A 72,089-nucleotide genomic window follows, 5' to 3' on the forward strand; every position below is an offset into this window, starting at 1 on the left:
CTCCCATGGATTGCCCAAGGCAGCCACCAGGCAGAGGAAGAAGCTCAACTCAGATGAACAGGAATCAGATTTTGTGCCAGATGCAACTTCAACTCCTAAAAAGCTGAAAGAGAAACCTCCTGTCAAGAAGACTCTCAGGAAAAAGTATGCTAAACCTGCAGATCTTAGAGCTCCTGATTATGTAAGGCAAGGGATGACACTTTCCCTTGACAATCCTCCAAAAAGGCTGGTGCAAAAACATCCAGGAAGAGAGTGATTCATGTTGTTGGAAGACCTACCTCCATGTTTGAGGACCCAGAAGCTGCTGGTGAAGAAGATGAAATTCCACCCGATGCCCATCCTCCTCCTAAGAAGAACAATCTCATGGCTGATGCCATTCCCAACAAATCTGTTCCTAAGCCTCCTGCTAAGGCTAAGAAGACTGTAGCTACCAAGAAGACTACAAAGGACATTCCTGTAGCTGCCAAGGACAAAGGCCATGCTTCCAGTGCCTTTCCTGGAGAGGAAGAACAAGATGAGAATGCACCCATTCTCAGAAAGCTCCGACCAAATCTTCCACTACACAATGATGTTCATCTAGCAGCTAAAGACATGAAGAAAAGGAAAGATGCAGGTTTGAGGAAGTGGAGATTTGTAGATCCATATGCCATCCGAAGAAGAACTATTGTTGATCCAAGGTTTCACACCAAGGAACAACAATATTTCTATGAGACAATTTTGTATGACAAAAGTCCAGTTGTTAGTGAGATGAGATATGTCGACTCAGCATCAAAGCCAATGGAAACTTCTTTGCCCATGTGCGAGAAAATTTCAAGTCACTGGACATTGAAGATTTTGTTGGAAAGGAGATGACCCATGGAACGGTGAACTAATCATGCTATTCTTCGATTGTTCGTTTCTATGGAGATGGTTCTATTGACTGGATGACTGATGGTTACAAATATGAGTCAACAATTGATGAGTGGGCCACTATCATTGGTGTCCCTAAGCAGAAAGAAAGTGATGTTGATGTGTATTCTAATGTGAAGAAGAGTCACAACTCTATGGCCAATATGTACAAGCCAATTCCTCACAAGTATTTGGCAACTCACAAGATGGGCTTGTGTACTTCTTGCAAGCAGGAATACCCACAAATAACACCATTCTAAGAATCACCATTTGGAGAGTCAGGTGAAGATAAGATGATCAGAGGACACTCCATCAACTTGCTGCAACTTTTGGATACTCACACCAGATTCAGAGTGATGGACTTGATAGTAGAGACTATCCGGAGGACTGTTGCTGCTCAAAAGAGATCTTTTGTATATGCCCCATATAGTCACATGCTTATCAATGCCAAGGTAGGCAAGCATGTATATCTCCTTGATCGTCCCAATTTACCTCTTGAGTCAGAGTTTGAAGTCAACGAAGTGGTGATGGATGACAATGATCCGAGCTCAGCTGCAGCCAGAATGGCAGCTGAGGCTGCTAGGAATGAGCTACCACTAGTTCCACAGCTCAGAACTCAAGCTAAGAAAATGGAATTTCTAGTTATCTCTATTCAAGGTATGGAGAAGAACATCCAGGAGATACTGCAAAATTAGAAAAGCCTTGAGAAAGTCGTGGAAACAAACTTCCATGACATGGATATGAAGGTTACAAAGTTGACCACTATAGTCAAACAACTTCAACATAAAGTTGACTCGGTGGAGATACCACACTCAGATGATGATGATGACGATAATCATGATGATGAAGAGTCACCTCCTCACACTACTACACGGTTTAGCACCAAGCCTAGATCAGCTATTGTACCTGCTCCAGAGACAAGACAGACTTTATCAGCTCAAGCATCAACACCTTCACCTCCAACTCAAGCACCTCCAGTATCCACTCCTCCAGCTCCAGGACATTCCGGAGAATCCTTCATGGATGCTCTTCTGTCGACTCCGTCATCAGCTGCCCAGAGAGACGAGTAGTTCTATACTTTTTGAACTTTTTGGTAACTTGTTGCCAAAGGGGGAGAAATGTATAGATCATAGACTTCGAGAGAGAGAAAGAGAGAGCTTTTGACTTTATTTGCTCTCATTCGGTTTCAAAACTTTGGTCTTTTGGATGACTTTATCCCGTTATCTGTGTTTGATTATATGCTTTGCTTGATTGATGCTACACTGTTATCTTTTAGCTATCTATGTGATGATCATCCACTTATCTTCTTGGTGTCATGTGCTTACTATTCATTCTCATCTTGTATGTGCACCACCTAGGTGTATCTGACATGGAAGAGTGACCCATGATCCTAATTGATTGTGCATTTGCATTCAAATGCAAATTTTAAATAAAGCACAAATTTAGGGGGAGCTCTTGCTTTTCACATACTTCTCAAAGCATCGATGCTAATCATTGATTATATCTTTTGTTGAAGCTTTGATCTATATGTTGTCATCAATTACCAAAAAGGGGGAGATTGAAAGCACAATTTCTCCCTAGGGTGGTTTTGATAATTGATCACAACATATACATCATTGGACTAATATGTTTATCCAAGTATATTTCAGATAAGTTCAAAAGATGCTTTGGCTAAAGGCTTATGTGGAGATGCCCCTTGATACAAGAAAGGAATAAGATTGGCTCAAGCTTCAAGATACAAGACTCTTCATTTTATATTTGTGACAAATCACTTTCGAGTCCATAGCAAAGCTAATATTATTAAAAGGGGGTGAGGTATTAAAATGAACTGCTTGCTCTAGTGCTCAAACTTAGCCACCAAAATACCCAACCATTTTCCCACATAAACACTTTGTCCAATTCCACATACTCAAATTCGGTGCCACCAAGTTTCATATTTCGGACCCACCGAGTTTGACCTGAGATAGAAACCCTAGCCATTCGCACCAAATCGGTGCAACCGAAACCAAGTCGGTGCTACCGAGTTTGGGTGACCAACTTTCGGTTGCCTCGGTAATCGGAATTTTACAGTTTGAGTATAGGTGCAACCGAGTTTGGTCATCTAACCGTTAGCCACCTTTTTGGTGCCACCGAGTTTCGTATATTGGTTCCACCGAGATTCAAAAGTTGTTGCCTTTAGTACAAGTCGGTACCATCGAGTTCATCACTTTGGTGTCACCAAGTTTGCCACTTTAGGTGTAACGGTTGGGTTTTGTGTGGTGCCTATATATACCCCTTCACCAACCTCTCATTCATGGGAGAAGCACTCAAAACACACACTTCATTGCCAGATCCATTTTCGGAGAGAGAACCACCTACTCATGTGTTGAGACCAAGATATTCCAATCCAATCATTTGAAACTTGATCTCTAGCCTTCCCAAACTTCTTTCCACCAAATCAATCTCTGCTACCCATGCCTATTGTGTGGGAGAGTGATTTTGTGCTGAAGAGACTATCTTTAGAAGCAAAAGAGCAAGGAGTTCACTCATCTACCACATCTATTACCTTTCGGAGGGTGGTGCCTCCAAGATTGGTTAGGTGTCGCTTGGGAGCCTCCTACTTCGTGTTGTGGAGTTGACCCAAAGGATATCGCCTACTTCGTGAAGATCTACCGTGAGTAAGGCTAGTCCTTCATGGGTGGAAGACATGGTGGAATAGACAAGGCCGCTTCTTCGTGGACCCCTTGTGGGTGGAGCCCTCCGTGGACTCTCGCAGCCGTTACCCTCCGTGGGTTGAGGTCTCCACTAACATGAACGTACAATAGCGCCACCTATCGGAACCATGCCAAAAATCGTTGTGTCAACCTCATGCGTTTGATCTCCCTACGTTACTCCTTTACTTTACACTTGCATGTTTTACATTCTGTTGCTACACTCTTAGAACTGCATGTGTAGAGTGTACTTGACTTGCTTAACTGCCAAAACTGCCCCTCAACTAAAATTGGGAAAAGGAAGAATTTTTATCTTGTCAAGTAGTCTAATCATCCCCCCTCTAGACATACTTTCGATCCTACACATGTGGATCTTCTCTCCCTACAACAGCCCATGGAAGATGGGCGTGGTGAGCGAGCGAAGCCTTTTCGTGAGTGCCAGTAATGATAGTCGCCTTCTTCACCATTCACGCTCATTGCCCTCCCCGTCTAGCTTGTAAGTGTGGCACCCCGATTCAACGAATCGGATCACCAGTGTTTCCAACCCAGAGATCATGCCTCCTGGAAACACCCAACAACTTGGCACATAACTGAACTGACTTTATTGATAGCATAAGGTTACAGATACATATCTTACAATGATAGCGAGGCCAATGGCACCCATGGTGCAGCACAGTATCTACATTACTTATGAGACATAGCGGGGCCTCGAAACTACTAAGTACTTCTACGGCGTAGCGGAACATAGCGGCAACTCCATACACAGGGACACTGCTGTGGACACTTCCTAGTACGCATCATCAGGACCTCCGTCCTCGGCTTCTCCTGCATCTGGCATGATACGCCAGGTGAGTACTTGGAATGTACTCGCAAGCTCATAATAACCAAGCAATGCAGCAAACAATAGCATGGCAACAAATTAAGAATAATACCACTTGGCTTTATAACATCCACTTACTCATGTCCGGGGTTGTCTCACAACCACCGGAATGCTTATCAAGCATCTCCACTCAACTGGAGGGTTCTTCCATCATTACTAACATCCACACGGGTGACCATCTACTGAGGTTTGGTCGGGCTGTCCATTACCGTGGACACGACTATTCGAATAGTTTTGTCACTCTGCAGAGGTTGCACACTTTACCCACACTCTGGAGCACTGACCTCGTGATCCCATTCGGGTGGACCAGCATTGCTCCAACGCAACTTGCCTGACCCGTGACTCTCTCATCATATCCCCGGCAACCACTCCCTTCCGTAGTCCTGCCCTGGGTGGCCCTGTGTCCTCCTGACACCTGCCACCGTCGTGGCCAAACAAAACTGTCCCAACCGGGTACGGGCCCAACTCAACTTAACTGGGCTCATAGAGTTATCACCGCCCACCGTGCCAAGGTGGCACACATGCATAACCCTCCCTCTTTGAGGCATATTGGTGAGAGATCACACAAACAACCCAAGTCACGGCCTTCCCATACCGGCAAGAGGTGGTTGTATGATTATGCCCAGTCAGGTGACTCATGATCATCCATCATGCCATAGTAACCATAGTGATTCATAACCATAAGCATATATCTATATATGATTATTTATTAAATGATTATTTTCTTAGCAAGTTAAGCAAGTATAATGCATGAAGATGTGAGTGATGCTATGCAAAACTACATCCCATGGGTATGATGGCTTGCCTTGATCAGTGGGGTTGTTCGAACAGTCCCGGTCTTCAAAGTTTCCCTCTGAAAAATGTGTTTGAGATAGCAAAAGAAAAGGAAAAGCATTAAATACCTTTTTATTAATCATAAATTCTATGAGTGTGGGAAAAATACCAAAATTTACCAGATTATAAAGAAATTCAATACCAACCCAATGCAAAAAGAATCAAGTGATTTGGACTTGTAAATAAAAAGATTTAAATGGTCAAAGTTTGTGTTTAAATCTGGCATCAATAAAAGAAAAGAAAATCCTGCGAGGGGCCACGTCAAAGGCGTAAAGTGGAGGGGCACCTCCACTTAACGCTTCGGCCGCATGCCGCAGACCCTTGCAGGTGGGGCGTGCCCCTTTTAAACAGAGAGGGAGGAGGGGGACAGAGGAGGACGGCTCACCGCCGATGCTCACTGGCGATAGAGACGGCGGTGAGGCTGGGAGATGACGGGAATGGAACGGGCTCTCGACGGCGATCCTCCCTGGACCCATAGCTTCTTAGGAGATGGTCGAACGGCATCGCCCCTTCTTCTCCGGCGGGTGGAGGCTATGGTGGTCGTCAACGACGACGATTCCGGTAGGGATTCGACTCACCGACGGCTCGAGGAGCACCAGAGGGACCAAGGGAACACACTGGTGGCCTTGGATTAGACTGGGGAAGGGCGGAGGAGGCTGGCGACAGAGGGGATTTGGCGGCGGAGCTTGTCACCGGAGCTGAGGGAGACGAGCTCCCGGTTCTTGCTGGGGGTCTCTAGGGCTAATCAAGGGGTGGATGAGAGGGGTGAGAGCTAGGAGGGGTTCGGGCAGCGGCTTATATAGGCTAGCAACGAGCGCTGCCGAGCTCTCCCGAAGCGGCGAGGCTCGGGCTTGCCACTGGAGCAAGGACGGCGAGCTGGTTGTCGCGGCGTGGGGGTGAGGTGATGGAGGAGGTCAGGGGAGCGATGGGACGGGTCCGGAGCCATTAATGGCTTGCGGACGACCACAATGGCCGAAGCCCACTTTGTTGCCCGTGGCGGAGCTTGGCCGGGAGCGACGACAGCCTTCTCCGGCGAACCAGAGGGTTCGGGAGGTGCCATGCGGCTACCAGGGACCTCGTAGGTACTTAGGCCAAGGGGGATAGCGATTGACGGCTCATGGCGGCTCGGCTGTCACTGGAGCTGTGCAAAGCATGCTCTATGGCATGCCAGCACCATTACACCACGATTGCGGCCACCCTGATGCCACGCAAGCCTTGAAACCTTGTCTATTGCGTCGACCAGCCTTCCATCAGTCACCATCCACTGCTTGCTGGAACATACAAGCTCTGCTGCGACTAGGAACATCATCAACAGATTCTGCCAGCACACTTTGGGAGGTTCTAGAGCTCAACAGAATTGGGATTATAGAAAGATAAGATGTCTAGCGGAATCAGCATAGAAAAGAATCTAAACTGGCAAAGATTGGCAAGATTTGAAGATCCAATGAATATAGTTCGTTTGAAAACCATCTTTCTGGTCCAGAACTCAAATGAGCTCCCAGCACTAAATTGCAAGCTTTGCTACCAGTGTCTTTTGGTGGGAAAGTGTCATTTGGTAGTGCACACATGCCCAAAAATTTGTAGCTCCATTGTGCACTCCTAGCTAGCACTTCCTTCACAAAGGTCTTGTTTTAGCACAAACTTAGCAGAGTGTTTTTGCTCAAAATTTGTATTGGACCATGGGATGTTTTTACATATTGGAACCATATATGATCCCTAGTTACTATAGGAATTAATTGGTAATTTTTCAAAACATGAATCATATGTTGCTCCACAAAGAGATAATTCTCGTCAGAAAAGAAATAATTATTCTGGCCATAATTATCCATTGGACAAAGAAATATTTTTGAATATTTTGAAATCATATGACATTGAGAAGATGTTGCAGAAGTTTTGGGTCTTAAAGCTCATCCAAGCTATAGGTTGCTTCACAACCCATAGTGATGGCTTAATTCCCAAAATAGAAAAAGAGAATTATTTAATAGAATAAAATATTGCAAATAAATCTTAGAAAGGTTTTAGTAAGAAGCAAATGCTTTTGGGTTGTTTGAGACAAGAAATCAGAGATTTCATAATCCAACTTGCTTTGAGAATTTGAAAATCCACCAAATTGCAAGTGATCTTCAAAAAAAATTTAAAAAGAAAAGGTTTGAAAAATCAGGGTGTTACAGTAAGGTACGACCGCAACACTAAACATTGGGTTTTTAGTAATGTGCTTTTCGTCATCTGTTATCCCAAGCCAAGTCCAATAATTTTGGGTTTACATGACATGCACACCATCTAGATCTATCGTCACTTTGCGCTTACTTCTGAAGACTGATGACTAAACATTGGAGTTTATTTTGTTCTGCTTCAGTCTTGGGAATATGCTGCAGAGTAAGAGAACTGGCGATGAGAATCTCATAGAAAATCTCACAAAAAGCTCGAAAAGGTGTAAGCCTTGCATTGGTACGTGGAGGAGAGTGCTACGGCAACAAAAGTCCTTCCCCGGCAATGCCAGGAATTCTTCTTGCTACTTCTCTTGTTTGCGTCGGTTTTTCCCTTGAAGAGGAAAGGGTGATGCAGCACAGGAGCAGTAAGTAGTTCCCTCAGTTTGAGAACCAAGGTATCGATCCAGAACGAGGGTCTCGTCAAGTCCAAAGTACCTGTGCAAACACAAACGAGCTTGCACCCAGCGCTTCAAAGGGGTTGTAAATCCCTTCAAGATTGTTTGCAAAGTGAGATCTGAAGGCGGAAAGTGCAACGAAGTAAAAAGTGTAAGGCTGAAAATATGGTGTGGAGTAGACCCGGGGGCCATAGTGTTCACTAGAGGCTTCTCTCAAAATAGCAAATATCACGGTGGATGAACAAATTACTGTCGAGCAATTGATAGAACCGCGCAAAGCCATGACGATATCTAAGGCAATGATCATACGTATAGGCATCACATCCAAGACAAGTAGACCGATACTTTCTGCATCTACTACTATTACTCCACACATTGACCTCTATCCAGCATGCATCTAGTGTATTGAGTTCATGACGAACAGAGTAATGCTTTAAGCAAGATGACATGATGTAGAGGGATAATCTCAAACCAATGATGAAAACCCCATCTTTTTACACTTGATGGCAACAACACGATGCGTGCCTTGCTACCCCTTCTGTCACTGGGTGAGGTCACCGCACGGTATGAACCCAAAACCAAGCACTTCTCCCATTGCAAGAATCATAGATCTAGTTGGCCAAACAAAACCCACAACTCGAAGAGAATTACAAGGATATGAAATCATGCATAAGAGAGATCAGAAGAAACTCAAATAAGATTCATAGATAATCTGATCATAAATCCACAATTCATCGGATCTCGACAAACACACCGCAAAAGAAGATTACATCTGATATATCTCCAAGAAGATCACGGAGAACTTTGTATTGAAGATCCAAGAGAGAGAAGAAGCCATCTAGTTACTAGCTATGGACCCTTAGCTCTATGGTGAACTAATCAGGCATCATCAAAGAGGTCATGGTGTTGATGAAGAAGCCCTCCGTGTCCGAATCCCCCTCCGACAGGGCACCAGAACGTCCCCCAGATGGGATCTTGCGAAGACAGAAGCTTGCGGCGGCGGAAAAGTACTTTCGATGATCTCCTGATTTTTTGTGGAGTTTTTGGGGATATATAGGTGCAAGACCTAGGGCAGAGGGCGTCCAGGGGGCCCACAAGCCTGTGGGCCGTGGCCTCCCCCCTGGCCGCAGGGTGAGGGCTTGTGGGGCCCCTGGGGGCCCCCTGCCTTGGCTCTCAAGCCTCCTGATCTTCTTCCGTTACGGAAAAAATCTTTTAGGGGATTTTCTTCCGTTTGGACTCCGTTTCAAAATCTCCTTTGAAAGGGGTCAAAAACATGGAAAAAACAGGAACTAGCACTTGGCACTAAGTTATTAAGTTAGTCCCAAAAAATATATAAAAGGCATGCAAAACATCCAAAGTTTGACAAGATAATAGCATGAAACCATCAAAAATTATAGATACATTGGAGACGTATCAAGCATCTCCAAGCTTAACTCCTGCTCGTCCTCCAGTACGGAAGTGATAAAGAATGAATTTTTGATGTGGAATGCTACCTAGAATAGTTGTCCTTTGCAACTTCTTTCACGTGGCATGAATGTTTAGATCCGTAAGATTCAAAACAATAATTTGCTATTGACATGAAATCAATAATACTTCAAGCAAACTAGCAAGGTAATCATGAACTTTCAAAATAACAAGGCCAAGGAAAGTTATCCCTACAAAATCATATAGTCTGGCTATGCTCCATCATCCTCACACAACTAATGTAAATCATGCACAACCCCGGTATTGGCCAAGTAATTGTTTTCACACTCTTACTTTCTCAAAAAAATTATAACTATCACGTAATACATGAGCGTGAGCCATGGATATAGCACTATAGGTAGAATAGAGTGTGATGGTGGTTGTGAGACAAAAAGGAGGAGATGGTCACATTGACTCGGCATATCAAAGGGCTATGGAGATGCCCACTAATAGATATCAATGTGAATGAGTAGGGATTGCCATACAAGAGATGCACTAGAGCTATAAGTATGTGAAAGCTCAAAAGGAAAACTAGTGGGTGTGCATCCAACTTGCTTGCTCATGAAGACCTAGGGCAATTTTGAAGAAGCCCATCATTGGAATATACAAGCCAAGTTATATAATGAAGATTCCCACTAGCATATGGTGGTGACAAAGCAAGAAGATCTCAATCATGAAGAACATGGTGCTATTATGAAGCACAAGTGTGGAAAAGATAGTAGCATTGTCCCTTCTCTCTTTTTCTCTCTTTCTTTTATTTGTTTGGGCTCTTAGGCCTCTCTTTTTTCTCTTTTTTTTATTTTTGGGCTCTTTGGCCTCTTTTTTTTTTATTTCCTCACAAGGGACAACGCTCTAATAATGATGATCATCACACTTTTATTTACTCACAGCTCAAAGCTCAAAATGATGATGACTCTATAGGAAATGCCTCCGGCAGTGTACCGGGACGTGCAATGATCTAGCATGGCGTATGACGTTGGAAACATCTCGCTAGCTATCTTACGATCATGCAATGGCAATGTGAGAGTGACGGCACAAGTCATAAGACGGAACGGTGGGAGTTGCATGGCAATATATCTCGGAATGGCTATGAAAATGCCATAGTAGGTAGGTATGGTGGCTGTTTTGAGGAAGGCATATGGTGGGTTTGTGTACCGGCGAGAATTGCGCGGCACTAGAGAGGCTAGCAATGGTGGAAGGTGAAAGTGCATCTATACCATGGACTCACATTAGTCATGAAGAACTCACATACTTGTTGCAGAAGTTTTTATTAGTAATCGAAACAAAGTGCTAAACGCATACTCCTAGGGGAAGGGTTGGTAGGTGTTAACCATCGCGCGATCCCGACCTCAACACAAAAGATGACAATCAATAGATCAATTATGCTCCGACTTCCTAACATAGCGGTTCACCATACGTGCATGCTACGGGAATCACTAACTTCAATACAAGTATTTCCAGATTCACAACACCCTACTAACATAGCTCTTAATATTACCAAATCCACATCTCAAAACTAATTGAGAGCAATCAAGACTTCTCTTTCTACTCAATGCTCATGAAGATGGAGGGTTTTTGCATCCTCTTTGGGTACCTATCACCTTTGGGACCACTTTCATAGCATAATCCAACTACCAAGTCACGCACCGCCGTGCTCTAAAAGATATAAGTGAAGCACATAGAGCAAAAGTATCTAGCTGAAAAGATATAAGTGCAGCACTATGAGCATTCTAGCAAAATCACGATGAGTGCATGTCTGTCTCTCTCTCTAAAAAAGGTGTGCAGCAAGGATGATTGTGACACAAAAAAAAGAAAAGACTCCTATGATACATGACGCTCCAAGCAAAACACATATCATGTGGTGAATAAAAATATAGCTCCAAGTAATGTTACCGATGGATTGAAGACGAAAGAGGGGATGCCTTCCCGGGACATCCCCAAGCTTAGGATTTTTGGTGTCCTTGAATTTGGCTTGGGATGCCTTGGGCATACCCAAGATTGAGCTCTTTCCACTCCTTATCACTTTGTCCATGAGAACATCACCCAAAACTTGAAAACTTCACAACACAAAACTTAAACAGAAACTCGTGATAATGTTAGCACAATAAAACAAACTACCACCTCTTTTGGTACTGTAGCAAACTTGAATTACATCTATATTGGTGTTGGGCTATTGTATTCTCACTTTTCCATGGCTAGTACCCCCCCCCCCCGATACTAACCATAGTTTCATCACAACAAGCAACCAACTCAACAAAAACAGAATCTGTCAAAAACAGACCAGTCTGTAGCAATCTGTATACTTCGTATATTTCTGGTAACTCAAAAAATCTGAAAAAATTACGACTGCTTGGGCAAAAGGCATATAAACCAGCAGGAAAAGAATCAACTCAAAATCTCTTTTTGAATAAAAATGAAAAATCATCTCGTGAGCGAAAAGTTTCTGTCTTTTCCAGCAGGATCAAACAACCATCACCAAGACTAGTCATAAAGGTTTTTCTTGGCTCAAACACAAAAAGAAACAAAAAAAACAATCACAACAGAATTATGATGGTGTGGACGCAACGAAACAGAAAGAAAAAGATAAATTCATTGGGTTGCCTCCCAACAAGCGCTATTGTTTAACACCCTTAGCTAAGCATTGATAATTCAATGATGCTCACCCAAAAGACAAGAATTGAAGCACAATGAGAGCATCATAAAGCATGTGAAAATCACATCTAAGTCTAACATACTTCCTATGCATAGGCATTTTATAGGAAAACAGATTGTCAAGACAACCAATAGTTTCCATATGCAAGGAAGAAGAAAGAGACAATAACAATCTCCACATAACGAGAGGTAATTTGGTAACATGAAAGTTTCTACCACAATATTTCCTCTCTCATAACAATTAAATGTGGGATCATATTCAAATTCAACAATATAGTTGTCCCATAGGATATTCTTTCCATGATCCACATGCATGCAGAGTTGACGCTCTTAAAAAATAGTGGGATTATCATCAACTAAAGTCATCACTTCTCCAAACCCACTTTCAATCTTATTGCAAACATCATATTCATCATGAGGCTTAAACAAATTTTCAAGATCATAATAAAAATCATTACCCCAATCATGATCATTGCAACAAGTAGTGGTCATAGCAAAACTAGCATCCCCAAGCTTAGGGTTTTGCATATTTTTAGCATGATTGTCACTAATAGGATTTATAGTGAAACCATTGCAATCATGCTTTACATTCAAGGAGCCCTCGTTAATCACTTCATAAATTCCACGATTTTAAGATTCACGCATCTCAAGCAAAAATCCATAGAGAAAGTCAAGTGCACTCAACTCACTAGCAATTGGTTCCACATAAGTGGATCTCTTAAAGAGATTAGCAAGTGGATGAGGATCCGTATCAATAGATTTTCAGCAAGCGAAGATGAAAGCATATTGAAGGTCATGGCACACACGCGAACAGAAAACAAGCGAGAGAAAAGGGCGAATGAAAAAGGCAAATGAAAAAAGGCAAACGAAAAAGGCAAATTGTGAAGTGGGGGAGAGGAAAACGAGAGGCAACTGGCGAACAAAGTAAATGCAAGAGATGAGTTTGCGACACCTACTTGGATGAGTTCTTGACTTGATCCTCCCCGGCAACGGCACCAGAAATTCTTTTGCTATGGCAACAAAAGTCCTTCCCCGGCAATGCCAGGAATTCTTCTTCCTACTTCTCTTGTTTGCGTCGGTTTTTCCCTTGAAGAGGAAAGGGTGATGCAGCACCGGAGCAGTAAGTATTTCCTCAGTTTGGGAACCAAGGTATCGATCTAGAAGAAGGGTCTCGTCAAGTCCAAAGTACCTACGCAAACACAAACGAGCTTGCACCCAACGCTTCAAAGGGGTTGTCAATCCCTTCAAGATTGTTTGCAAACTGAGATCTGAAGGCGGAAAGTGCAACGAAGTAAAAAGTGTAAGGCTGAAAATATGGTGTGGAGTAGACCCGGGGGCCATAGTGTTCACTAGAGGCTTCTCTCAAAATAGCAAATATCACGGTGGGTGAACAAATTACTGTCGAGCAATTGATAGAACCACGCAAAGGCATGACGATATCTAAGGCAATGATCATACATATATGCATCATGTCCGAGACAAGTAGACCGATACTTTCTGCATCTACTACTATTACTCCACACATCGACCGCTATCCAGCATGCATCTAGTGTATTGAGTTCATGAAGAACAGAGTAACGCTTTAAGCAAGATGACATAATGTAGAGGGATAATCTCAAACCAATGATGAAAACCCCATCTTTCTACCCTTGATGGCAACAACACGATGCGTGCCTCGCTACCCCTTCTGTCACTTGGTGTGGTCACCGCACGGTATGAACCCAAAACCAAGCACTTCTCCCATTGCAAGAATCATAGATCTAGTTGGCCAAACAAAACCCACAACTCAAAGAGAATTACAAGGATATGAAATCATGCATACGAGAGATTAGAAGAAACTCAAATAAGATTCATAGATAATCTGATCACAAATCCACAATTCATCGAATCTTGACAAACACCGCAAAAGAAGATTACATCGGATAGATCTCCATGAAGATCATGGAGAACTTTGTATTGAAGATCCAAGAGCGAGAAGAAGCCATCTAGTTACTAGCTATGGAACCGTAGGTCTATGGTGAACTACTCACGCATCATCGGAGAGGTCATGGTGTTGATGAAGAAGCCCTCCATGTCCGAATCCCCCCTCTGGCAGGGCACCAGAACGTGCCCCAGATGGGATCTTGCGGAGACAGAAGCTTGCAGCGGCGGAAAAGTACTTTTGATGATCTCCTGATTTTTTATGGATTTTTTGGGAATATATAGGCGCAAGACCTAGGGCAGAGGGCGTCCAGGGGGCCCACAAGCCTGTGGGCCGCGACCTCCCCCCTGGCCATGGGGTAAGGGCTTGTGGGGCCCTTGGGCCCCCCTTCAAGCCTCCTGATCTTCTTCCATTATGAAAAAAATCTTTTCAGGGATTTTCTTCCGTTTGGACTCCGTTTCAAAATCTCCTCTCAAAGGGGTCAAAAACATGGAAAAAATAAGAATTGGCACTTGGCACTGAGTTAATAAGTTAGTCCCAAATAATATATAAAAGGCATGCAAACCATCCATAGTTTGACAAGATAATAGCATGAAACCATCAAAAATTATAAATACGTTGGAGACGTATCAGAGAGACACTTAGATTTTTTTGATTTCAGGTCTGCTCACACTTCATTATTGGGGCGACAAATATTTTTGCCTCTCCACTCAAACACTCACAAAAAAGATTGCCATCGTCGTCCCGTCCTTTCGACCGATCTGCATGTGGTTCATGTTAGTCTGATCCCACTGACACTGAACACTGAACCTCTATTCGAGTGAAAGTTTGATTGTTGATTTCAGAAAAAAAAGATGTTGCCTTTTTTGTTAAATCCTAAACTACATTTAAATTAAACTAAATTTATAACTGAATTGAAACTAAATTAAATCATTTAATGCTAAAGTGAAGTTAAGTTCAACTCTTTTTGCTACACGTAATTATCATGCTTTGTTTTTGTTTGTTTTGAGACTAATCTGATGAACTTAGTTACTGTGCTAATAACTGTAAGTTCAACTCTCTTTTATTTTTTCTGAAAGTTTATGTGCATCTATATGTCCAAGTGATGTGTTGCGATCTGCACTAGAGCTTGTGTAGTTTAGAGAGTTGACATGGACAAGTTATTAGGGCGCAATAAGACCAAGCTCCAGAAGCTCAAAACACTAGCAAAATTCATTTATTTTTAGATTTAGAGGGAAGGGGGTCAGAACTCAATGAGAGTACTCCAACATGTTGATATATTGTGAAGATTAGCCAATTTGAATTTAAGTTTCATTTCAATTTCTCCTCATCATCTTCACTTTTAATCTCATTTTTAGTGTGGTTCGACTCACCGCAAGAAGCGACAATAGAGGTTGGGATTGGGAAGCAGCAGAGGCGGGACGGGGAAGCAGCAACAGAGGCCGGCATTGGGAATCAATACTAGTAGAGGCATGCACGGGGAACTAGCAGAAGGAGAGGTGTCACCCACCACCACCAGCGGCACCAGCCAACGGCTGATGCACAAGAAGTCCAGGTTGTCATGGGCTAGCTGTGCACAACAGGTGGTGATGAAAGTGGCGGAGCAGGTGGGAGGAGCAGGTTGGAGACCGTGGAAGCGACGTCGGTGAGTGACCATGGTGGCAGCACAGGTGCGCACCAGCAGTATGCCACCTCCATGGCGGTGACACGAGTAGGGGCGGCACAGGTTGCTTCCTAGGCGGGGGATAAGGTGGGAGGCTACGACGCAAGAGCATGGTGGATGCATAGGTGGGCGACGACGCTGGTCCCCCATGATGGGCGGTAACGACTGGACGGAGGAAGGAGGCATGGAACTATTTGTAATGGATTTAAAGGTAGAATGTTTGTTTTGCAAAATCACCATATCACTACACCCATGACAACTTTTTTGTATGGAGGGAGTACTAGAGCAACTGTTAAGCTCAAAAGATAGAAGTGAAGAACAAAGAGTATTCTAATAAATCATGGTGATCATGTCTCTCTCTCAAGTTGGTGTATTTAGAGAACGATGATTGTGGAAAACTAAAAACAAAAAGCTAACTAAAGCAAATTACGCTCCAAGCAAAACTCATATCTGTGATGAATAAAATATGTAGATCCAATTGACATACCAATGGATTGCAATTAAAGCGGGCATGCTTTCCGGGGCATCCCCAAGATTAGACGCTTGAGTTTTTTGATATGTCTCCAATGTATCTATAATTTTTTATTGTTCTGTGTTGTTATGTTATCATTCTTGGATGTTTTATAATCAATTTATAGCAGTTTATATCATTTTTTGGGATTAACCTATTGACATAGTGCGTAGTGCCAGTTGGTGCTTTTTTCCTTCGCAGAAAAACCATACCAAAGTGGTCCAATCGCCACGAAACTTTACGAAGATTTTTTTGGAACAGAAGGAAACTTGAGAGCCAAGATTGAGTAGCATCCAATGCCCACGGGGCCCACGAGACACCACAATGCGCCAGAGGCCTCTGGCACGGCCTCATGTCTAGTGGCCCCTTCCCGAAGCTTCTCCACCGCCTTGGAGGTCTATAAATACCCCAATATTCCAGAAACCCTAGAGGAGTGGACAAAAAATCATTTCAGGCGCCGCAAGTTCCACAACCACGAAAAGAAATCTAGAACCTTTTCCAGAGAAGAACATGATCATGGAGGGGTTCACTATCTCCCTTGGTGTTCCTCCCATGATGCGTGAGTAGTTCATATCATACCTACAGGTTCGTAGGCAGTAGCTAGATGGCTTTCTCTCCCATTTTGTTTCTCAATACAATGGTCTCCTGGAGATCCATATGATGTAACTCTTTCTTTTGCGGTGTGTTTTTTGGGATCTAATGAATTATGAGTTTACGATCAGATCTATGAAAACATATTGTTGCTTGATTATTATTGCCTCATATTTCTTCTCCCATATTAGGTTTTTGTCTAGTCAACTTGATATTTTATCTTGCAATGGGAAGAGGTGCTTTGTGATGGGTTCGATCTTACAGTGTTCAATCTCAGTGACAGAAAGAGACATGACGCGCATGTATCGTTGCCATTAAGGATAAAAAGATGGGGTCTATTCCTACATGAATAGATCTTGTCTACATCATGTCATCGTTCTTAAGGCATTACTCTGTTTCTCCATGAACTAAATACACTAATGCATGTTGGATAGCGGTCGATGTGTGGAGTAATAGAAGTAGATGCAAGCATAAGTCAATCTACTTATTTTGGACGTGATGCCTATATACATGATCATTGTCATGAATATCATCATAATTATTTTATTTTTCTATCAATTGCCCAACAATAATTTGTCTAGTCACCCTATTTTCTTGAGAGAAGCCACTAGTGAAACCTACGCCCCCGGATCTACTTCACATCATCTATTTGCAATCTCTACTTTACTACTTGCTTTTATATATTATTTGCTCTTTTGTTTTCAGATCCATATAATCAAAAGCCCCCAAAATACCTTGTCGAGTTTTATTTGCTATCACTCTTGTTTTCATCTACCAACTTATCCTTACTTTACCCACGAGGGATTGACAACCTCTATACGCGTTGGGTTGCAAGCATTTGATATTTGTGTGCAGGGGCTTCTTACATAGTCTTATGGATCTTCCTACTAGATTGATGCCTTGGTTTCTTAACCTACGGAAATACTTGTCATCACTGTGCTACATCACCCTTTAATCTTGGAGGGAGACCAACACACCCGTGAGGGACGTCAAAATTTCTCACACCGTTGCCGGGGAAGATCAAGTCAAGATCTATGAGGTTCCTACATACAAATCTCATATCCTTGCAATTACATTATTTGCCATTTGCCTCTCGTTTTCCTCTCCCCCACTTCACAAAAAATTGCATTTTTATTTTCCATCGTTCCTTTGCCGTTTCTCTTGCCAGATATTTTATCTACTTATTGCTATGGCAAACTCCTCCCTCACTACGAATACCCATGAGATTGAAGTTCTCAATTTCAAGCAAAGGGGAGGAGAGAGTTTGAAAGATGCTTGGTATAGGATTTTCAATGCTCATGATAGATCTATCCACAAACTATATACTGTCGTTCTTCTTCGATACTTTTATGTGGGAATTATTACTTGGTATATATATGTTCTTGATACTATCATCGCGGGAAATTTCTTAAGTTGTCCACCCTCCCATTCTCTCAATGCCATGGGAAGTTTATTGGGGTCGCCACCTATCATTATAAATGAAACATTTTTAACACTTGATCATGTTATGCAAATAATAGATGCAACTAAAAAATATTACCAAAGAACATGTTGAAAATTTGGATAAAAAGGTGCAAGATCTTGCTAATAGTATTTGCGCAAGGATGGGAGACGTTATTAAGATGCTAAAAGAAAAAAAACATAACCAATGAAAGGGAAGTAGAGAGTCCCGCTTGTATTGTTAAATTGGAAGAAATATTTAGTAACTTGAGCACAACTTTTTTTTCTATTGAAAATATTGAAAAAACTCCTCTTCCCTAGAAAACTACGCAAACTCCCAAAAACAAGGGCACCTCTTCTAGCAACAACGTGGATCTTAAGATGATTAGGGCCCGCTTCAACTTGAATGAACCTCCTCATATGAATGAATTCTTTAACTTTACCCCTAGGAGTGTGATTCTTGAGAGTATGCATGCCAAATCTCTAAGAAATCAGGGATGTCTGGTTGAGGAGTTGGAAACTAAAGATGATAATAGTTGAAATATATCCTATATGCCTAGCTAGGGGCGAAAAACGATAGCGCTTGTTGGGTGGCAACCGAATGAATATTTTTTTTCATTTTTGTGTTCTATTCTTGAGTGTTTCCACAATTATGCTACTATTATAATTGTGTTTTGGTGTTTAATTTAGTGTTTGTATCAAGCGAAGCCTTTAGGAACATGTGGGGTATTAGTTGTTGTAATCTTTGTGTAAAACAGAAACTTTTCTGTCCAGTAGAAAATATCCAAAAAATCACAGAGACGTTAAGAGTGTATGAAGTTTTGACACAATATTAATATACAAATTACCTACGTTGTCCTAATTGTTAAGAATTTTTGGAGTTACATAAGTATAAGTAAATTTCAATCTTTACAAATTGTTCTGTTTTTAACAGATTCTTTTTTCTTTGTGTTATGTGCTTGTTTTAATGATTCTATGGTTTATATTGGGGGGCATAAGCCATGGTAAAGTTATAATATAGTAGATATAATGCAAAAACAAAATTGGAATAGGTTTCAATGGTACCTATAGTATAGTTTGGTTTTCTTGTACTAACGGATCTCACGAAATTTTGTTGACCTTTGTGTGATTTAAATTTTCAAATTTCGAGTGAGATCACGACGGATGAAGGAATAAGGAGTTATAAAATCCTAAGATTGAGGATGCCCCATTGCACCCCAAGGCATTATCTAAGGAGTACCAAGGAGCTAAGCTTGGGGACGCCCCGTAAGGTATCCCCTCTTTCTTCTAGAACCGTCACTAATTTTACTTGGAGCTATATTCTTATTCGTCACATGTCATGAGTTTTGCTTCTTATGTCTTGTATCATTTGTTTCTTTGCTTTAGTTTCTGGTTAGTTTGTCAAAATAAAGTTTGCTGGACACACCCATTTGAGAGAGCTAAATTATGCTATGCATTGTCAGAATCGCTCTTTATGCTTCACTTTAATTTTTTTGAGCCATGGAATTGCTCAAGTACTTCACTTATATCTTTTTGAGCACAGTGGTGCTGTTATTTTGAAGAAATTTAGTCTCATGCTTCACTTAGATTATTTTGAGAGTTGCTGAAAGTTTTGAGAAATCCTCTCTTGCTTCACTTATATAATTTTGAGAGTTGAAATTTTAAAGAAAGTTGTGCCCTCGTGCTTCACTTATACGTGTTTGAGAGCTTGTTATTTCCATTGGCAATTTGCTTTAAATGAAAATTAGTCCCAAAGTAATGAATGTCTAGAAAAGATATAACAAAACTTTCATGAAGATAATTGGATATTAAGCTTGATTCTTTGCAATAGTTTTGTGATATGAAGATAGTAATATGTGAGTTATGTTGATGAGTAATTTTGCTCTAATAAGAATATTGGTGTTAAGGTTTTTGATTACCTATGCATGCACATGAAGTCAGTAATTATGCTATGAAATTATATCCTGCTCGTGTTGCATTATTCGGTGTTAGTTATTCTTAATGTTCACCTATGATAATTTTCTTCCTTTGTTGGGCGCTTCTCAATCTATTTGCTAGCCTTCCCTTGTACTAAGAGGAAATGCTGCTTGTGCATCCAAATCCTAAACCCAAAGTTGTGCCGATGAGTCCACCATACCTACCTATATGCGGTATTTCAACGCCATTCCAAGTATATTTGCAAGTGCCAACTCTAATTTTCAAAATAAAATTTTGTTTTGTGTGACCGTACCGCTCATGAAGCCGCGAGGGGTGACCGGTATCTTCCATGTTAAATAGGTTATTCTCAAGATGAGTGTTCATTCAATTGTCATTTCACGAGAGTATGGCAGTAATAGGGATGCCCAGTCCCAAAAAGAACAAAAATGTTGTCAAATAATAAATTCCTTGGAAAGTGTTAGTATGGACAGAACCCGTGGATACGACTAGCCATGGAATGTGAAATAATGGTGGCAAAGGAATAAACTTTATTTTCACTTTGGGAACCGCCTATAATTTGTTTAGAATGGAGGTTATTGGAAACTCTTAGTCGTTCTCGTTGACAGGAAAGGCATGCCACCTAATTTTTTTTGTCTCTAAGTGAAAGGATGTGGATGTCGCCTAGAGGGGGGGTGAATAGGCACTTTAAAATAATTACGGTTTAGGCTTGAACAAATGAGGAATAAAACTAACGTTTAATTTGTCAAGCACAAAACCTAAAAGAACTAGGCTCACCTATGTGCACCAACAACTTATGCTAAGCAATTTAAACAACTAAGTGATAGCAAGATATATTGCAAGAAACAAAATGGCTATCACACACTAAAGTACATAAGTAAAGGGTTCGGGTAAGAGATAACCGAGGCACGTGGAGACGATGATGTATCCTGAAGTTCACACCCTTGCGGATGCTAATCTCTGTTTGGAGCGGTGTGGAGGCACAATGATCCCCAAGATGCCACTAAGGCCACCGTAATCTCCTCACACCCTCGCACGATGTAAGATGTCGTGATTCCACTAAGGGACCCTTGAGGTCGGTCACCGAACCCGTACAAACAAGGTTGGGGAAATCTCAACAACTTAATTGGAGGCTCCCAAAAACACCACAAAGCTTCACCACAATGTCATATGGCTTCGAGGTGACCACAAATGCTCGGGGAAATCTCCACAACTTAATTGGAGGCCCTGATGCTTGCCCGGAGCTTTACACCACAATGACTGAGCTCCGAGGCACCACCAAGCTTCTAAGACGCCAAAGCATCCATGAAGAACAATCTCTAGGGGTACCAAGTACCCAAGGGTAATAAGCTTCTCAACTTCTCACTTCCACGTATCACCATGGAGAACTCAAACCAGCGCAACTAATGCAATGGCAAGAACACACGAAGTGGTCAAGTCCCTCACACTCAAATCCCTCCACAACAACAAAAGCTATGGAGAAATATGAGAGGAAGAACAGGGAGCTCACAAAGAACTCCAAGATCAAGATCCAAGGGGTTCCCTCACGTAGAGGAGAAAGAGATTGGTGGAGATGTGGGTCTAGATCTCCTCTCTCTTTTCCCTCAAGAACTAGCAAGAATCATTGGAGGTATTGAGAGTTAGCAAGCTCTAAGGAGGTCAACAATGGAGGAAGAACACGAGCTCAATGGATGGATAAGGTCCAATGGGGAAGAAGACCTCTTTTATATAGTGGGGGAACGGATCCAATCGTTACCCCCACTCATAGCCCGACCGGAGTGGTACTACTGCTGCTAGGAGCGGTACTACCGCTCCCAGAACGTCCGAGGGAGCGGTACTACCTCTAGAAGTGGTACTATCGCTGGCACGAGGAGCGGTACTACCGCTGGATACTGAAAGTACCATAACTTTCGCATACGAACTCCGAATCGAGCAAACTCAAGCTTGTTGAATTCACTACGACAAGAGCTATCCAACATTGACAGGGATGAGAACGCCAATGATATAGAGATGTGAGACCTCTATGAATGAAGAACCGGAAAAAACTTCCAAAATCGAAAACATCATAGAAGATGCATATAGACTCCATTTTCGATGAACTCGAGCTTGTCATGAAGATGACCATAAGCTCTAAAACTCACAAGGAGAAACACCAAACAAGAACCAAGGTATGATGCAAGGATGAAAATGGGTTGAGCTCTCAACGAACGATATGATCAAGCTACTCACTTGAGAGCCCCCCTTGACAGTACGGCAAACTATCCTACAATAGAAAAACCTATCAAGGGAAAACATATACCTTGCACCCAGTCCTCTTGAGCTAGATGATGATGATGATCTTGGCTTCCTCAAGATGGACCACCTTTCTTGATTTCTCCCCCATACTCACTATGGGTGATCCACTCTTCAGCATATTCTTCACAACTCCATTGCCACCACAATGGACGACAAGCTTCAAGCATGATATCTTCGTGATGCTCCACTTGAATTTGCACACCACAATCTTGATGACGATCACCACTTGATATCATCCTTCATAGGTTGAATGAGATCTTCCTCTTGACGGAAACCCATGGAAACAGACCTAACCCCACATAGAACTCTCACAAAGACATGGGTTAGTACACAAAAGCATTATGGACAATGCTTACCATACCATGGGATCACTTGATCCTTATCGGTACATCTTGTACGCTTTATGTGTTGATAATCTTGATTTACTCTCTGCTTAGTCTTGATCAACCGTGTCTTTATGACCAATCTTTGGATAATACTTTGAATACCACCTTGGTCATCATATAAACTCCTTGAAACCAACAGATGAACTTCAAGAAGTTCCTATGGACAAATCCTTCAAATATGACTTAAGTCAACCATTAGTCCATAGGGATTGTCATCAATTACCAAAACCACATATGGATAAATATGCTCTAACACTAAGTTTTTCACTTTGAGAAATGGCACCTCTACAAATCTCTGCTTCCCTCTACGAAGGGCCTATCTATTTACTGCATGCATTTTTTATTTTTGAATTTGAGTCTCCATCTTCTCTTATAAAGGCCCAACTAAGGAACTCCCTTATCACACTTGAGCATTGGACGTAGTTAATATTTCATTGTGTTCATGAATGGATCAATGATAGAGCATGATGGGCTAGGGATAAATTTCTTCAGCCTTGATATTTTAAAAGACGTAGTTGCTTGTTGATATGCTTAAGTATTGAAATATTCATGTCAAATTATAGACTATTGCTTTGCATCATCTAAAACTCCATATGCCCATGCTGAAAGAAAATAATTTGATGAACATGAGAGACAACATTCCACAATCAAAAATTCTGTTTTTATCATTTACCTACTCAAGGACGAGAAGGAATTAAGCTTGGGGATGTTGATACGTCTCCAACGTATCTATAATTTTTGATTGTTCTATGTTGTTATGTTATCATTCTTGGATGTTCTATAATCATTTTATAGCAGCTTTATATCATTTTTTAGGACTAACCTATTGACATAGTGCCTAGTGGGAGTTGCTGTTTTTTGATATTTTTTCCTTCGCGGAAAATCCATATCAAACGTGGTTCACTTGCTACAAAACTTTACAAAGATTTTTTTTGGACCAGAAGGAAACTTGGGAGCCAAGATTAAGTAGCAGCCAAGGCCCAAGGGGCGCACTAGACACGACGACGATCCAGAGGCCCCTAGCACGGCCTGCTGTCTAGTGGGGCCATCCTGAAGCTTCTCCATCGCCTGTGAGGTCTATAAATACCCCAATATTCCAAAAACCCTAGAGGAGTGGGCGAAAAATAGTTTTAGCCGCCGCAAGTTCGGGAGCCACGAAAACCAATCTAGATCCTTTTCCAGAGAAGAACACCATCATGGAGGGGTTCATCATCTCCATTGGTGTTCCTCACATGATGCATGAGTAGTTCATATCAGACCTACGGGTCTGTAGGCAGTATCTAGATGGCTTTCTCTCTTGTTTTGTTTCTCAATACAATGGTCTCATGGAGATCCATATGATGTAACTTTTTCTTTTGTGGTGTGTTTGTTGGGATCCGATGAATTGTGAGCTTATGATCAGAATTATGAAAACATATTCATGCATATTTATTATAGCCTCGTATTTCTTCTCCGATATTTGGTTTTTGTCTGGCCAACTTGATCTTTTATCTTGCAATGGGAAGAGGTGCTTTGTGATGGGTTCGATCTTGCGGTGCTCAATCTAAGTGACACAAAGAGACATGACACGCATGTATCGTTGCCATTAAGGATAAAAGATGGGGTCTATTCCTACATGAATATATCTTGTCTACATCATGTCATCGTTCTTAAGGCATTACTCCGTTTCTCCGTGAACTCAATACACTAGATGCATGCTGGATAGCGGTCGATGTGTGGAGTAATAGAAGTAGATTCAAGTAGAAGTCGCTCTACTTATTTTGTACATGATGCCTATATACATGACCATTGTCATGAATATCGTCATAATTATTTGCTTTATCTATCAATTACCCAACAGTAATTTTTCTACCCAGTGCTTGCTATTTTCTCGAGAGAACCACTAGTGAAACCTATGGCCCCCGGGTCTACTTCACATCATCTATTTGCAATCTCTACTTGTCTATTTTCTTTGCTCTTTTGTTTTCACATCCATATTTCAAAACCCCCAAAAATACCTTGCTTAATTTTATTTGCTATCACTCTTATTTGCATCTATCAATTTATCCTTACTTTACCCATGAGGGATTTACAACCCCTCTATGTGTTAGGTTGCAAGGATTTGCTATTTGTGTGCAGGGTTTGCTTACATAGTCTTGTGGATCTTCCTACCGGATTGATACCTTGGTTTCTTAACTAAGGGAAATACTTGTCGTCGCTTGAAGGGAGACCGATGCACCCGCGAGGGACGTCATCTTCCTTAGAATATAACCTTGGGGTGCCTTGGGCATCCCCAAGCTTAGGATCTTGCTTCTCCTTATTCCTTCATCCATCGCAATAACACCCAAAACATGAAAACTTCAGCTCACAAAACTCAACAGAAACTTCGTGAGATTCGTTAGTATAATAAACATATCAAATACTTTTGGTACTATTATAAATTTATTCAAATTTTATTAATTCATAGCGTACAATATTATAACTTCTTCATGACTTACCCCCCTGATATAAATAATCCATATCATCATCAAAACAACCACAGTATGCAAGCAAAAATAGAATTTGTCTAAAACGGACACTGTTGGGCAATTGATATAAAAATGCATAGTTATCTGATGTTCACGTCATGTGTATATAGATATGGCATCCATAAGAAAATAGGATGAATCCTACCTGCACCTATTACTATTACTCCACCCATCGACCGCTATCCAGCATGCATCTAGAGTATTAAGTAAAACAGAGTAATGCTTGGAGAACATTGACATGATGTAGACAAAGAGAATTCCATTAATATGAACTAAACCCATCGTTTATTACTTAGTGGCAACAATATAGAGACATATGTTGTCCCCTAATGTGTCACTAAGATATAGAAATCTGTCGGATTCAACCCACTACAACGCACCCCTCTCACTAACGAAAGATCAATCCACTTTGCCAAAGCAAATCAATAGATCGGAGAGATTTATGAAGCTATTATGATCATGCACATGAGAATCTTATTGAAAATTTAAAGAATACTGAAATATGTATCATGAATTATCTTAACATAAAACCACATACATCGAATCTCAACAAATGCGCCGCACGAAAGAATTACATGAAATAGATCAAAGCGATATGTGATGATCATTGTATTAAAGAACAAGAGAGAGAGAGAGAGATCCATCTAGGTACTAACTAGGGACTCGTAGGTGTGTGGTGAACTACTCACAAATCACCATGGTAGCATCATGGATGATATAGATGTCCTCCATGATCGATCCCCCCTCTGACAAGGCACCTAAAAAGGGCTCGAGATGGGCACACAGTGGAGCACAGACTTGAGGGAGCGAAAAAAGTGTTTCGGGTGGCTATCTAGGATTTTGGGATATTTGTGAATTTATAGGACAAAGAGGTACTCCAGGAGGCAAACGAGGGGAGCACGAGGCAACATGGCGCGCCTTATGCCTTGGTCCTGCACTGTTGGGTTGTGCTTCCCTCGTGAGGCTTCTCGCCTCCTCCCGAAGCTTCCATGTCTTCTTTTGGTCCAGAAAAAAATCACCAAAAGGTTTCATGGAAATTGGACTTTGTTTGGTATTGTAAACCTGAAATGCTAAAAACACGAAGAAAACACGAACTCGCATTGGACACTGGGTCAATAGGTTAGTGCTCAAAAATATATTGATTAGTATATGAGCTCCCAAAAAGTATCCTAAAATGATAATATAATAGCATGGAATAATCAAAATTTATAGATCCGTTGGAGACGTATCAGCATCCCCAAGCTTAATTCATGCTCATCCTCGAGTAGGTAAATGATAAAATCAGAATTTTTGATGTGACATGCTACCCAACATGTAATCAATTGCAGGTTTGATCATTGATACACAATGAATTAATAAACATCAACATAACAATTCTTATAAACATAAGCAGCATAATCATCAAGTTTCAAAGCATGCAATCCTTAAAGAATGTTCACCCATATTCATTTATCATATAAATATAGCATGGCTCCATCCTCACCACATAAATATAAATGTTAAGCACCACAGTGTCAAGTTATGCAATTGGATCATACTTTTTAACGCACTTTAGATTTTTATTACCTGCACAATATATGAGAATGAAGCATGGATATAACATAAAGGTGGGATATAATATGGTGGTAGGTTTCAAAGGGGTGAAAGTGGAGAAGAAAGTCTCGCATCAACTAGGCGTATCAACGGGCTATGGAGATGCCCATAAATATATATCAATGCGAGGAGTAGGGATTGCCATGCAATGGATGCGCTCGAGCTATAAGTGTATGAAAGATCAACTGAAGCTAAGTGGGTGTGCATCTATCTTGCTTGCTCATGAAGACCTTGAGAATTTGAAGAAGCCCATCAACGGAATATAAAAGACAAGTTCTATAATAAAAATTCCCACTAGCATATCGAAGTGACAAGACAAGAGACTCTCTATATGAAGAACATGGTGCAACTTTGAGACAGAAGTGTGGAATAAGAGGTAGTAGCATTGCCCCCTCTCTCTTTTCTCTCATTTATATATTTTATTTTATTTTTATTTTTTTTATTTCTCCCTTTTTTCATGTGGAGTCTCTTCCCAACTTGTGGGGGAATCATTGTCTCCATCATCCTTTCCTCATTGAGACAATGCCCTAAATAATGATGAGCATCACACTTTTATTTACTTACAACTCGATATGAAAGTCTGATAGGATGATATGAATCTATATGAATGACCCTATCAATGTACCAGGATGTGCAATCATCAAACATAACATTTATAACAATGATGAACGGTGGCTTTGCCACAAATACTATGTCAGCTTATATGATCATGCAAAACAATATGATAATGGAAGTGTAAGTCATATGAAGTGACGGTGGAAGTTGCATGGCAATATATCTCGGAATGGCTATGAAAATGCCATGATAGGTAGGTATGGTGGTTGTTTTGAGGAAGATATAATGAGGCTTATGTGCAAGAGAGTGTATCATGTCATGGGGTTTGGATGCACCAACGAAAGTTGCACCAATCCTCAAGGTGAGAATGGGCAATACACGGTACCGAAGAGGCTAGCAAATATGTGGAGGTGAGAGTGTGTATATTCATAAATTAACATTAGTCATGAAGAACTTGCGTACTTATTGCATGGTTTTATTAGCTCTATCAAAGCAAAGCTCTACTCACATGCCCCTAGGGAGGATGTTGGTAGGAGTTAACCATTGCGTGCGCCCGACTTAAAGAACACTAGGATTTCAACGAGGAATAAGTATGCTCACACATCATCACCATGCCATAAAAATATTTGGATGAACAGAAAGTTAACACCTCTAATTCACGATACCTATATTAACAAATGATCGTGCAGTCAAGCTCTTTCACATTACCACATTAATATCATTAACCATGCTTTCTCTTTTATGTGCTACATGTGGTTTTGATTATGCACTCATTGAATACCTATTTTATCGAACTAATCTTCTAACCCATGCAAATTACTATCGGTGTTTATTACCTCTCAAACAAATATAAGTGTAGAATGAGAGTGCAATTATTTCTATAAAATGTATACGACACCGTATTCTAAAAGATATAAGTGAAGTACTAGAGCAACTGCTAAGCTCAAAAGATATAAATGAAGCACAAAGAGTATTCTAATAAATCATGTGATCATGTATCTCTCTCAAGTGGGTGTATTCATATAATGATGATTGTGGAAAACTAAAAACAAAACGCAAACTAAAGCAAATGATGCTCCAAGGAAAGCTCATATCATGTGATGAATAAAAATCTAGCTCAAAGTGACATACCGATGGATTGAGACGAAAGAGGTGATGCCTTCTGGGGAATCCCCAAGCTTAGATGCTTGAGTCTTCCTAGAATATTACATGGGGGCGCCTTGGTCAACCCCAATATTAGGCTCTTGCCTCTCCTTATTCCTTCATCCATCGCGATAACACCCAAAACTTGAAAACTTCAGCATACAAAACTCAACATAAACTTCGTGAGATCCATTAGTATAATAAACATATCAAATACTTTAGGTACTGTTATAAATTAATTCATATTTTATTCATATGGTACTTCATTCTAATGCCTACATGACTTATCCCCTAGTATAATTCATAGGATCATCAAAACAAGGAAACTATACAAGCAAAATCAGAATCTGGCTAAAATAGAAGTGCCTATAAAGATATAGTTAAGTAACATACTTTTATAACTCCGAACAGACTGAACAATTAGGAATACCTAGGTAACTTTTATAGTAATATTGCGTAACAAATTTCGATAAAAAAATGTTTCAGTAAAATCAGATAAATTTTGCACTGGACGCTAAAGTTTCTGTTTTTGCACTACATCTATTCTATGATTATCCAAGTCACCCCAATGGATTTACTTGGCACACATACTAATTTGAACAAAAAATCACAATTATTAAAGTGTCAAAAATCATGTTATGACACACAAATAGAAAGTAAAAACAAAAATATAAAGATAACTATTGGGTTGCCTCCCAACTAGCGATATCGTTTTATGCCCCTAGCTAGGCATAATGCAAACGATTCAAGTGTTTTCATCTTTGACACTCCACCCATAAGTAGCCCTCATGATAGATTAATAAGGTGGTTTTATTCTATTTCTAGCAAAGTGTTCGGTCCTTTTCCTCAATGGGAATTGGAATTGTATGTTCCCCTCTTTCATATCAATTAATGCACCTATAGTTCGTAGAAAAGGTCTCCTAAGTATCATTGGACAAGATGGGTAGCAATCAATATCAAGAACTATAAAATCTACAGGTACAAAATATATATTATCAATTATCATAACATCATTTATTCTTCCCAAAGTTTTCTTGATAGTACAGTCTGCAAGATGTAGATTAAGGGAACACTCATGAATATTAGTAAGACCAAGCACATTACATAAAGATTTAGGTGTAGTTGAAACACTAGCACCCAGATCACACAAGGAATTGCATTCATATATCTTGATCTTAATTTGAATAGTAGGTTCCCATTCATCATACAACTTTCTAGGAATAGAGACTTCTAACTCATGTTTTTCATCATAGGCTTTTACCATATCTTCTACTATATGTTGAATGAAAGATTTATTTTGTTCATAAGTATCGGGTGAGATAATAATGGATAGGAGCAAGTAAATACATTCTACTAAAGAGAAATTATCATAATTATAATCCTTGTGATCCAAGATAGTGGCCACATCACTAGTTAAAGTTTTAACATCTCCAAACCTAGTTTTTTTAGTTTCACCATTAGAATCATCGACCCTCCAAGCAATTGGGATGCTCTCTAGATAGAGTTGACCAATCTTGAGTCCCTTTATCATTTATTTTTAGAGAAGTAAACAAATAATCAATAGGAGAAGTACCAAGCACTTTAAGATCTTCATCATGATTCCCGTAAAAACGAATGGGAGATATTTTTCTAGGACTTCCCGCTTAGCTTTCAATTCGGCGGTCCTCTCCCTACTTTAATTCATAGATATTTGGATAGATTTAATAGTATAATTCAATTCATGCTTTAGTGGGAAATTTTTACCTCTAAGATTTTCTACATCAAGAGCAATCATATCCATGTTCCTAGCCAAATCATCAATCTTATGCAACTTTTCTTCTACCATAGTGTTGAAAACTTTTTGAGAACTAATGAATTCTTTAATGGTGTTCTCAATATTAGAGGATAATTTATTATTATTGGTTGAAGTATTCCCTAAAAATTGTCAAAAAAGTAGCCATAACCATTAGAAGTGTTATCGGGATATGACCTAACATTGAAATTACCTCTATAAGCATTGTTACTGAAATTATTTCTTGAGACAAAATTCACATCAATGGCATTATCATTTTTATCAATCGAAGCACACAAAGTCATGTCATTAGGATGAACATGAGCATTTTTATTAGCAACCAAGTTCATAAGAGCATCAATTTCTCACTCAAAGTAGCAATTTTCTCAAAACAATTTACCTTATTACCAGTTGGAGCTCTTTCAGCATGCCATTGATAGTAGTTTTTTTTAGAACGCCATTGATAGTAGTTGGTCATGATATAGAACACAAGTTTAGTGGCCTCTCCTAAGGTCACCTCCATGAAGGTACCACCTACGGTAGAATCTAGAAGATTTCTAGATACAAATTTTAGTCCAACATAGTAGTTTTGGATAATCATCCACAAGTTTAAACCATGAGTACGGGAATTTCGAATCATCAATTTCATCCTCTCCCAAGATTGTGCAACATGTTCATGATCATGTTGTTTAAAATTCATTGTCTGATTTCTAAGGGAGATGATCTTAGGAGGAGGAAAATACTTGGTAATAAAATCATGTGTACACTTATCCCATGTTCCAATACTATTACGTTGTAAAGATGAGAACCAAGATTTAGCTTTATCTTGTAAGTACAAAGGAAATAACTTTAATGTTGCAATATAATTAGCCATGTCTTTTTTATTTTGCATGTCACGAAGTTCAACAAAGGTGTTGCCTCCTTTTTTGTACACAAGGTCACAAACCCATATGACACGTATAAACACGATATTTAATGCCTTCTAAGTCAATGTTGCAAGAAAACTTGTCTCCTTGTTTGCCATGTAAATTAATTATTATTTTTATCTCTCATGCACATCAAGCCAATGATCTCACTCATGCATGCATGCAAGGGATAACTAATGTCCTATTTTGTTAGTACTACAAGGGAAACACCATTAATATTGCATCGATTAGTGTTAGTGGCCTTGATTCTGTGCAAATTGTAATTTTGATAGTCGCCTTGTTTATAAAAATGGAGGAAGCATTAAGACGACAACGGGATACACACTAGGACTTCCCAAAAATTGTTGTTGATGACAATGTTCAGCAATGCAACATTTATATCATAAGTCTTCGCACTAGTGGCAGGTGGTATAGAAGTAATAATAAAATCATTATTAGTAGTATTTGAGAAGTCACGCAACTTGGTAATATCTTGAGACATGGTGACCGAAAAACAAAAATGTGACGCCCTCGATTTGATCGTACGCTAATCATACACGCAAATGCGGACGACCAAGCTCAAGGACTCACGGGAAGATATCACAACACAACTCTAGACACTACTAAAAACATACAAGCTTCATATTACAAGCAAGGGGCCTCGAGGGGTAGAATACAGAAGCTCCATAAACACACAAATCAGCGGAAGCAACAAATATCTGATTACACACATGAAACATGACAATGCTTTAGAGAAGGCTAGCACAAAATATACAACGATCGAACGAGGTGAGGCCTCCTCCCTGGGAACGTCCTAAACTACTCCTCGTCTTTAGCGGCCTCCACGTAGTAGTACGCACCGTCGGTGTAGCAGTCGTCATCGGCATGATACGCCATCTCCTGGGCTCCATCATCTGGTCGCAACAACGTATCAAGGGGAAAAGGGGAGCAAAGCAACGGTGAGTACTCATCCAAAGTACTCGTAAAACTGACATCAAAACTATGCTAAGTTATGCATCAGTATCAAAGGAAGGGGTCATATGTGGACTGACTGGAACAATGCAAGAATAGAGAGAGAAGGCCTAGTCCTATCAAAGACTAGCGTCTTCAGCGTCTTGCAGCAATAGACGAGAGCAGAGCAAGAACACAATAATAGTCATATTGTTGCAGCAAATTTAAAAGAGATCACACTCAAGGATTCTTCCTCGACTCCACTGTGAGGAAGCAATCCCGGAGTAAACATTCCAGTTAAGTAACACTTCTAATTGTATAAGACCATGCACAACTCCAAGTCGTCCTCTAACCGTGGACATGGCTAGTCGAATAGTTAATTTTCATCCCTGCAGGGGTGCACCATGATACGTCTCCAACTTATCTATAATTTTTGATGGTTCCATGCTATTATCTTGTGAACTTTGGATGTTTTTTTTGCATGATCATGCTATTTTATATCTTTTTTGGGACTAACCTATTAAATTAATGCCAGGTGCCAGTTCCTGTTTTTTTCCATATTTTTGACCCTTTTCAGAGAAGAATATTAAACAGAGTCCAAACGGAATAAAACCTTCGGAAAGATTTTTTCCGTAACAGAAGATACGCACGGAGCTTGAGAACAAAGGCAAAGGACTCCGGGGGAGCCACAAGCCCTCTAGTCGCGGCCTCGAGGGCGCCTAGCAGGCTTGTGGGCCCCCCGTGGCTCCTTTGCCCTACTTCTTCCGCCTATAAATCCCCGAAAAATCCCAAACTACGAGAGAGAGCCACGGAAATACTTTTTCGCCGCTGCAAGCTTCTGTCTCCACAAGATCCCATCTGGGGACCGTTCTGGTTCCCTGCCGGAGGGGGGATCCGGAAACGGAGGGCTTCTCCATCAACACCATTGCCTCTTCGATGATGCGTGAGTAGTTCACCACAGACCTTCGGGTCCATAGCTAGTAGCTAGATGGCTTCTTCTCTCTCTTGGATCTTCAATACAAAGTTCTCCATTATCTTCATGCAGATCTATCCGATGTAATCTTCTTTTGCGGTGCGTTTGTCGAGATCCAATGAATTATCTATGAATATTATCTATGAATATTATTTGACTTTCTTCTGATCTCTTGTATGCATGATTTCATATCCTTGTAATTCTCTTCGAGTTGTGGGTTTTGTTTGGCCAACTTGATCTATAATTCTTGCAATGGGAGAAGTGCTTGGTTTTGGGTTCATACCATGTGGTGTCCTTACCCAGTGATAGAAGGGGTAGCGAGGCACGCATCATGTTGTTGCCATCAAGGGTAAAAAGATGGGGTTTATATCTATTGCATGAATTTATCCCTCTACATCATGTCGTCTTTCTTAAGGCGTTACTCTATTTGTTATGAACTCAATACACTAGATGCATGCTGGATAGCGGTCGATGTGTGGAGTAATAGTAGTAGATGCAGATAGTATCCGTCTACTTGTCTCGTACGTGATGCCTATATGTATGATCCTTGCCTTAGATATCGTCATGACTTTGCCCGGTTCTATCAATTGCTCGACAGTAATTCGTTCACCCACGGTAATATTTGCTATCATGAGAGAAGCCTCTAGTGAACACTATGGCCCCGGGGTCTACTTCACATCATATTTTCAGCTCTACACTTTTACTTTGTTGCACTTTCCACCTTCATATCTCACCTTGCAACTAATCATGAAGGGATTGACAACCCCTTTATAGCGTTGGGTGCAAGTTTGTTTGTTTTTGCGCAGGTACATTGGTGACTTGTCTTGGTACTCCTACTGGATTGATACCTTGGTTCTCAAACTGAGGGAAATACTTACTGCTGTTGTGCCGCATCACCCTTTCCTCTTCAAGGGAAAAACCAACACAAGCTCAAGAGGTAGCAAGAAGAATTTCTGGCACCGTTGTCGCGGAGTATCAAGTCAAGAATAATATCCCTTCAACGTGTCAATTTCTGGCACCGGGGACTATTCTGAGTGAAGCTTATCCAAGTAACCTTCGCAAACTCATCTCTTGCATTTACTTTTTTGCCTCTTGCCTCTCGTTTTCCTCTCCCCCACTTCTGAAAAAAAAAATTACAAAAATATTTGCCTTTTTCGTTCGCCCTTTGATACGTCTCCATCATATCTACTTTTCCGAACTCTTTTACCCTTGTTTTGGACTCTAATTTGCATGATTTGAATGGAACTAACCTAGACTAACCTTGTTTTCAGCAGAATTATCATGGTGTTGTTTTTGTGCGGAAATAAAAGTACTCGGAATGACCTGAAAATTTACGGAGAATTTTTTTTGGAATTAATGAAAAATACCCGCGCAAAGATCCACCGGAGGAGGTGAGCTAGTGGGCCACAAACCCAGGGGGCGCGGCCACCCCCCTAGCCGCGCCGTGAGGGCTTGTGGGGTCCACGAGGCTCCACCGCCTCCAAATTCAGCTCTATATATTCCGTTTCGCTCGAAAAAAATCGGAGAGAAGGATTCATCGCGCTTTATGATACGGAGGCGCCACCACCTCCTGTTCTTCATTTGGAGGGCAGATCTGGAGTCCGTTCTGGGTTCCGGTGAGGGGAAATCGTTGCCATCGTCATCATCAACCTTCCTCCATCGCCAATTCCATGATGCTCTTCACCGTTCGTGAGTAATCTCATCGTAGGCTTGCTGGACGGTGATGAGTTGGATGAGATCTATCATGTAATCGAGTTAGTTTTGACGGGGATTGATCCCTAGGATCCACTATGTTCTGAGATTGATGTTGCTACTACTTTGCCATGCTTAATGCTTGTCACTAGGGCCCGAGTGCCATGATTTCAGATCTGAACCTATTATGTTGTCGCCAATATATGTGTGTTTTAGATCCTATCTTGCAAGTTGTAGTCACCTACTATGTGTTATGACCCGGCAACCCCGGAGTGGCAATAGCCGGAACCACTCCTGAAGATGACCATAATATGAGGAGTTCATGTATTCACCACGTGTTAATGCGTTGGTCCAGTTCTTTATTAAAAGGAGAACCTTAATATCCCGTAGTTTCCATTAGGACCCTGCTGCCACGGGAGGGATGGACAATAGATGTCATGCAAGTTCTTTTCCCTAAGCATGTATGACTACATACAGAATACATGCCTACATTAGATTGACGAACGGGAGCTAGTCACTTATCTCTCCGTGTTATAGCTGTTACATGATGAATCACATCTGGCATAATCATCCATCACCGATCCAATGCCTACGAGTCTATTACTACTGGTCCTTGCTACGTTACTTTGCCGCTACAGTTATCAGTGTTGTTGTTGTTACTATGTTGCTACTGCTGTCACTTTGCTGCTACTGGTTACTGTTGCTACTGCTGCTATCATACTACCTTGCTACAGATACTTTGCTGCAGACACTAAATCTTTCAGGTGTGGTTGAATTGACAACTCAACTGCTAATCCTTGAAAATATTCTTTCGCTTCCCCTTGAGTCGAATCAATAAATTCGGGTTGAATACTCTACCCTCGAAAACTGTTGCGATCCCCTATACTTGAGGGTTATCAAGACATTTTTCTGGCGCTGTTGCCGGGGAAGCACAGCTATATTCTCTTAGTCACTTGGGATTTATGTCTGCTGGTCGCTATGAGGAATCCGATAGATCCAAGAACTAAAGTCTTGCCTTCCACTACGAGGACAGGTAAGGAACTGCCATCTAGCTCTGCACTTGATTCACCTTCAATTATGAGTAATTTTGCAACATCACCTCGTGCTAGAAATCTTGATATGTCGCCTGTGCTTGATGATGCTACTTCTGCTGCCCATGACGCTTATGATGATGCTATGCTTGATACTATGCCTGATGATGCCATGCTTGATACTGCTTTGCTGATGATCCCATGCTTGATACTGCTTTGCCTTATGATGCTACGCTTGATACTGCTTTGCCACTAGGTGCATTCCTTGATGCACAAATATCTAGAGTTGCTTCTAGATGTGATGATACTTAAGAAACTGCTGATACTATTGAAGTAGAACCTGCTACTACGCCTGAATTGCCTGTTATGCGTGAGTGCTATGTTATGGAGGGAGAGATAGCCGAAGATTTTCTTGCGTCTAAGGATAGCTATGATGTTGAGACATTACTGCTCAAGTGGAAAGAAAAATCTTTGAACGCTAGGATGAAATACGACCCGAAGTTTGCTACTTCGCCTATCTTTGTGACCGATAAGGATTATGAATTCTTTGTCGACCCTGAGTTAATCCCTATTCACGGTTATGAGTCTGAAATGGTTGTAGCCCATCTTACCAAACTGCACGATATAGCCACCCTATTCACTAGTGAGGAAAAGATCCGCCACTACTATATCCTCAAGTTGTTTCCTTTCTCGCTAAAGGATGATGCTAAGACCTAGTTCACTTCTCTTGCTCCTGGTTGTGTGCGTAGCCCCCAGGATATGGTCTACTACTTCTCTAAAAAATATTTCCTTGCCCATAAGAAGCAAGCTGCCTTGCAGGAAATATACAACTTTGCTCAAGCTGAAGAAGAGAGTCTCCCACAAGCTTGGGGGAGGCTCATCCAGCTACTGAATGCTTTGCCTGATCACCCTCTTGAGAAGAATGAAATACTTGATATATTCTATAATGGACTTACCGATGCTTCCAAAGACCACCTAGATAGTTGTGTTGGTTGTGTTTTTAGGGAACAAACAGTAGAACAAGCTGAGATTCTACTGAATAACATCTTGTTCAATGAGAATGCTTGGACTATTCCCGAACCACCTCCTAAGCCAACTCTGAAGAAAAGAGGTATTCTATTCCTCAGTCCTGAAGATATGCAAGAAGCCAAGAAATCTAAGCGAGAGAAAGGCATTAAATCTGAACATGTCAAAAATCTACCACCTATCGAAGAGATCCATGGTCTAGATAACCCGATACAGGTAGTAGAAGTAAATCCTCTGCGTAGGTTTGATGAGAGTGATATTCCTTTTGATAAACCTGCTAGCCTATGCCTTGATGAAGTTGATAACTTTGTTTCCAAACAACAGAGTTTCAATGATTATGTTAGCAGACAATTGGAACAAAATGCTCGTATGCTTAGTCATTTAAGTGCTTGTGTGGACAGAAATGTCAATGATCTTAAGCTTCTGAGTAAACATGCCTCTATGGTTACTACTCAAGTAGAACAAGTACTTAAGGCTCAAAATGACTTGCTCAGTGAGTTGAATGACAATTATGTCAGAGTCGTCACTAGAGGCGGTAGAATGATTCAAGAACCTTTTTATCCTGAGGGTCATCCGAAGAGAATTGAACAAGATTCTCAAGGAGTTAGCACTGATGCACCTAGTCATCCTAGAAAGAAGAAGAAAGATGATAGGAACTTGCACGCTAGCAACCCTATTGCTGCTACCCCTGAGAGTCCAAACGATGTCTCTGTCTCTGATGGCGAGACACAATCTGATGATGAATATGAGCCTAAGGATAATATCAATAGTGATGTTCATGATGATGCTCAACCTAGCAATGAAAAGGATGTGGAGATTGAACCTGTTGATCTTGATAACCCACAGCCTAAGACTAGGAGATACGATAAGAATGACTTCACTGCTAGGAAGCATGGTAAAGAAAGGGAACCATGGGTTCAGAAACCCATGCCCTTTCCTCCCAAACCATCCAAGAAAATGGATGATGAGGATTTTGAGTGATTCGTTGAAATGATCAGACCTATCTTTCTGCAAATGCGTTTGACAAATATGCTCAAAATGTCTCCGTATGCTAAGTACATGAAAGATACTGTGACTAATAAGAGGAGGATACCTGAGGTTGAGATTTACACCATGCTTGCTAATTATACCTTTAAGGGTGGAACTCCTAAGAAACTAGGTGATCCCGGTTTGCCCACTATACCTTGCTCCATTAAAGGTAACTACCTTATAACTGCTTTATGTGACCTAGGAGCCAGTGTTAGTGTTATGCCTCTCTCTCTTTAACATAGACTTGAACTGGATAAGTTGACACCCGCTGAAATCTCTCTGCAAATGGCCGACAAATCAACTGCTTTCCCTATCGGCATTTGCGAGGATGTGCCTGTTGTGGTTGCCAATGTCACTATCTTAACAGACTTTGTTATCTTGGATATTCCCGAGGACGATGCCATGGCGTTCATCCTCGGAAGACCCTTTTTAAACACTGTTGGGGCTGTTATAGATTGCAACAAAGGCAATGTCACTTTCCATGTCAACGGTAATGAACATACTGTGCACTTTCCGAAGAAACAATATCGAGTACATTGCATCAATGCTATCAAAAAACGTCATCAATTCTTATTGGGATCTTTGAATGCCCTATACCTCGTGTCAATATGAAGTATGATTTTCTTGTTGGGGAGATACATATCCCCATTGAGGTGACCTAGTGACTATTCGGAAATTCTCCATTTCCTTTTGTGATTCGAAAAAGTTTGTCAAAGAGACTTCATCAACCTCACTGACGGATTTCTTTCAATGACCATGACATGGATGAATCGAGGAGTCACGAACCTCTATTCCAAGCTTTCACCTTCGGTTGCTTAGAAGATAAATGATAGATTTAGTTTAGTTTTCCCTGTTTTCTGTTTTAGCATCCGGTAGAAAAGTACCCCGAAAATAAAAGTTCTCCGAACGCCGTGAAAATCAAGTATGATTTTTTCTGGAATTTTTGAAAAATTCTGAGACAAAGAGCTTGTCTAGGGGCTGCACCAGTGGGCCACAAGCCCTTGAGGTGCGGGCACCCCCTGGCCACGCCACCCAGGCTTGTGGGGCCCACAAGCACCCCTCCACTCATTCTTTCTCTCATTAGGTTCTCCTACCTCCAGAAAAAATCGTTTCGCAGCTCAAACCCGTGTTCTTGCTCCTCTTGTTGGGATTTTCGATCTCTTTGCTCAAAGCACCGTTCTCCAAACTGTTTTGGGGAAATTACTCCTTGCTAAGTGACTCCTCCATTGGTCCAATTAGTATTTGCTCTAGTGACTTATACTCTGTGTATTTTTTGCTGCCTTGGTGACCATGTTCTTGAGCTTTGCATGCTAATTTTAGCTGGTCTCAAGTAGTTTTGATGCCTAATATGGTGTCTAGGCACTTGTGGGAGTAGTTGTTACGAGTTTCGTTGAGCCTTGTACACTTTTCCTTAGAATCACTAAAAATTTCAGAAATGTTCAAATATAAAAAAGGGAAAAGATGAGGAGGTTCTTAAGAGGCTCTTCAATCCATGACCCCAAGGATGATGGGAGTGAGAACAAGCCCAAGTATCTGGTCCCTCGAGTCGCCGAAGTTCGAGCTTGCGAGTGGCCAAGCGAAGCGTTCTTACGCGCCGCTGGAATTTATGAGGACTTTTATCACTTGGTGGAAAATGCAAGCCTTACCGCCTTCGTTGAAGATAAGTGTCCGCAATACCTCCTCCTCACTAATATCTTCATACAAAGCTTTAACTTCTAACCGAGAAAGAATCCTCCTATGGTTGAGTTTAAACTTTATGATATCCCCCAGCGCATGTCACTACAGGATTTTTGCAATGTTTGCAAATTACCTTACGTTGGGGATATTCATGAACCTCGTCCACGGGACTTGGAAGCTTTTATTGATACAATTGTTGTAGGAGAGGAGAGAGGAGTGTCTTGCACTAGAGCTGCTAGCATTCATTTGCCCGTGCTTCGTTCCTTCTCATTATTTGTGGGAAAATGTTTGATTGGCCGTGGGAAAGCTGGGTCACTTAGTTCCCCAGATCTTGCGGTCTTGCACGAAGCCCTTTATAACGATAAAATTTATAGCTTGGGCGCTATAGTAGCTCAACGGTTAAACCTGAATCGTTTTAAAGGTGTTGTCTATGGAGGTACCTATGCTACCTGTCTTGCCAGACACTTTGAGATACCCATTAGACTGGAGGAGGAAGAAGAGATTCTTCTTCCCGAGAGATATCTAGATTACGATAGCATGGTTCGCCATGACTTTCTTGATAGAGATATAAATAGAAGGATGATCTATAACCTGGTATTTAGTTAGGGTACTCGTCAGACTATTACTTTCCGTGCTCCTTCTTTGTTCAATCTTCATGCAGGCAGGTACATTATTATGCCCTTGGACATCTACGCATATTGGGGCTTGGCCCAACCACAGGTGTCCGTGCCCGAGCCACCAGTCGAGTACCAGACGCTAGTTTATCAGTGGGAGCCAGAGGTGCTCACACAGCAGTGGCATCCTCAGTCCACTCCGGAGTACCCCGGAGCTGGTTATTTCCCTCCTTGGGAGTAGACCAACTTAGGCCAAAAGCCTAAGCTTGGGGGAGTACGTGTTCTCACCGACTTTACATTCTTTCTTATGCTTTCACTTTGTTCGTTGGTGTTCACACTTTGCCACTGTATCATCCATGCTAGTTTATTTTCTTTTTCTAGTTTTATTTTCGTGTGACTGTCTAGTTTGAGAAAACCCAAAAAGATTTTCTTGTTCTTATTTTGCTTGTTGGGAGCTTTCCCGTGTAGATAGTTTTCTTTTTCTTTGGGTCAAGGTAGAAGATATTTGTTACAATGTTTAGTGGCTCTCGCATGCATACCTGTTTAGCTCTCAAAGAGCCATATTACTTTGTCTTCTCCTTTGTGTTTGCCTGCAAATTACAGCTTTAGTCCAATGCACGAGCATGCTTATTATTGTTCACATCATTCGGTCGTGCAAGTGAAAGGCAATAATGACGATATATGATGAAGTGACTGAGCCTCGAAAAGCTGGTATGAACTCGATCTATTTTGTTTTTGTAAATGTGACTAGCTCATGATGCCTGATTCAGCTTTGTTGTGAGATAAACATGTTTGCAATGACAACTTAGAGATCATAGTTGCTTATGCCATGCTTACTTAGCTAGTAGCTTATAATGGTTTGTCTTGGATGCCCACATGGATTTTGAGATGATTGTGTTGTAGTATGATAGGATGGTATCCTCCTTAGAATGATTCAAGTGGCTTGACTTGGTGCATGTTCACGCATGTAGTTGAAACAAAATCAACATAGCCTCTACGATATTCATACCCATGGTGATTTATGTCCTACTCATGCTTGCACTCAATGTTAGTTGATCTCAATGCATTTTGATGACTGTTGGCGCTCTCTAGTTGGTCGCTTCCCAGTCTTTTGGTAGCCTTCACTTTTACTAAGCGGGAATACTGCTTGTGCATCCAGTTCCATAAACCCAAAGTTTTTCCATATGAGTCCACCATACCTACCTATATGCGGTATCTACCTACCGTTCCAAGTAAATTTGCATGTGCCACTCTCTAAACCTTCAAGAAATAATCTGTTTTGCGTGCCCGAACCGCTCATGTGGTGATAGGGGGCTATCAGTATCTTCCATGCTAGGCGTGTTATCCTCGATATGTGTTTATTCACTATCATTAACGAGAAAGGGACCGGTAATTGGAATTCCCAGTTCCATAATCAAATCAAAAATATAATTGTAAACAAAACTCCCCCAGGATTGATGTTGGTATGGACGGTACCCGAGGATTCGGCTAGCCGTGGAGTGTGATTGATTGGTGGTGGGGGAGTCAAAACTTTACTTTTCCGTTTGGGAATCGCCTATAGCATGTGTAGCATGGAAGATGTTGAGAACTCTTAGTCATTGCGTTGACAATGAGAGCATGCCACCCAAAATTATTATCTTTGTTTTCAAAAGCTTGAGCTCTGGCACCTCTGCAAATCAATGCTTCCCTCTGCGAAGGGCCTGTCTATTTATGTTCATGTTGAGTCATCCTCCTCTTATAAAAGCACCAATTAGAGAGCACCTCTGTCGTTTTTATGCTTTGCTTTTAACTGTGTTGAGTATGACTGTGACTGGATCTTCTTTGCCATGAATTACAATGTTTAGTCAGCCCTTGGTCTTTGAAGGTGCTCTGCATTTATGTTTTGTGGTCTCAGAAAGAGCTAGCGAGATACCATCTGTTTGTACTGCTTCATGTTGTTTTGATTGAAGTGTTGACATTTGAGACTTATTATTATTTGCTCCCTAGTTGATTATGCCATTGATATGAGTTTACCGTGAGACCTAGATGTCATTAGCTTATGTGGTTTGCTTGTGATCTTGCTGAAATTCTGGTTATGAGTTAGACATAGTTGCAACAACAAGATCAAACAAAGTTCGTCAAAGTTTTTCTTTTGTCTCTTTCAGTTTGTCAACTGAATTTCTTGAGGACAAACAAGGCTTTAAGCTTGGGGGAGTTGATACGTCTCCGTCGGATCTACTTTTCCGAACTCTTTTGCCCTTGTTTTGGACTCTAATTTGCTTGATTTGAATGGAACTAACCCGGACTAACGCTGTTTTCAGCAGAATTTCCATGGTGTTGTTTTTGTGCAGAAATAAAAGTTCTCAGAATGACCTAAAAATTTACGGAGAATTTTTCAGGAATTAAAGAAACATACTTGTGCAAAGATCCACCGGAGGAGGTGAGCCAGTGGGCCACAAGCCCAGGGGGCGCGGCCACCCCCCTGGCCGCACCGTGAGGGCTTGTGGGGCCCACGAGGCTCCACCGCCTCCAAACTCAGCTCTATATATTCCGTTTCGCTCGGAAAAAAATCAAAGAGAAGGATTCATCGCGTTTTACGATACGGAGGCGCCGCCACCTCCTGTTCTTCATCTGGAGGGCAGATTTGGAGTCCGTTCTGGGCTCCGGAGAGGGGAAATCGTCGCCATCGTCATCATTAACCTTCCTCCATCGCCAATTCCATGATTCTCTTCACCGTTCGTGAGTAATCTCATCGTAGGCTTGCTGGACGGTGATGATTTGGATGAGATCTATCATGTAATTGAGTTAGTTTTGACGGGGATTGATCCCTAGTATCCACTATGTTCTGAGATTGATGTTGCTACTACTTTGCCATGCTTAATGCTTGTCACTAGGACCCGAGTGCCATGATTTCAGATCTGAACCTATTATGTTGTCGCCAATATATGTGTGTTTTAGATCCTATCTTGCAAGTTGTAGTCACCTACTATGTGTTATGCCCCGGCAACCCCGGAATGACAATAGCCGGAACCACTCCCGGAGATGACCATAGTATGAGGAGTTCATGTATTCACCACGTGTTAATGCGTTGGTCCGATTCTTTATTAAAAGGAGAACCTTAATATCTCGTAGTTTCCATTAGGACCCCGCTGCAACGGGAGGGATGGACAATAGATGTCATGCAAGTTCTTTTCCCTAAGCACGTATGACTACATACGGAATACATGCCTACATTCGATTGATGAACGGGAGCTAGTCACTTATCTCTTCGTGTTAGAGCTGTTACATGATGAATCACATCTGGCATAATCATCCATCACCGATCCAATGCCTATGAATTTTTTACTACTGGTCCTTGCTACGTTACTTTGCCGCTACTGCTGTCACTGCTGCTGTTGTCAATTTGTTGCTATTGGTTACTGTTGCTACTGCTGCTATCATACTACCTTGCTACTGATACTTTGCTACAGACACTAAATCTTTCAGGTGTGGTTGAATTGACAACTCAACTGCTAATACTTGAGATTATTCTTTCGCTTCCACTTGAGTCGAATCAATAAATTTGGGTTGAATACTCTACCCTCAAAAACTGTTGCGATCCCCTATACTTGAGGGTTATCACCCTTTTCTTTCGCTTGCTTTCTGTTTGCTTGTGTGCTTGTCTGCTTGCTAAGTCACCATGACTGAAAACACCAATTTGTGTGACTTCGCGAATACTAATATTAATTATTTTATTAGTACTCCGATTGCTCCCACCACTAGTGCGGAATCTTATGAAATCAATGCTGCTTTGCTGAATCTTGTTATGAAAGAGCAATTTTCCGGCCTCCTGGTGAAGATGTCGCATCCAATCTTAATACCTTCATTGAGTTATGCGATATGCAAAAGAAGAAAGATGTGGATAATGAGGTGATTAAATTGAAGCTATTTCCGTTCTCATTACGAGATAGAGCGAAAACTTGGTTTTCATCTTTACCCGAAAATAGTATTGATTCTTGGAACAAGTGTAAAGATGCTTATATATCCAAGTATTTTCCACCGGCTAAGATTATCTCTCTCCGTAATGATATCATGAATTTTAAGCAACTAGATCATGAACATGTTGCACAATCTTGGGAGAGAATGAAATTAATGATTAGAAATTGTTCCACTCATGGCTTGAGTCTTTGGATGATTATACAAATCATCTATGCTGGTTTGAATTTTAATTCTAGAAATATCTTGGACTCCGCCTCCGGTGGAACTTCCATGGAAATCACATTAGGAGAAGCCACAAAACTCCTAGACAATATCATGACAAACTATTCTCAATGGCACACTGAAAGGTCACCTACTAGTAAGAAAGTGCATGTTATAGAAGAAATTAACTCGTTGAGTGCTAAGATGGATGAGTTAATGAAATTGTTTGCTAGTAAAGGTGCTCCTCTAGATCCAAATGATATGCCTTTGTCTTCCTTGATTGAGAGTAGCAATGGAAGCTTGGATGTTAACTTTGTTGGTAGGAATAATTTTGGCAACAACAATGCTTATAGAGGAAACTTTATTCCAGGCCTTTTCCTAGTAATCCCTCTAATAACTTTGGCAATTCCTACAACAATGCTCATGGAAATTACAATAAATTACCCTATGATCTTGAGAGTAATATCAAAGAGTTTATCAACTCGCAAAAGATTTTCAATGCGTCCATAGAAGAAAAACTTCTGAAAATTGATGACTTGGCTAGGACCGTTGATAGAATGTCTCTTGATATTGATTCTTTGAAATTGAGATGTGCTCCTCCCAAGATTAATACGGATGAAACTTTGAAAGCTATGCGTGTTTCCATGAATGAGAGTAAAGAAAGAACCGCTCAAATTCGTGCTAGACATGAATGGCTTAAAAAGGCGTGTTCTCGTGATGAGAATCACGAAGATATTAAAGTGCTTGGTGTGACTCCCATTGAATCCTTGTTTTATAATGTCAATCCTAATGATGATGGGGCTGGATATGAATCCACTTTGGTTGAGAAACGCCCCAATGGTTCGGAGTCTATTTGTCTTGATGCTAAAGGCATTGAAAGTGGAGTAGAGGATATTAAAACTTTGAGTAGTGATGAAATTACTACTTTGGATTTCAAGGAATTCAATTATGATAGTTGCTATTTGATTGAATGTATTTCCTTGATGCAATCCATGCTAAACTCTCCACACGCTTATAGCTAAAATAAAGCCTTTACCGATCATATCGTTGGTGCTATGATGAAATCTCTATAGAGAAACTTGAGTTGGAAATTTCTATTGCTAGAAAACTTCATGATGAGTGGGAACCTACTATCAAAATCAAGATAAAAAACTATGAATTCAATGCTTTGTGTGATTTGGGTGCTAGTGTTTCTGCCACTCCAAAGTCTTTATGTAATGTTCTAAGCTTCAACGAGATTGATGAGTGCTCTCTTAGTTTGCATCTTGCGGATTCTACTATTAAGAAACCTATGGGAAGGATCAATGATGTTCTTATTATTGCAAATAGGAACTATGTACCCGTGAATTTCATTGTGCTTGATATTGATTGCAATCCGACATGTCCCATTATTCTTGGTAGACCTTTCCTTAGGACTATTGGTGCTATCATCGATATGAAGGAAGGGAATATTAGATTTCAATTTCCATTAAAGAAGGGCATGGAACACTTTCCTAGAAATAAAATAAGATTGCCTTATGAATCCACGATGAGGGCTACTTATGGTTTGAGCACCAAACACGACGATACTTAATTCTATCGCCTTATGCCTAGCTAAGGGCGTTAAACAATAGCGCTTTTTGGGAGGCAACCCAATGAAATTATCTTTGCTTTATGCTTTCTGTTTTGTTGTATCCACACCATCATAAATATGTTATGATTGTGTTTTTTGTGTTTCTTTTTGTGTTTGAGCCAAGTAAGACCTTTATGACTAGTTTTGGTGATGGTTGTTTGATCGTGCTGAAAAAGACAGAAACTTTGCGCTCACGAAATTAGTTTTCATTCCTATCCAGAAAAAGCTTTTGAGTTGACTCTTGTTGCTGCTGGTTGATATACCAATTTCCCAAATGTTCGTAATTTTTCAGAATTTTTGAGATAACAGAAGTATACGAAGTATACAGATTGCTACAGACTGGTCTGTTTTTGACAGATTCTGTTTTTGTTGTGTTGATTGCTTATTTTGATAAAACTATGGATAGTATCGGGGGGTACTAGCTATGGAAAAGTGAGAATAAAGTAATATAACACAAATATAAATAGAAATCAAGTTGGCTACAGTACCTAAAGAGGTGGTGATTTGTTTTCTTATGCTAATGTTATCACGAGTTTCTGTTTAAGTTTTGTGTTGTGAAGTTTTCAAGTTTTGGGTGATGTACTGATGGACAATAGGATAAAGAGTGGAAAGAGCTCAAGCTTGGGGATACCCATGGCATCCCAAGCCAATTCAAGGACACGAAAAAGCCTAAGCTTGGGGATGCCCCGGGAGGGCATCCCTTCTTTCGTCTTCATTCCATCGGTAACATTACTTGGAGCTATATTTTTATTCACCACATGATATGTATTTTGCTTGGAGCTTCGTGTATTATAGGAGTCTTTTCTTTTGTTGTATCACAATCATCCTTGCTTCACACCCTTTTGAGAGAGACATGCACTCATCGTGAATTTGCTAGAATACTCATTGAGCTTCACTTATATCTTTTGAGCTACATAACTTTGCTCTAGTGCTTCACTTATATCCTTTTAGAGCACGGCGGTGTTATATTTTGGAGAAATAAGAACTCTCGATCTTCACTTATATCTTTTTGAGAGTGCTCTCTCCGAGTAACTTGTTAATTGGCGTGTGCCATGAAAGAGTCCTAAAGATGATATGCATCCAAAGAGGATATAATAAAAACTTCCATATTCAAGTGCATTGATTAGTAAAGAGAAGTTTGATTCCTCTCAATTAGTTTTGAGATATGGATTTGGTAATATTAGAGTTATGTTAGTAGGGTGTTGTGAATCTAGAAATACTTGTGTTGAAGTTAGAGATTCCCGTAGCATGCACGTATGGTGAACCGCTATGTTAGGAAGTCGAAGCATAATTGATTTACTGATTGTCATCCTTTGTGTTGCGGTCGAGATCATGTGATGGTTAACACCTACCAACCCTTCCCCTTGGAGTATGCGTTTAGCACCTTGTTTCGATTACTAATAAAACTTTCACAATAAGTATATGAGTTCTCCATGACTAATGTGAGTCCATGGTATAGATGCACTTTCACCTTCCACCATTGCTAGCCTCTCTAGTGTCGTTCAACTTTCGTCGGTGCACAAACCCACCATATACCTTCCTCAAAATAGCCACAATACCTACCTAGTATGGCATTTTCATAGCCATTCCGAGATATATTGCCATGCAGCTCCCACCGTTCCATCTCATGACTTGTGCCGTCACTTTCATATTTCCATTGCATGATCGTAAGATAGCTAGCGAGATGTTTCAACATCATACGCTAAGCTAGATCGTTGCACATCCCGGTACACTTCCGGAGGCATTTCCTATAGAGTCATCATTGCTCTACGTATTGAGTTGTGAGTAAATAAAAGTGTGATGATCATCATTATTAGAGCATTGTCCCATGTGAGGAAAAAAGAGAGGCTAAAGATGCCCACCAAAAAAATGAGAAGAGGCCAAATAGCCCAAACAAAAAAAAGAGAGAAAAAAGAGAGAAGGGAGAATGCTACTATCGTTTTCCACACTTGTGCTTCAAAATAGCACCATGTTCTTCATGATAGAGAGTCTCTCGTTTTGTCACCTCCATATACTAGTGGGAATTTTCATTATATAACTTGGCTTGTATATTCCAATGATGGGCTTCCTCAAAATTGCCCTAGGTCTTCGTGAGCAAGCAAGTTGGGTGCACACCCACTAGTTTTCCTTTTGAGCTTTCACACACTAATAGCTCTAGTGCATCCATTGCATGGTAATCCATACTCATTTACATTGATATGCCAAGTGCCAGTTCCTGTTTTTTCCGTGTTTTTCACCCTTTTCAGAGAAGAATATTAAACGGAGTCCAAACGGAATAAAACCTTTGGAAAGATTTTTTTTCCATAACAGAATATACGCAGGGAGCTTGATAACCAAGGCAAAGGACTCCGGGGGAGGCCACAAGCCCCCTAGCCACGGCCTGGGCGGCGCGCATAGCTGGCTTGTGGGCTCCCCGTGGCTCCTTTGTCCTACTTCTTCCGCCTATAAATTCCCAAAAAATCCCAAGCTACAAGAGAGAGCCACGAAAATACTTTGCCGCCGCCGCAAGCTTCTGTCTCCACAAGATCCTATCTGGGGATCGTTCTGGTTCCCTTCCGGAGGGGGATCCAGACACGGAGGGCTTCTCCATCAACACCATTGCCTCTTCGATGATGCATGAGTAGTTCACCACAGACCGTCGGGTCCATAGCTAGTAGCTAGATGGCTTCTTCTCTCTCTTGGATCTTCAGTACAAAAATCTCCATGATCTTCATGGAGATCTATCCGATGTAATCTTCTTTTGCGATGTGTTTGTCGAGGTCCGACGAATTATGGATTTATGATCAGATTATGTATGAATATTATTTGACTTTCTTCTGATCTCCTATATGCATGATTTCGTATCCTTGTAATTCTCTTCGAGTTGTGGGTTTCGTTTGGCCAACGTGATCTATAATTCTTGCAATGGGAGAAGTGCTTGGTTTTGGGTTCATACCGTGGGGTGTCCTCACCCAGTGACAGAAGGCTTAGCGAGGCACGCATTGTGTTGTTGCCATCAAGGGTAAAAAGATGGGGTTTATATCTATTGCATGAATTTATCCCTCTACATCATGTCATCTTGCTTAAGGCGTTACTCTGTTTGTTATGAACTCAATACACTAGATGCATGCTGGATAGCGGTCGATGTGTGGAGTAATAGTAGTAGATGCAGACAGTATCGGTCTACTTGTCTTGGACGTGATGCCTATATGTATGATCATTGCCTTAGATATCGTCATGACTATGCGCCGTTCTATCAATTGCTCGACAGTAATTCGTTCACCCATCGTAATATTTGCTATCATGAGAGAAGCCTCTAGTGAACACTATGGCCCCCGAGTCTACTTCACATCATATTTCCAGCTCTACACTTTTACTTTGTTGCACTTTCCACCATCAGATCTCACCTTGCAACTAATCATGAAGGGATTGACAACCCCTTTATAGCGTTGGGTGCAAGTTTGTTTTTTTTTGCGCAAGTACATTGGTGACTTGTCTTGGTACTCCTACTGGATTGATACCTTGCTTCTCAAACTGAGGGAAATACTTACTACTGCTGTGCTGCATCACCCTTTCCTCTTCAAGGGAAAAACCAACGCAAGCTCAAGAGGTAGCACACCACTGTACCCACAACGCTTGATAAACGCAGGCCATACACACTTTCCTCGGTCATGCCCGGCCTCGGAAAATCAACACGTCACAGCCCTGCCTAGGCTCAACAGAAAGGCGAGCCCGCGGTCTAACTATTGGAAATATGCCCTAGAGTCAATAATAAAATGGTTATTATCATATTTCCTTGTTCAGGATAATCGTCTATTGTTCATGCTATAATTGTATTAACAAGAAACAGTAATACATGTGTGGATCAATAGATCACAATGTGTCCCTAGCAAGCCTCTTGTTGGCTAGCTCGTTGATCAATAGATGATCATGGTTTCCTGATCATGGACATTGGATGTCATTGATAACGGGATCACATCATTAGGAGAATGATGTGATGGACAAGACCCAATCCTAAGCATAGCACTAGATCGTGTTGTTCGTATGCTAAAGCTTTTCTAATGTCAAGTGTCTTTTCCTTCGACCGTGAGATTGTGCAACTCCCAGATACCATAGGAGTGCTTTGGGTGTATCAAACGTCACAACATAACTGTGTGACTATAAAGGTGCACTACGGGTATCTCCGAAAGTGTTTGTTGGGTTGGTACGAATCGAGATCAGGATTTGTCACTCCGTGTGATGGAGAGGTATCTCTCGGCCCACTCGGTAGAACATCATCATAATGAGCTCAGTGTGACTAAGTAGTTAGTCACGGGATGATGTGCTACGGAACAAGTAAAGAGGATTACCGATAACGAGATTGAACAAGGTATGGGATACCGACGATCGAATCTCGGGCAAGTTCTATACCGACAGACAAAGGGAATTGTATACGGGATTGATTTAATCCTTGACATCGTGGTTCATCCGATGAGATTATCGTGGAACTTGTGGGAGCCACCATGGGTATCCATACCCCGCTGATGGTTATTGGCCAGAGAGGTGTCTCGGTCATGTCTTCATGCCTCCCGAACCCGTAGGGTCTACACACTTAAGGTTTGATGACGCTAGGGTTATAGGGAATTGTTATACGAGGTTACCGAAGGTTGTTCGGAGTCCCGAATGAGATCTCGGACGTCACGAGGAGCTCCGGAATGGTCCGGAGGTAAAGATTGATATATAGGATGGACGGGTTTGGACACCGGAAATGTTTCGGGCACCACCGGCAAAGTGTCGGGACCAACGGAAGTGTTCCGGAGGCCCACCGGGAGAGGCCACCAGCCCGAGGAGGCTAAATGGGCGAAGTGTGAGAGGGAACCAACCCCTGGGTGGGCTGGTGGGCCCCCCACACCCAGCCCATGGCGCCTAAAAGGGGGAAGGGGAACCCTAGCGCAGGTGGGCCTAAGGTCCACCACGGGGTGCGCCACCCCCTCCTCCCCTCTTGGCCGCCACCCCTCCCCCCATCTAGGGCTTCCGCATTCCATAGGGGTGGGAACCCTAAGGGGGGGCGCCACCCTCCCTTCCCCCTATATATATAGCGGGGGTTTTGTCCATTGGAGACGGGCTATTTCATCTCTTTCTCGGCGCAGCCCTGCTCCTCTTCTTCCTCCTCTCCCACGGTGCTTGGCGAAGCCCTGTCGGGAGACCTCGTTCCTCCATCGCCACCACGTCGTCGTGCTGCCAGAGCTCTTCCCCAACCTCTCCCTCCTCCTTGCTGGATCAAGGTGCGAGAGATGTCACCGGGCTGCACGTGTGTTGAACGCGGAGGTGTCGTGGTTTGGAAGTAGATCAGAATCACACCGCGATCTGGATCGCCGCGAGTACGACTCCATCAACCATGTTCTAGCAACACTTCCGCTTAGCGATCTTCAAAGGTATGAAGATCCACTCACCCCTCTCTCATTGCTGGTCTCTCCATAGGAAGAACTGAATATGGCGTAGGAAATTTTTTGATTTTTGCTACGTTTGCCAACACTAACTCCTAAGCGCGCAGGGTTCATGGGCACATCACCCATTGCACTCCTGCACGTTGCGAGGGAGGTCGATGTTAGTCCTGGCAACTCTTATACAAGAACGATGCTTATCCACACCACTCGGGCATGCGCCGCTCCATTGCTGACGTCGGAAGAGCTTTGGGTGATACCATGACGACGAGTACCCATAACTTCTGCCACGTGAAGGTTAGTGCGAAAAAGGTCTCTCGACCAACCGATATCAAATACCCAAATACATTAGCATTTTAATTAACACATCCTCACATCCACGCAGGAATCCACCCCCAACACACCATTCATCAAGTTCCCAGTAAGAAGGTCAAGTAGCTGTGTGGCTGTAACATTAGAGAGATCCGAGGTATCACAATCGCTGGATTCTGAATGATGTAATCTTCAAGGTGGCCAAGGAGGAATCACCCTCAATGTTCCACGCTTGATGGGTTGTATGACAGAGTCGTTTATCGAAGGTGGTGAAGGATGAATCACCATTTGAGAACCACCGCCGGTCAACTACACTACATAGCTAACATCAGGAGTACGTATCAAGGTGTCACCTCGGTAATCAATAGTAGCTCTGCACCGTCGTACAACTAAGGGGGTGTGAGTGCTGTGACGGGTCATGGCTTGTCGATCAGATGATTGAGATTTGATGAAAAAGCAGGGGCAACTACATTAAGGGTCAAAGGGGATGACTGCTCCACCTATACTAAACAACTTTAAGGTGCAGTAGAATAAAGTAGCAGTTTATCAAAAATGGGCTAGGCATCACAAATTCTAATGCAAGCATGAGGGAGAAATAATAGGCGATATTGGAATGATCAAGGGGGGGGTTGCTTCCCTTGTTGGTCTGCGGCAAAGGGTTGGTCGTCAGGAGGGTAGTCGTACCCAACAGCAGTGTCAGTCTCGAGGTCTACCGGAGAGAAGAGGGGGAAGAAGCAATAAATATGAAGCACATATGCAACACGGTGCATGGCATAGCAATATGCAGGGCTAGGCATGAGCTAACGCAACATCACCCGTCATGGGCGGATCGGAAAAATATCTAACGATATTTCCCGGATCGCTCGCTACTACCGGACAGGCGAAAACGATGGAAAATTTTCATGTTCGCTATGATAGGGACGTGTGACACACAAACGGATAGAGTACCGAGGTTCATCTCATTTTTCTGGTCCACTTTCATTTACAAAATAATTTCATCCAGGTTATGGATTATTTTATTTTTATTTTTAAAGTTTTTTTAATTATATAGGAATTAAAAAAATTTAATTAAATTCAATAAGTAATTATGGCGTCAGCATGATGTCATCCTCACATCAGCAGCCAACAGTCTTAGTTGAATGGTCAATTCTGACCAGTGGGTCCCACACGTCATACTCACATTTTAACTTAGTTTAATTAATAACTAATCAGACTAATTTAGGGGGTGGGACCCACCTGTCATTCTCTAATTAAATAAACTAATTAACACGTTTTATTAAACAAATTTAATTAGTTTTAGTTGGAGCTGGTCCCACATGTCATTGGGACATTAATTTAAGAGCAAATTAATTAATCTTAATTATACTTAATTAACTAATTAATTAACTACTTAATTTAATTAGTTACTCATTTTAATTATTATTATTATTATTTCTATTCCTTTTTTATTTAGGGGGCATGGGCCCATGCTGTCATCTGATGGGAGGGGCACAACCAACGCGGGTAATCCCCACTTCCTCACCACAAGGGTCGCCCGAGGCACAGGCTAGCTGGGGCAGCAGCTGGCGGAGGTGGGCGTCTGATACGTCTCAAACGTATCTATAATTTTTGATGGTTTCATGCTGTTATCTTGTCAACTTTGGATGTTTTATATACCTTTTATATCTTTTTTGGGACTAACTTATTAATTCAGTGCCAAGTGCCAGTTCCAATTTTTTCTGTGTTTTTGACTCTTTTTAGATCTGATTTTGGAACGGAATCCAAACGGAATAAAATCCCCGAAATAAATTTTTCTAGAACAGAAGAAGATCGGGGGACTTGAGGGCCAAGGCAGGAGCGCCACAGGTGGCCCACAAGCCCTGTAGCCGCCACGAGGGGGGCCGGCGGCTACTAGGCTTGTGGCCCCCCTTGAGCTCCCATGCCCTAGCTCTTTCACCTATAAATTCCCTAAAATCCCAGAAAAATGGGGGCATCCACGAAAACAATTTTCCGCCGCCGCAAGCTTCCGTTTCCGCGAGATCTCATCTAGAGACCCTTCCCGGTGCCCTGTCGGAGGGGACTTTGGAGTTGGAGGGCTTCTACATCAACATCATCGCCTCTCCAATGACTCGTGAGTAGTCCACTTCAGACCTACGGGTCCATAGTTAGTAGCTAGATGGCTTCTTCTCTCTCTTGGATCTTCAATACAAAGTTCTCCATGATCTTCATGGAGATCTATCCGATGTAATCCTCTTTGGCGGTGTGTTTGTCGAGATCCGATGAATTGTGGATTTATAATCAGATTATCTATGAGTTATATTTGAGTCTTTGCTGATTTCTTATACGCATGATTTGATATCCTTGTAAGTCTGTCCGAGTCTTGGGTTTTGTTTGGCCAACTAGATGTATGATTCTTGCAATGGGAGAAGTGCTTGGTTTTGGGTTCATACCGTGTGGTGACCTTTCCCAGTGATAGAAGGGGCAGCAAGGCACGCATCGTGTTGTTGCCATCAAGGGTTACAAGATGGGCTTTTATCATAGATATGAGATTGTCCATCTACATCATGTCATCTTGCTTAAGGCGTTACTCTGTTCTTATGAACTTGATACACTAGATGCATGCTGGATAGCGGTCGACGTGTGGAGTAATAGTAGTAGATGCAGAAAGTATCGGTCTACTTGTTTTGGGCATGATGCCTATAGATATAATTATTGCATTAGATAACGTCACGACTTTGCACGGTTCTATCAATTGCTCGGCAGTAATTCGTTCACCCACCGTCTACTTACTTTCATGAGAGAAGCCGCTAGTGAACACTACGGCCCCCGGGTCTATTCACAACTATCGTATCCACTTTCACTTTTACTTTGCTTTGTTTACTTTTTGCTTTCAGTTCTCACTTTGCAAACAATCTATACGGGATTGACAACCCCTTCGTAGCATTGGGTGCAAGCTCTTTGTGTTTGTGCAGGTACTTGTGACTCGACGTGATCCTCCCACTGGATCAATACATTGGTTCTCAAACTGAGGGAAATACTTACCGCCGCTGTGCTACATCACCCTTTCCTCTTCGAGGTAACACCAACGCAAGGCTCCAAGGCCGCGGGGAAATCCTTTGCATATTTGCCAAGGAAGTCCCTATAGGCGTAGCCCATAGCAGCAGGATTCCTGGAGCCGTTGTCAGGGAAGGTCTATTGTCACAGTAGCAGCGTCCGACGGCGGCAACGGACGGCAACCACCGCTGCATAGGGCGGCGCGGGGTCGTGGGACACACGGTCGGTGGCGGGGCGCTGGCGGGGCGGTGAGTGCGTGCGGGTGTCAAAGGGGGGCAAGGCTATCACGGGGCGCGCGGCGGCCGGAGGTGCACGGGGCCGCGGTGGAGCAGACACCGGAGCCAGCCAAGGCCAAGACGACCATGGCGAGCGGCGCAGGGAGGCGTGCGGGGCGACATGACGCGGCCGGAGGGGGCGCAGCGAGCACTGGTGCCGAGCGTCGGGGCTGGTTGCGGGGCAGACGGGGTACAGCAAAGGGAGAGGGGGGTGTCGGAGGAGCGGCAAGGGTCGGGGTGGTTGCTAGAGCCAGAGGGGGGGAAGGAGAGGAGGGTGGAGCCTCGCAAGGGCTCACCACGGTGCAGGGCAAGCACGGGCGAGGCTCAACGAAGCCAGCGGGGGAGCGGTCTGGTGAGGGGGCGACGGGGGCTGGAGGTGGCCGGCAACGGCCGGCGGCTCCTCGGGAGGGTCGGCCGGATGTGGAGGCGGGACGGGCGCCACCAGGGAGAGAGCTCTCGGGAGGGAGAGGGAAGAGTGAGTGGGGGCTCGGTAGTTTTAGGGTTATGGGGGGTTTATATCCCCCTCGGGGTTAAGTAGGCTAGTTTGGTCCGGTTGGCTAAGTTGGGGCCGGCCCAGTGGGGGCTTTCTTGTTTTTTTGCTTTTCTTTTATTTTTACTTATGTTTTATTTTTTTAGTACTTTGCACTTTTATAAAAATATGGCACCAGGCCCATTACATTTTTATAAAGTGTCACAAAAATGTTTGGGGGGCATTGACAAAGGTTAGGCATTTACTTAATTTAAAAGGCATCCCATTTATTGTTTAGGCCCGAGTGTTAATTACTTTTGAGGTACCAAATGTACTCAAAAAATGTTCTTTGCAGTTTTCTAATAACTTAGGGATTATTTACAACCCATGCATGATTTTTATTTTGAAGTGTAGAAAACTTCTAAATCCACATTTCAAATTAATTTGAATTGCAAAAGACTTTGAATGAGAGTTTGATTCCAACCGTGATCATAACTGGATTAGAAAAAGCATTAGCTTAATCATGGTGATTACTGTAGCTTAATTACAATGATCACTCTAGTATAATCCGGGGATGTCACAACTCTTCCCTACTAACAAGAATTCTTGCCCCGAGAATCAAGGGGTAGAAGGAAAGAGCTCGGGGTATTCATCACGAAGATGATCCTCGTGTTCCCAAGTGGTTTCATCTTTAGAATGATTTGACCACTGCACTTTAAGGAACTTGGTGACTTTGCGACGAGTCTAACGTTCAGCCTGATTGAGAATGCAAACCGGATGCTCTTCATAAGAGTGGTCTTGTTGCAGCTCAAGCATATCTTGATCCACTTCTCGAATAGGATCCTTGAAGCAGCTGCGGAGCTGAGACACATGGAAGACATCGTGAACCTAAGAAAGGTTCGCCGGCAATTCCAATTGGTAAGCCACTCTTCCATGCCTTTCGAGAATAGTGAATGGACCAATATAGCGAGGAGCTAGCTCGCCCTTGATCCCAAAACAGTGTGCACCTCTCATTGGCGTGACACGAAAATAAGCCTTTTCGCTAGGCTGATAGACCATATCTTGATGATGACTGTCATACTGACTTTCCTGACGAGACCGAGCAGCCTCCATATTCTCATGAATAATGAGGACTTTATGTTTGGCATGTTGGATAACATCTGGATCGAAGAGTGACCGTTCCCCAGTTTCTGACCAATTCAGAGGAGTTCGACACCTTCGTCCATACAATACTTCGAAAGGGGTCATCTTCAGAATAGCTTTATAGCTATTTTTGTATGAGAACTCGGCATATGGGAGAGATTCCTCGCATTATTTACCAAAAGAAATGACACAAGCTCGAAGCATGTCTTTGAGAAGTTGGTTGACCCGTTCAACTTGTCCCTCGGATTGAGGGTGAAATGAAGTCCTAAAGGACAGATGAGTCCACATGGCCTTTTGAAAACTTTCCCAGAATTTTAAAGTGAACAAGGTGCCACGGTCCGAGCTTATTACCAATGGAATACCGTGAGGTGAAACAATTATGGACATATAAAGATCTGCCAGCCGACTAGCAGTAATTGTTTCTTTGACGGGTAGAAAGTGGGCAACTTTGGACAGTCGGTTAATGGCCACAAGAATAGCATCATTACCTTTCTACGACCTGGGAAAAGGAGTTTCAAAGTCCATTTCAACATGGTCCCATTTCTATTCAAGAATAGATATAGGTTCCAGAGTTCTAGCATGCCTTGTATGTTCTGCTTTGATTGACCAGCAAATATCACATTCTGCAACATAGTTTGCAATGTCTTGTTTCATATTTGACCACCAGAATCTTTGGCGAATGCCTTGGTACATCTTGGTACTACCCAGGTGGATAGATAGCGGGGTATCATGAGCTTCTTTCATCACCTTTCCAGTCATCCTTAGGTTTTCTCGCTTATGCGATATGTAAAGATGACCCTTGAAGTACAAGGCTCCATCATGAGCAAGAGTGTTTACCTCCTGCAAGGTAGCTCTTAATCTTATCGAATTCAGGGTCAAATAGTTGAATAGTTTTGAGGGTGCTCACGAGATCCGATTCAACAACCAGGTTACTGAGGTAACCTTGATGAAGAACACGAAGGTTCATCTTTTGAAACTCTTCAGGAGGGGGAACAATGTAACCTGAGGAAAAATATGGAGGTTCAGCTTACAGAATTCTTCTTGAAGACGGTCATGAACCTTATGAACCTAGAGGTGGTTGCAGTATAACTTGTGACTCAAGGCATCACCCATTATGTTAGCCTTGCCGGGGGTATACGATATACCACAGTCAAAATCTGCTATATGCTCCATCCATATCTGTTGACATAGATTCAGATCCGGCTGAGTGAACAGGTACTTCAGGCTTTGATGGGCAGCGTAGATCTCACAACGATTACCAAGAAGGTAATGCCGCCACTCTTTCAGTGAATGTACTAATGCAGCAAGTTCGAGGTCATGAACTGGGTAGTTCACTTCGTGAGCACGTAGCTGACGAGGGGCATAAGCAATCACCTTGCGATCTTGCATCATGATACAACCTATCCCTTAACGAGAAGCGTCATAATAAATGACGAAATCGTTAGTATCGAGAGGATCAAGTACTGGAGTAGATGTCAATTTGTCCTTAAGTGCTTGGAAACCTTCCTAACATTTATCAGTCCACTCATACTTAATACCTTTGTGAAGCAGATTGGTTAAGGGCTTTGCCATCTTGGACAAGTTCTCAATGAATCGACGACAATAGCTGGTGAGTCTGAGAAAACTTCTGACTTTCTTGACATTCTTCGGGGGAGTCTAGTCAAGAATAGCTTGAACTCGTTCGGGGTTGACCACAATACCATCCTTGGAGATCACATGACCAAGGTACGCCACTTCGTCCAGCCAGAATTCACATTTAGAATACTTCGCATAGAGTTGATGCTCCCGAAGCTTATCCAGTACAAGACAAAGATGTTTGGCATGTTCTTCTTTATTCTTTGAATATACCAGAATATCATCTAGATATACCACGACAAATTTGTCGAGGTAGTCCATGAATATATAATTCATCAACCGAGAGAAGGTTTCCAGTGCATTGGTCAAGCCGAAGGACATGACGGTGTACTTGTATGATCCATAGCGAGTAACTGATGATGACTTGATGGATATACTTCTCGCCCCTCGTTGGTTACCCCAAGTGGAAGGTGGAGATGTAGGCAGCATCAAATTTCCCTTACATGGAGACTGTAATGTATATCGAACCACGAGGACTCCTAGGCTCAACAAGTAGGTGTCTTCCACCTTGACGCTAGCAGAAGACGTGGACCTGCACACACAACAAATAACTTTGCTCCCAACGAGTACAGGTAGGTTGTCAATCTCTCCGGCCTTGTAGTTTGCAAAGGATCAAAACACAAGCAGGAAAAGTAATAGTGATTGCAACGGAAAAGTAAATGAAAGCGGTAAATGATGGAGGTGTAAACAATCATGGTGATATGGACCGGAGTCACATGACGTTCACTAGTGATGTCTCTCTCCCAAAAGACGATAAACAACTATGCATGGGTAAAGAAATCACAGTTGGGCAATTGACAAAATTATGATTGCACCGCAATGCTAATTATGTTACTTGATAGTTATAGGTTCAATAGTAACGGACAGTACGCCAAGACAAGTAGATCGTTTATTCATCAGCATCTACTTACTAATCATCCACCTTGATATATCTATCCAGAACATCTCTCCGGTATTAAGTTGCGAGCCCCACCCAAAGTGTAAACTCAAAGCAACAGACAACTGCATTAACGAACTATGCGTAAGGTAAACAATCCTTGCAACCATGGTCACAAGCACCGTTGTTTTCTCCCTGGTGGCAACAAGCACATCCCCAAGTCTCATGTTTCTGTCACTCAAGCTAGACATCGAGGGGCATGAACCCACAATCATGCATAACACTCCCTCTTGGAGTTACAATCTACTACTTGGCCAAAGCAATAAAAAGCAACGGAGAACATGCATGAATCACAAGGTACATAATATAAAAGGATAATCAAATATATAACTCATAACAATCGGAACATAATCTCATAATTCATCGGATCCCAACAAACCGAGCATAGCAATAGCAAGAGAACTACATAGATGCCTTGATCATGTAGGGCAGCTCACAAGGACTAACCATTGAAGCACAAGATTGTAGAGAAGACATCACATAGCTACTGGTCATGGACTCCTGGTCCAAGGGGAACTACTCATGGCACGTCCGGGAAGCATCCATGGCGGTGGAGAAGCTCCCGGAGGTCAATCCTCCCTCCGGCAGGGTGCCGGTAAGAGGTCTCCTGACGCTCGCGATCTCGTAAGCGCTACGGGGGCCGAACGATGGAGAAATTTGCGATTCCATATAGTTTGCGAGGGTTTCCTATCGAGACTCTAAATATAGGCCAAAGGAGGGCACCGGAGAAGGTGGGACCCACCCAGGCGACCAACTGGCGCGGCCTAGGGCCTGGCCACGCCAGCAGGCCGCCTGGGAGGCCCCTGGCCCCCTCTGGCCCTCCTTCGGTGATCCAGAAGCTTATGTTTCGCTGATATTTTTATATTTTTTCTAGATTTTTTCGGGCTTCGGAAAATTGGGTAAAAGCCCCTGCAAAATAGACATCAGGACACAGAAACTGGCATTGGTTGCACTGAGTTAGTAGGTTAGTCCAAATATGTGTAAAATGATATAAAAGTGTAGCAAAACATATAACAATGTCACCCAAAAGATCATGGAACAAGCAGAAATTATAGATATGTTTGGGACGTATCAGTAACAAAGGCGGTCTTTGGGATATCCTCTTTGCGAACATGGATCTGGTGGTATCCCAACCTCAAGTCAAGCTTAGAGAAGACTGAGGAACCAACAAGTTGATCATACAGATCATTTACCCCAGGAAGAGGATGCTTATTTTGAATAGTGACCTGATTGATAGGACGGTAGTATTGAACCAAATGATCTGTTCCATCCTTCTTCTTAACAAAAAGAGAAGGTGCTCCCAAGCAGAGGAACTTGGACGAATGAAACCCAGACGAAGCGAATATACAATTTCTTTCTTAAGTTCAAGAAGTTCATGTGGTGGCATTTTATAAGGACGCTTCGCGATAGGAGTGGTATCGGGTACCAAGTCGATGACAAACTCGATAGCTCGAGTAGGGGGAATCCCTGGAAGTTCTCGTGGAAGACATCTTGGAATTCCCAGACAATTGAAATGTTTTCGATCCCTTCAAGAGGCGACGTGTTTAATGCATTCATGGCGTATAGTTGTGCCTCAGCATATCGAACGAGATGAGCATGGTAGCTTATTAACTCATTTGAAGGGTGCAGGAGGTGGACGGTTTTGGTGGCACAAACGATTGAAGCCATATGAGCTTTCAACCAGTCCATTCCCAGTGTGAGGTCAATGTTGGAAGAATTTAATAACAAGGGAGTGGCGAGGAATTCCAATCCTTCAGTTTCAATGGGGACATTTGGGCACACCATGGAGGGTCGACATTGGCCCGCAAGGGTGTTTACCACTATCGGGATGTTCATCTCTTCGCATTTAATGCCATGCATGAATGCAAAATTTCCCGACATGAAGGAATGTGATGCTCCTGTATCAAACAATACAGAAGCACGTACTAAGTTAACGAGAAGTGTACCATCACGGTAGCAGGCTGGTCCTCAGCTTGGCCCATATCAATGTTGTTGGCCTGACCACGAACATACGCAGGCTTGGCATTGTTGTTGCGGTTCTGACTGTTGCGACTACTAGTTGAGGTAAGTGCCAACTGGTTTGGATTCTGCCTGCAACCTCTAGCACGGTGACCAGGACAACCATACTTAAAGCATAGCCCGTCCTGAGGACGGGAAGGAGGAACTTGAGGCGGTGGAGTTGGAAGCTTCGGGTGCCTAGGTGGCAGAGGAGGTAGACGAGGCACAACATAGGATGGCCTTGGAGCAGGAGCAGGTGCATGATACATGTTGTGGGAATCCAGATGTTCTGCTTTCTGTGCAGATGAGCCCGAAGATGAACCCATGTCATAGTTGCGCTTGCTGCTTTCCTTGTATTCCTGCAGACCAGTCTCAACCTGAATGGCCCTGTTCATCAAGGTGGCGAAGTCAGCATAGTCGTGAACAAGGAGCGCCAGCTTGATGTCAGGGTGGATGCCATCACGGAACTTCTCCTGTCTGCGTGCAACAGTTGCAATGTCTTATTCGACATAGCGGGATATGTCCAGAAATTCCCGTTGATAAGCATCCACAGTTTTGTTGCCCTGGACAAGGTTGCATAACTCACACTTCTTCCAGTCCATGATTCCGTGAGGAATGTAGCGAGCATGGAAGGCAGTCTTAAAGTCCTTCCAAGTGATGGCAGTTCCAACGGGCTAAGAGCACTTGTGACTGTCCCTCCATTGAGTGGCGGGACCCTTCAGGAAATAAGCTACAAATTTGGCATAGCTTCCCAGGGGCACATTGGCAGGTTCCAGATCATAAGCAATGTCAAGGAGCTAGTCATTAGCATCAAGAGGCCGAGTTGAGCTGCGGTAGATTGCAGTGTTGAGGCGGTAGAAGTCTTGCAGGGTCATGCCTTGCTACTGAAAGCAAATTTGCTCCCTGGGGTGGTTTTGATAATTGATCACAACATATGCATCATTGGACTAATATGTTTTTCAAGTATATTTCAGAAAATTTCAAAAGATGCTATGCCTAAAGGTTATGTGGAGATGCCCCTTGATGCAATAAAGTTATAATATTAGGTCAAGCTTCAAGCTAAAAGACTCTTCATTTTATATTTGTGAGAAATCACATTTGAGTCCATAGGAAAGCCAATGCTATTAAAAGGGTGTGAGTTAGTAAAATAAGCCAATTGCTCAAAGTGCTCTAAGTTAGCCACCAAAATACTCAGTCATTTTTTCCATAAAACCATTCTGTCAAAATCCAGATACACAAATTCGGTGTCACCAAATTTTATATTTCGGACCCACCGAGTTTGATCTCGGACAGAAACCCTAGCCACTGCCACCAAATCGGAGCAACCGAATCCATATCGGTGCTACCGAGTTTTGATGACCAACTTTCGGGTGCCTCGATACACAAAATTGAAATTTACGAGTTTGAGTATCGTGCCACCAAGTTTGGCCATCTGACTGTTAGCCACCTTTTCGATGCCATCGAGTTTCATATATCGGTCTCATGGAGATTCAAAAGTACACACCTTTGTGCTAATCGGTACCATCGAGTTTTCAACTTCGGTGTCACCGAGTTTACCACTTTGTGTGTAACGGTTGGATTTTGGCTCCTACCTATATATACCCCTTCACCCACCTCTCATTCATGGAAGAAGCACTCAAAACATACACCTCATATCCAGATCCATTTTTTGAGAGATAACAACCTACTCATGTGTTCAGACCAAGATAGTCCACTCAATTCATTTGAATCTTAATCTCTAGCGTCCCCAAACTGCTTTCCACCAAATCAACCTCTCCTACCCATTCATATTCTGTGAGAGAGTGATTTTTTGTTGAGGAGACTATCTTTAGAAGCACAAGAGCAAGGAGTTCATTGATGTACCACATCTATTACCTTTTGGAGGGTGGTGCCTCCTAGATTGGTTAGGTGTTGCTTGGGAGCCTCTTACTTCGTGTTGTGGAGTTGAACCAAGATGTTTGTAAGGGCAAGGAGATCGCCTACTTCGGTAAGATCTATCGTGAGTAAGGCTAGTCCTTCATGGACGAAAGCCATGGTGGAATAGACAAGGCCGCTTCTTTGTGGACCCTCCGTGGACTCTCGCAGTCGTTACCCTCCATGGGTTGAAGTCTCCACTAACATGGACGTACGATAGCGCCACCTATCGGAACCATGCCAAAAATCACCGTGTCAACCTCATGCGTTTGATCTGCCTACCTTACTCCTTTACGTTACACTTTCATGTTTTACTTTTCGCTGCTACACTCTTATAAATGCATATGTAGGGTGTACTTGACTTGCTATAACTTCCATAGCTGCCTCTCAACTAAAACCGGGAAAAGGCAAAAAAATATTTATCCTAAAGTAGTCTAATCACCCCCCACTAGACATACTTTCGATCCTGCAAGTGGTATCAGAGCTTTGGTCTTCATTGCATTGATTTAGCAAGCTAGGAGAGTATGGCGTCTAGTGAGGGAAATTATCATCATAGAGTTCCTTACTTCGATGGCTCTAATTTTGCTAGTTGGAAGCATAAGATGAAAATGCATATACTTGGCTTTAATCCTCATGTTTGGGTTGTTATTCGTGTTAGTCTACAAGGTGATTTCTTTGGAGAATGGCGTGAACGGGATCGTGATGCGAGAGCTGATGAACTGAAGATGTTGCAACTTAATGCACAAGCCTACGACGCCATCTTCGATTGTCTCTGCCCCGAAGAATTCAACAAAATCAGCCGCCTTGATAATGCAAAAGAAATATGGGATACTTTGATCGATATGCACGAAGGCACTGATTCTGTCAAAGAATCTAAGTAGGATGTGCTTCAAAGGCAGCTTGACAAGTTCAAGATGAAGGATGGTGAAGGTGTCGCTGAAATGTACTCTAGGCTAGATCTCATCACTAATGAGATTGTCGGTTTAGGAAGCAAAGAGATGACCGACAAATTCATCATCAAGAAGATACTTAGAGCTCTTGATGGAAAGTATCACACAGTGTGCACATTGATTCAAATGGTGCCAAACTACAAAGATCTCAAGCCAACTGAAGTCATTGGTATGATTGTCGCTCATGAGATGTCACTCAAGGACAAAGATGAGCTGCACAACAAGTCAACCGGTGCTTACAAATCTTCATGTGATCCTCCCACTACTTCAAAGGACAATCTTGTCAATAATGAAGAGATAACCTCATGGTGAGAAAATTCAACAAGTTCTACAGGAGTAGAGGCAAAGAGAAGAGTGCAAGCTCAAGACATGATGAGAAGCGTTCGTCCAGTCGTGACCGAAACTGCTACAATAGTGGGAAGCCTCCACAGTACTCCAATGAGTGCTCACCTCCCTACAAACAAAAATAAGAGTCACCTCGAAGATGAAGCTCAAGAGATGAGTCACCTCGTAGAGAGAGGAGTAGAGAAGATCGTCATGAACGAAGACACTCACGGAGAGGCAATGAATCAGAGAAGAAGGACAAATACACCAAGAGCGGCTCAAGAAGAAGACATAAAGTCCATGTTGGTGAATGGGATTCTGGCTCCGAGTCTAATCACCACTCTGAGAGAATCTATCACTCCAACTCCGACTATAGTCAAGATGTAGGTGTTGCCGGCGTTGCAATCGTTTCCTCCCACTCCTACGACCTATTTGATTCACCAAGTGAGGGAGTCAAAAACTGCTTCATGGCTAAAGGGCCCAAGGTATCACACCCCGAGTATCTTGATTTTAATAGTGATGAGGATGACTTATTAGGAGAAGATGACTTGCTCCTTGATAAAACTGGTGATTGCAATGAAAATGAACTTGCTAATTATCATGCTAGTCAAGAAAAATTGAATGATGATGATAAGAAAGAGATTGAACGACTAACTCAAGAATTAAACACTCTTAAGTTAGCTCATTAAACTACTCTAGAAGATCATAGAGAGGCTGCAAGAACTCATGAGAAGCTACGCTTCGAGAAGCTCAATTTGGAGCAAGAGCTTGAGTTCCTAAAAGCAATCAATGATGATCTTCGAAAGAAGAGTTCTTCTTATCTAGCCAAATGATTATTGTTGTCTACTTTTGTTCCACAAGTTAAACCTAGGAACACTAATAGCAAAGGCAAGAAAGTTTCTTCATCTAGTAACAAGAATGCTAAAGCTAAACCTAATATTGTTGCTAGTAGCTCTCTTGATTCCACTAATGATTCTCTTAGCCAAGTTACACTTGAGAAAGAAAATTATTTATTGAAAGGGATTATAGAGATATGTGTCTTCAAGAGTCTTGCCGAAAGTAAACAATTTGAGGAAATTGTGCGCAAGCAAGGAGTACATCAGAAGAAACAAGGTGTTGGCTTATTCAACGTCAACGGAGATGATTGGGAAGGAGATCCATATCCCATTTCTAAGTTTGTTCCTCTAGAGGATAAGAATGATCCTACTCCTACCAAGGGAACAAGCTCACAATATGACCTTCCACCACAAGACCACAAAGGCAAGGGAAACCTTCAAGAAGACATTGACCTTTAGGAAATAGAACCCCAAGTCAAGGTCAAGTGGATTCCCAAACACACTTCTAGCACTACCTCATCTAGTGCTACCACAACTCCAAGGATCCCCATCAAGTTGATGTGGATTCCCAAGAGGAAGAACTAGAGAGTTATTGAGGGGTGACTCTGCCAAAAAAAATCACCCTTATTCATTTTGGCAAGAACTATATGCAATCAACCTCAACCATATGCATTAGTTCAAGGAGTCACACATTCCCTCAAAGGTAAGCAAAGGACAAGGTAATTAATGCATCTTTGGACATCATCCCATTTTTGTTTCACTCCGTGTCCATAAATATTCTTGCATATGTTCCTTTTGCTTTGGGACTAACCCATGTAGGTGAGAAGAGTAAGAAGCAACAAGGATTGCTCCCAACTCAAGATGATCATCATCAACATTGAGCATCCACCACTACTTCACCTACTTGAAGTCTTCTACAACAAAAACCCAAGGTTAGTTTGTCCTTCTTAGGGGGGATGTCATATCAAGGGGGATTTACTCTAAATCTTGAGAACAACCATATCCTAAGGATATGAACACATTAATACTTATGTAAAAGTGGTAACCCCACTTGTGTTTAACGATGAGTATGACCTATGATCAAATATTCTTACTTGGATCCTAAGTCAATATACTCATATATAGATGACTTTGTCATCTCCCATGTGCTTGATGGCTGCTAGGATGTTTGTGCATATTCACCATATTTTCTCTATCATTCTTATTGTGTGAGCATGTTGGTCTGCATGTGTTTGCTCATTTGAGGACATCCAATTGTTGTTATTTGGCTTTTGATTTATCTTTTACCAATTGGATGGACAAGAATGCCTAGGACCCTTCTCTAGCTATCTATGCTATCTCATCTCAAGTTCTATTCATGCTTCATCACAAAACTTGAACAACCACGTGTCGATCCATCTATGTGAAGGAGCACTCGGAGTTTTGTATCGTCAATGGCTGACTTCCAAAACCTCTCTCAGAATGAACTCGGTGAAACTAACTTCACAAATTCGATTCCATCAATCCACAGAGTTGATCTAGGATTTCATCTCGGTTCCACTGAAATTACATACTCGGTTACACCGAGTAGAGGAACTCGGTGACAACGATTTCGTAATCTCGGTGACACTGACATCGAACATGCATATATTCCAGCAGACCGAATCTTTGATGTCCAATTGTCAAAGTCGTTTCATCCCAAACCCTACGCTGCCTCCTGGACCCCTCGTCATCGCCCTTGACTCCCCATGCGTCTCCACCGCTGGGATTCGTCGCCACCAACGGATTCTTCACCTCCATCACTGGCGTAGCCGGACCACCGCCAAGTTAGGGTATGGTTCGGATCTTCCTCTCCGTTCCTCCTTCTAATTCCCACGCATTGGAAAGTTTTATCTATGTTCCACCATGTGCAAACCTCCCCATCCACCAGAAAAACCCGTAGATTAGCGGACGAGAAAGTTTTTAGGGTTAGCTATCTGCAGACCCCATCTCGGTGCCTCCGAGTTGCAAAACTCGGTGCTACCGATTTTGGACCTAAGGTTCCAGAGAATGATCTCGGTGAAACTGAGTTGTCATTTTTGGTGCCACCGAAAATGATGACCAAGTTTCTGCTAAGGAGTTCATATGTCTCGGAGACTCTGAAAGTTCAAACTCGGTGCTACCGAAATGTGTTCTGCACAAAGATAAACTAAGGATTTATTTGTTCAAATTTTTGAAAACATCTGAATTTTGTGATGCTCAATCCTTCTGTCTTTCCTATATCTACTTCAGAGGTTTTGTTGCTTGCTGCTGAGGTTCTGCTTGCTTGTCAGAAATGTCTGGTTGTGATGACAGTCACAATGATTTCAAGGAACCCAGTGTTGAGTTGAATTCAAGCACTAGTTTATAGAAGTCTGAGTCTGACCCTGGTTCCTACAGCTCCCATGGCTTGCCCAAGGCAGCCACCAGACAGAGGAAGAAACTTAATTCTGATGAAGAGGACTCGGTCTTTGTGCCAGAAGAATCTTCAACTCCTCCTAAGGCTCCTCCAAGGAAAGTTGTGAGGAAGATATCTGCTAGTGCTGCTAATCTGAGAGCACCTCACTATGTGAAGAAAAACACAACACCTTCCACCGATGATGGCCCTAAGAAGGCTGGTACTAAGAGATCAAGGAAGAGGGTAGTTCGTGTTGTTGGCACACAAACCTCCATGTTTGAGGACTAAAGAAGCTGTTGCTGAAGAAGATGAGATTCCTGCTCCTCCCAAGAAGAAGCTCATGGGTGATGCTATGGAGTTTGCTCCAAAGCCTTCTAAGGACAAGAAGTTTGTAACTCACCGGAAGACTACAAAGGACATTCCTGCAGCTGCTAAGAAGAAAGGCCCGGCTTCCAGTGCCCCTGCTGTAGAGGAAGAGGATGATGAGGATGCAACCATTCTTAGAAAGCTCAAACCACATCTGCCTATTCATAATGATGCTCATCCTATAGCTGAAGATATGAAGAAGACAAAGGATGCAAGACTAAGAAAGTGGAGCGTTATTGACACATATGCTGTCAGAAGAAGAACCGTTGTTGATCCAAGGTTTCACACCAAGGAAAAACAAGATTTTTATGATATTGTCCTGTTTGACAAGAGTCCAGCTATCAGTGATATGAGGTATGTTGACTGGGCATATATCAAGGAGAATGAGAATTTCTTTCCCCATGTCCAAGAAAATTTCAGGCTAGTGGACATTGAGAAGTTTGTTAGAAAAGAATGACCCAATGTAATGATGAGGTGATCATGCAATTTTATGCAACTGTTCATTTCTATGGAGATGGTTCTTTGGTCTCGATGACTGATGGTCACAAGTACGAAGCTACAATTGATGAGTGGGCCACTATCATTGGTGCCCCTAAGCAAAAAGAGAGTGATGTTGATGTGTATTCTGAAGCAAAGAAGAGACACAACTCCATGGCCAATATGTACAAGCCAATTCCTCATGATTGTTTGGCAAGTCACAAGATGGGATCAATTTACTTCTTGCAAGCAGGAATACCCACAACTAACACTATTCTGAGATACACCTTGATGCCTAAATTAGGTGATGAGAAGATGATCAGAGGACAATCCATCAACTTCCTTCACCACTTGGACACTCACACCAGATTCAGAGTGATGGATTTGATAGTAGAGACTATCCGAAGGACTGCTGCTGATCAAAAGAGGTCATGTGGATATGCCCCATACATTCAAATGCTTATTAATGCCAAGCTAGGTAAGCATGTATATCTACTTGATCGTCCCCATCTACCTCTTCAACCAGATTTTGAAGATAATGAAGTGGTGATGGATAACAATGATCCCAGTTCTGTTGCAGCCAGGATGGCAGCAGAGTCAGAAGAAGCTGAGGCTGCTAGAAACAGGCCACCGCTAGTTTCACAGCTCAGGATTCAAGCTGAGCAAATGGCATTTCTAGTTAGCTCCGTCCAAGGCATGGAGAAGAACATTCAAGAGATTATGTTAAACCAGAAGAGCCTTGAGAGAGTTGTGGAGACAAAATTTCATGACATGGATGAGAAGGTCACAAAATTGAACACTATAGCCAAACAACTTCAACATGAAGTTGACTGAGTGCAAGTTCCTCACTCAAATGATGACGATGATAGTGAAAATGATGATGAAGAGTCACCTCCTCGCGCTACCACTCATTTCAGCACCAAGCCCAGATTTGCTGTTGTACCTGCTCCGTACACACGAGAGACTTCATCAGCTCAAGCATCTGCACCTTCAGCTCCACCTCCGGCATCAACTCGGGCACCTACAATATCCACTGCTCCAGCTCTAGAACAATCTGCAGAAGACTTTGTGAACGCTCTTGTGTCAACCCCATCATCAGCTGCCCAAAGAGACGAGTAGTTCTATTCTTTTTTGAACTTTTTGGTAACTTGTGGCCAAAGGGGGGATGTATAGATCATAGACTTCGTGTGAGATATAGCTTTTGATATATTTGCACTCGTTTGGTTTCAAAACTTTGATATTTTGGATGACTTTATCTTGTGTGTGATCATACGCTTTATCTTGTGTTATGCTACATTACTATCTTTTAGATATCCTTGTGATGATCACTCACTTATCTTGTTGGTGTCATGTGCTTACTATTCATTCTTATCTTGTTTACACACCACCAAGATGTATGTGACATGGACGAGTGACCCATGATCCTAATTTATTATGCATTTGCATTCAAACACAAATTTTAAATAATGCACAAATTTAGGGGGGGCTCTTGCTTTTCACATACTTCTCAAAGCGTCGATGCCAATCATTAATTTATCTTCTGTCAGAGCTTTGATCTATATGTTGTCATCAATTACCAAAAAGGGGGAGATTGAAAGCACAATTGCTCCCTAGGGTGGTTTTGATAATTAATCACAACATATGCATCATTGGACTAATATGTTTTTCAAGTATATTTCAGAAAAGTTCAAAACATGCTATGGCTAAAGGTTTATGTAGAGATGCCCCTTGATGCAAGAAAGGAATAATATTGGCTCAAGCTTCAAGCTAGAAGACTCTTCATTTTATATTTGTTAGAAACCACATTTGAGTCCATAGGAAAGCCAATACTATTAAAAGGGGGTGAGGTAGTAAAATGAAATGATTGCTCAAAGTGCTCTAAGTTAGCCACCAAAATACTCAGTCATTTTTCCCACAAAACCATTCTGTCAAAATCCACATACACAAATTCGGTGTCACCAACTTTCATATTTCGTACCCACCGAGTTTGACCTGAGACAGAAACCCTAGCCACTACCACCAAATCGGTGCAACTGAATCCATATCGGTGCTAACGAGTTTGGGTGACCAACTTTCGGGTGCCTCGATACACAAAATCAGAATTTCCAAGTTTGAGTATCGGTGCCACCGAGTTGGCCATATCACCGTTAGCCACCTTTTCGGTGCCACCAAGTTTCATATATCGCTCTCTCTCAGATTCAAAAGTTCACACTTTTGTGCTAATCGGTACCGCCGAGTTTTCAACTTCGGTGTCCTTGAGTTTGCAACTTTGTGTGTAATAGTTGGATTTTGGCTGCTACCTATATATACCCCTTCACCCATCTCTCATTCATCGGAGAAGGTCTCAGAACACACACATCATGTCCAGATCCATTTTCTAAGAGAGAACCACCTACTCATGTCTTGAGACCAAGATATTCCACTCATTCATTTGAATCTTGATCTCTAGCCTCCCTAAACTGCTTTCCACCAAATCAACCTCTCCTACCCATTCATATTCTGCGAGAGAGTGATTTTGTGTCGAGGAGACTATCTTTAGAAGCACAAGAGCAAGGAGTTCATATATTACCTTTTGGAGGGTGGTGCCTCCTAGAATTGTTAGGTGTCGCTTGGGAGCCTCCTACTTCATGTTGTGGAGTTGAACCAAGATGTTTGTAAGGGCAAGGAGATTGCCTACTTCGTGAAAATCTACCGTGAGTAAGGCTAGTCCTCCATGGACAGAAGCCTTGGTGGAATAGACAAAGCCGCTTCTTTGTGGACCCTCCGTGGGTGGAGCCCTCCATGGAGTCTCGTAGCCGTTACCCTCTATGGTTGAAGACTCCACTAACATGGACGTACGATAGTGCCACCTATTGGAACCATGCCAAAAATCATCATGTCAACCTCATGCATTTGATCTCCCTGCCTTCCTTCTTTACATTACACTTGCATATTTTACTTTCCGTTCCTACACTCATAGAAATTCATTTGTAGGGTGTACTTGACTTGCTACAACTGCCATAGCTGCCTCTCAACTAAAATTGGGACAAGGAAAAAAATATCTTGTCAAGTATTCTAATCACCCCCCCCCTCTAGACATACTTTCGATCCTACAGTTGTTGATTCATGTTCGGCCTTCGGAACTGGTCCATGAGCCCTTGCATAAACTAGTGGTTCAGTTCAAACTATTGGATCATCCCAGCCATATATTTAGGAGGCAGGGCTGGTGGATGGTTTGCGGGGCCACATGGGTGGCCAGCTGGTCTAACCATCCTATGAAAATTAAATGAAGGTAGTTTAGCATAAAGTAACTGCTAAGACATTGTAGTCATTCATGAAGCAATGAAGCATGACCAAAGGAAATGCGATAGATACTTCAAAGTAGTCAAGTTCGACATACAGACCCATACATAAGTTCGATTACAGACAATCGATTACAAATTCAAAATTTGGCGATAACCTGGACTCACTAGACGATAAACTGGACTCACTAGGCGGCACGCAGGCACACGATGTAGGGATGCAACAACGTGACATAGCGAAAATGCTACATCAACGTGGGAGAAAATGGCTAAATCCACGTAGCTGACGGTGACCCTAATAGGAGAACCTAGGGGTGGGGTTCTGCATCACATGGTGACTCATGTGCTCT

This window comes from Hordeum vulgare, chromosome 5H (genome assembly GCF_904849725.1).
Source record: "Hordeum vulgare subsp. vulgare chromosome 5H, MorexV3_pseudomolecules_assembly, whole genome shotgun sequence".
Classification (NCBI taxonomy): Eukaryota; Viridiplantae; Streptophyta; class Magnoliopsida; order Poales; family Poaceae; genus Hordeum; species Hordeum vulgare.